Here is a 72,089-nt window from a genome sequence, read left to right on the forward strand (position 1 = left end):
TACTCTTTTAAGACATCAGTCAGATTCTCTTCTTGTATAAGGGTTAAATCAATTGCTATATTTACTGGTAGTGTTTGTCGGGTCCTAGAAACACATACTTAAGGGAGTTCGACAAGGGTTTTAATTCTAGTTGCAGAGGAGATTCAAGAGAAGGCACGGGTGGTTCATTCTTTAGCTCTTGGAAATGTTCAACAGTAGGCCAAGACCGTAATGAGCGAGGAGACTTTTTTAAAATATTAGCTTCCTTCGTCGGGTCATTCGTTGTGACTAGACCTGTTTCTTCGGGGTTTTTATTTACATTTATTGTACAACAATTTTGTTCTGAGTAGGCAAAAGGACTTCTAGACTCATACAAGTCTTCAAACTTTTCTCCACTTTGAAGAGTCAAAATTTCTCCAGCATTTTCTAAGTGTTGGACATTAGAAGTCATAAGGTGTTGGGGAAGACCTAGGGATTCAGTTCTGGGGTCGACAACTGACTGACTAAGCATTGAATCATTCTCCAATTGTAGGTTAGTTTCCATGAGCTGAATTACTTGGCTCTCTAATCTTAGGATTGACTGTTGCTAAGCTAAGATCAGTTGTTGGAGTTGCAGAAACATATCATCAAGCTAAGATCAGTTAGTTTCCATGAGCTTAATTATATTACTATTAATAATTAAAATACATTATTTTTTCATTAGTATTCAGTATTTTTTGCAATAAAATATATTTAATTTAATTTTTTTCATTATTTGTAGTATTTTAATTAAGCTTTAGGTTTATCAGAATTTTTGGATTTTTAATTAATTTTTGGTGTTTTTTCATTATTACTCAATAATTTTTGCATATGAGTATTTTTCAATAATTTTCAGTGTTTTCATTATTTATTTCTGCATATTATTCACTACAAAATTAATTTGCATTTGCTTTAAGTAAAAATAAATTAAATTACTAAATAAACACCATAGTTATTAAAAATTACAGTTAATTTTCAATATTTTTTCAATAATTTCTAGCTTATGCATTTTTTAATAATAAAATACTATTAATTGTATTTTTATATTTTAATTGTTTTCAGTAAATACCCTTATTAATATAAAATATTGTTAGTTTTCGATAATTTTTTGTATTTAATTATGTTTAGGTTTTTCACAAATTTTCAGATTTTTAATTAAATGTTGGTATTTTAAAATTTCAATTAATATTTTTTCTTAATGTTATATTAAGGTCTCAAGTCATAAGTTATCTAATAATACTATTAAAACTACCAATTAATATTTTTAGATTTAAATTTCTTATCTTTATTAGCGTTTATTAAGTGTAATTGAAACACATATTTAATATTTACTAAGTTTTGTTAATATTTATTTTTAGTGAAAGTTTAGTGATTTTTAAATTAATAATTTTTTGATTGTTTAACCTCAACCTATTTATATTATTTGATTTATATCGTGGTTTTAAAACTGGACTAGACCGAAATAACCGAGAACCGGTCAGGTGACCGGTTTCGTTTTACCCCAGAACCGTTGTTTTGGCAAAAACCATTGATTTGGTCAACAAACCGCTGACTCGTGCGATCAAACTGTTTGAATCGTCTAATGGTTTTGGCTGTTTTTATTTTTTTTAATTTGTTTTATTTTTTGTTAGAATGGGTCATCCGTTTAGTTCGAACAATTGGACCGTTCAACCCGTGAACTGGACCTCTGACTGGTTTGTTGTCCAGGTCGATTTTAAAAACATTGATTTATATTATTACTACTCTCTCTCTCTCTCTGTCTTAAATGTTTTTTTTTAAATGTAATGATAACAGGAATTAAAATAAGAGACCTTGGATAACCCAAAGGTCTCTCCGTAATAGTGTACAACTTTATTAATCTCTATTATTGTTTTATATTTTTAAAACAAAAGAAATTAAGAAAAAATACAAAAATGAGAAAATAGATAAATATGAAACTTTAAAAAATTTTAATTTAATAAAATTAATGGAATTGTTTGGAATTTAGTTATTAATTACTTTTTCATAATAGTTTTAATTTTAGTTTTATTTTATATTAACATTATTTTGGAATAATAATAAATTGAGATTTTATTATTTTCTATTAAATACTAATTTTGTTTAATAAATCTTATTGAACTTTATTTAATAATATATTAATAAATTTGTTTTTATATATTATTGCTTGATTATTTTTTATTAAATGTTATTAATTTTATTAGTTCTTGTAAGTATATTAATTATGAAGTTATATTTTTTGAAGTACTAATTTTTATTAAATAAATTGCATTGATTCTAATGTAAATTAATTTTATATGTAATAATGAATTTTAAAACCGTAATTTTTTTTTTATCGAAGAACCTTAAAATTTTGTTTAATTGACTCAAACATGAGAATGTATTTGAAAAACCGTTTGGATCGAAGTAAGGACCGGTCTGTCCAGTAGAAAGTTGGAAACCCATTTACATGGATTGACAACGGGTGAACAATACACGTTTGTCCTTACGCGAATGTATAGAAGGTCTATACGCAACCAATTACTTCAAATCGCCCAAGCCCAATTAATCCGAAAATGGCCAATGGCCATTCTGAACGAAATCTCGTCAGGTTTTATTGCTGTTCCAGTCATTGGTTGGCTTGTAAAGGAATGAAGAAAATTGAGAGTGAGAAAAGGGACGTTAAAAAGGAAAGTAGAAACTCCTACTTTGTCTAAGCAAAAATCCTAACAGTAACAGGCGGATTTATGTATCTAGAAACTCATCTATATGGTTCTAATGGAACTACCAACACCGACAACAATCTATTCATCTCCAATTGGGTAGGCAGTAGGCTATCCTCAAGTCCTCATTACGATCTATTCATCCATCGTGGACAGGTTGTGTCAGGTTACATTTGCAAGGAAAATTTCATCTTCGTTTCTCCAACTCAGGTAAGTCGTTGTGGGGATCTGTTTATCTTCACATGCCTTCGTTGTTCTGTCGATAGTTGTTCATGTGACCAAAGACAGCTCCCAATCCTCTTAAAAGGCCTCGATGGTGTTGTGCTTCTAAAATCTACCATTGCAGCAGATATATACTGTATGTTACATTCAACTTCCACTTAGAAAAATGGAGATAATTGATAGCACAAAACTGGGTCTGGCTGCAACTGAAGAGACTTGGTTTCTCAAACAAAAGCAATGAACTGTTGAGATTAGATGAAGAATGCAATGGAATTCACCTAAAAATGATATTAGAAGAAATAGTTGAACTGTTTGAGATAAAATGATATTTCCCGAATAGGTAGAGGGAGAATGGGGCGGAGCCCTGTTTTGCCATCTAAAATGCGGTTTTCGAACAGAGAGTTTACCTGAAACGAAGGTTTGTGTTATGGTACATGAACTGAGTTGTTACTACCACTTGAATAACCTGTTCAATGTAAAACATTAAAAGATCTTCGTCATTCAAGGATAGGTTGAAAGGGACAATGGGGCGGAGCCCCTGTTTTGGTATCCAAAAGAAAGATCTCAAACCTGAATGCAGTCTTTGTGTATGTTTCTTGTATGATGTGTAGTTCCTCATTTACATAACAGAGGAAAAGTTTTGTCACACGTCCAATTTTAATATATATTACCAAAAAAATTTTTAATATACTTCTATGTACAGGTGTCCTTCGACTCGTATCTATATTGTTGCAGTCAGATGAACATAAAACATCAGACGATCAGATACAAACAAAAGGATGAACATTGCATATCTGTGCCCAATCACATATTCACATGGTGAGGACCGAGGAGCAGACGGATGGTATAATGAATTTACCAAAGTGTAAGGGGTTTAGTGTAAAAAGAAAAAATAGGGATGATATACGGGGCTAATGGTCAAACTTCCAAAATATAGGGGACCCTTTACCCAGAATGGAAAGATAGGTAGAGTGGGGCCTCTGACCAACCGAAAAGCATAGAAGGCTGCGTAAACACTCCATCGAACTCTAGGGAAAATCCTTTTATTTACGGTTTCTAGCTGGTGCCGACAAGGACAGCATCTGAGAGACTGAGACAAACTTAAATCTAAGGGGTTTTCATTACAAACTTAAATCTAAGGGGTTTTCATTACTAAATCTAAAGAGTTCTAAATTACTCAATTGGGTTGGGACAATCGATTCGATCTAAAGTCTAGTAAATTAAGCTTTTCCTAATCCTAATACAGAAAACAGATCTATGCGTCTATCCATCTGTCCATATTCAGCTCCACTGAATTTCTTCCTCTTTATCTCCTGGGCTGCCTTCGTCACACTCTGGTTTAAGTTGTTCCGATCTGCGAGGCCGTTTTCGTCATCTGGGTCTGTTGTGATCGTTGTATTTAATCATGAGGAAGAGGGAGAGAGAGAACCCATGCGGGGTTTGTGGGCATTATCACAAGTACGAAGAAGGGGAAGTTTGTGGGGTTTGTGGCCATCGGATTCCCGCTTCATCTGAAAAATTGGGCATTCAAACAAGTGCTTTTCCATCGGAGGTCTTGCCTGACTTTCTTTACTTGGGCAGCTACGATAACGCGTCTCGAGCCGAGCTTCTCAAGACTCAGGGGATCTCTCGCATTCTTAATGTTAGTCTCTCTCCTTCTCTCTCTCCCCTCTCCCCCTATTGATTTCGAGTATTCGTAGCTAGTACATGTGATCGAGTCTACGTTTCTTCATGTCCTTTAGATGATTACAAGTGTAACGGTTACTGAATGTTGCTTATCACTATTTTTCTTTTCATTTCATAGCACAATATTTGTTTCAGACAGAAAATAATTGCTTGAATCACACGAAGCAGTCCAGCAATGTATACACGCACATATGTTCGTATATCATGTATTTAAATGGGGTTTGCAATTTCATTGAACTTGAGGTTTTGGCTGCTAGTATTTTTGTTTTTATTTTTAGAGGTTTCAAGGTTTTAACTTTGTTCAATTAGGTGCCTCTACTTGTTTGTCGTGATTAGCATGAAGTTTAAAATTTGACATGATATTTAGATTCTAAATGAGAATTTTGTCAGTAAAGTCACGTAACGCAATGATATTAAATATACCACTACAGTTAAAGAAAACGGGCTCTAATTTGGTGAAATATGTACACTGGTTCATTACATCTGTTAGAGTGTTTTCCCTTGTAAGTTGACAAGGGTTTTCTGGGGTATGCAGGGTGATTCCGTAGAAGGTTTACGAGTGATAACATTAATTGGAGGAAGATTTTTGGGTCCAGCCATCTAGGTATAAGAAGTGGGCTCAGGGGTTGCGTGTATAGGTTGCTACCAACAACATCTACTTTTTGAATTGATAAAAAAAAAAAGAAAAAAAAATCTGCTTTTTGAAACAAGGGAAACTCAATGTTGGATTTGAAAGGTATTGTGGAGTATTTTGGAGGTATTCATGTCTGAAAGCTGGCAGATATTAAAATGGTAGAGAAAGAAGTGGGAAGTTATGGTTGAATGTTTGAGCATGAGATTGACCACCTCCCTTGGGAATATGGTGTAACTCTGTTTGGAGCAAACTCAGATTAACATGAGTCTTGGGTACTGGTCCCTTGGGAATATGGTGTAACTCTGTTTGGAGCAAGCTCAGATTAACATGAGTCTTGGGTACTGGTTGTTGAGACATTTGAGAAGAAACACTCAACATAGAAATGCAATTATTTTCCCTAGGGGCAAGACCACCTTAATCAAATCTACCATTACAAGCCTTCTTTGTATGGCTTACTTGCCATTATCTCCTTCACCATTTCCTCCCAATCATTGTCAAAGTTGATTTGTTTTGCATCCTTAAATTCTTTTGACACTATTTCCAAATCTATGATCAAGCCTTATCCCAACTATATTGGGTTGGGTTGGATAATATCCCAACTATATGATTGATGAACTAATATCCCAAAAAATCCTAGAAAGAGAAGAATTTGAGAGTTTAATATGGACTTGCACGGGAGGGAATCATTTTGGGGAAGATTAGGAATGGGAGAAATTCATGAATATTTAGCAATAAGGAGCGAGAGGCCATTTATTCTCATCGATCTAGCAACAGTGAGACTTGCTTGTTAGACCTCCACTAGAGAAGAATTTAAGGGAGTTTCTATTGATTCTATTCTTAGAGGTTGTCAGATGGTTTCTGGGTCTGTACCATAGGGAAAGAAAATTCAAGGATAGGTGGCCCTGGAAGAAGGTAAATAAAGCTAAATTCTTGATGGCTGCACTCTAGGTAATCCTAGTCCATGGTTGTCAAGGCATAAAAGTGGTGGCTAGGCATTTGAAACCTTAAAGGGGAGATTTTGGTATTCTTAGGACCTACAATTAGTGGTGGCAATTTTCAACCCAATCTGCCTAATCCACCCATGTATTTGTGGGTTGGGTTGGATGTTTTAAACGTCGGTTACTAATGGATCATCGTCCCAGTGGATTAGAAACATAATGGGTTGGGAGGTTTGGGTCATGGGGTTGGCTAACCGTTTAAAATATTGAGGTACTCAGGAGGTTGATGCGGTAGCCATTTAGAATGGAAATGCATATGGACAGAACTACTTCAGATCATCATATGGTATTTTATCCTTAAAGGCATCCGTTTCCAGTGTGCTCCATTTGCCATACCATATCCTAAGCCAATTGGATGTGGATCCCTCGTAGAAGTTCACCATGGTGTAACTTGTAAATAACAAATTTTAATGGGTTGGGTGGGTTGGATATGGATTGTGTTCCACCCTTTTAGTTTTTATTTAAATGGGCCATTGATGGGTTGGTAGTTGGATGGATTGGTTGAAACTCAATCCAAACCAAATCCGCTCAATTGCTAATTCAGATTAGCTGAATGTGATGGCTGTTGGCTGGCTGTGGAACCAATGATAATATTCCACACCAGTAATAAATTCATGGGCCCCACTCTGAGAGGTGCTGGTCCCATGTATTTTATTACTGACTTGGGAAATTATCATTGGTTCCACAGCTCACTGAACAGCGATTGTGTTCAGCTAATCCTTCCTTCTCAATTGCCACCCCTACACATGGTAGATGGGAACATTACCCATACTGAACAGTTGTAATGCACTCTCCAAGGCTTAAGATTATGCTGCTGTCTGAGTCCCACAAGATTGGAGGTGGAAGATGACTCACAGGTGGTGGTGCAGTGATGCTTGGAAGGGGATAAGTACAATTGGGGCTCTAGCACTCAATTAGAGAGGCAATATTTCTGGCCAACAGACTGAGCACTTTTTTCAAACTGGTTAGAAGATCAGCTAACACTAACAGATCAACCAACTAGAGAAGGGGCAAATCAGGTGGGTTTATATTGGGGGCCTGCACTTCCTGGACAGGCAGTGGGGGTTGGGGAAATGTGTTTCTATGTGGTAGTGAGCCAGGTGGCTATGTTGTATAAATGATGGGGTATCAACTCTTTTCAGCTGTACATTTTTCTTTTTCTTAATTTTGATAGAAATTCCAGAGATCTGTTAATGATAAAAAATGTTTAAGCATCAGCATGATATCTGATATTGGAGAAATGAGGTTTAGGGTGTTTGATTTCTCGTGGGCAGCAGAGTAGTGATGGATGATGTATGTTAGGATGAGCAACATTGTGGGTTTAGCTACTGAAAAAACTTAGGATTGATGGTCAGGGGCTTCAAGAAGTAAGGTCAAGGGCATAAAGTCCCTGGTTCCCCCTGGTTTCCCATTCCCAAGGCATTTGGTAAGGGAAAAAAGGTTTTCGCAACCAACATGGACTACTTGTTCCAATGAACCCCAGATCTGCCAACAGCATTGTGGATTCTTTAGCAAGGGCAGATGTAAATAGAGGAACTTTCTCTATAATCTGTATAGTACTATGATGAATTGGTTTGCAGGGTACCAGGCCTGAGATTGTATCTATAATCTGTATAGTACTATGATGCAAGTGTATATCATCCATTGGCTGTTTTTTACTAGTCTTTCAGTCTAATTTTTTGGTATGGAGGAACTTTCTCTCTTTGCCTCAATAAAATTTCATGACTATTGTTTTTGATTAAAAAGGTTTGAGCTTATGGAGGATGGCTTTTGGGCCTTTAAGAAGTTTAACTAAGATGAGGTTAATGTGGAGGATATTTTCTTTTTCCATTTTGATATGGCTGATTGTTTTCTCTGGTATTGTGTTTATGTTGCAAGTTTTTCTTCCCAATTGTTTTTTGATGTTTTTGGGCTTTTGGAAGTGGGAGATTTTTTATTAAACAAAAGAAGTATTAGTTTCAATTCTTTCCTTTTGAGAAATGAGAAATCTGCAATTGTTTGTTTGATAATTCAAACTTGTGCTGTATTAAAGGCTTCTGAAAACTAAGTTGGTCTGTATTTTGTTTATGAGATTAAGATCATTAATTGTGATTACTTATGTATGCAATGATTGTTTATTTTAAGGAAGTGACTATGAGAGGAAAAAGAAAATCCTGAAAAGTAAGAGAAAAAACATGGGTGGTTAGTAACTTTGCTTTTCTTGAAACTACTGGAATATGATGATATTCTCTTTCCACTTGGTGAGTTGTATAAGCTCTTGTAGTTTGGTGAAAGTCTGATAATTGTAGTGGGCATTTACCTGTTATTCCAACTTAAGCATTTCTTGTTGTAGGTAGTAATCATGGTGCAATATCATTATATGATGAAGAATATTTGGATGTTACTTCTATATTTTCCTGTTAATTCTTGGTGAGTGGGTTTTCTAGTTGGATTATTCAGTGAAGATGTCTAAATAACACAGGAATCTTCCACATGGAAAAATGGTTGGTGGCCCAAAAGCAACCCACAAGTTTCTCTTGGCACTCTTCATGGAGCTACAATATTCCTTGCCAATTGTTGAGAATAAACCCTTTTCTGTAGGCAATCCTCAAATTTAAGAGTTTAAACTTTGACAGATAATATATCTTGGGGAAAACATCAATACAGGGTGAGTTGTAGGGTTCACGTGCACTGGGGGATTGAACATGTGGCCAACCAGGTCATATAGTGGATGTCTTGGATTGGTCATATAGAGTGGTTTGTTTAGGGAGAACCATAATCGACCCAAATAAGAAACTTTTCTTCTAGTTTATAATGTAGAACTATTTAGTCAAGTTCACATCTTAATTCAATCAAGTTTACATCTTGATTTTTGAGAATATGGATTCATCCCTTAGTGCAAGGGGGGTTCCTTTTTGTACAATTCACTGATAAAAAAAAGGGAAGTTCCTTTTTGTCCCATTTTACTTTAATGTCTAGCTATTTGTTTCTTACTTTCTTATGTTACTTGCACACTTAAAATGGGTGCAATGTCCATACTGGACCTCATAGTTTCTTATGTTACTTGCACTAACTGTCTTCTGTAATGAGGAAGTGGAATCTTTCGATCACTTATTTTTGCATTATTGTTTGGCTGTGGTCCAAAGTTTTAGACATTTTTGGGCTACACTTTTGTTTTCCAAAATCTGTTCTGGAGCTTTTAACCAGTTGACAGCTAAAGAGCCTGTGGAAAAATGGAAAAACAGTTTGAAAAGTGATTCCTCTGGCAAGTTTTTGGACTGTGTGGATGGAAAGAAACGGCAGAATTTTTGAAGCTTTGGAAAAATCAGAAGATATAATTGTAGAGGTGGAGATAGTGTATTCACAGTTATTGATAAAAAAAAGATAGTGTATTCACAGTTTCTTGCTGTGTAGTGTGGTGGTGTTTTTTTTTATCTTTAATACAATGTGTTACCTTTTCTCAAAAAAAAAAAAAAAAGGCAGCATATCTTTCCCATTCTATGTCCATGCTATTTATGTGTAATATACTTTCTTACATTGTATGTTGTCATGTTTTCCAGTATTTAATGTATTCTACCATTTTACGAAAGATATGCTTATGTCTTTTTGGTAAAACTAGAGAGCCTAACATGGTCTGTTTTGTTTATTATTTATTTATTTTATCTTCATTGGTGAGTAGTGAAGAAATTATATTCAACCTTCCTTACACACTCTTATCTATCATGCAGACTGTACCTGCTTGCCAAAATCTCTACAAGAATTCTTTCACATATTACTGCCTCCAAGATGAGAAAAGTCTACCCTTTGATGATGCAATCCAATTTTTAGGTATGTTTCTCCATATACCTTCCATTTGTAAAATATACCTGCTGTAACCTGTGAGCCATTGTATGAAGCTTTCCTTTCTGGACAAATACCTTAGAAACAACAGGTTTTAAGATAAGTAGGACTAAAACAGAATATATGCTATACTGATAATAATAGGAGTGAAAATTAGGGTATACTTAGGATTGGAGACCAAGAGGTAACTTAATGTGACATATTCTGTTACCTTGATTCAATAATTCATAACAAGGGAGAGGTTGAGGAGGATGTCGCCCATAGAGTTAGGGTAGGGTAGGCAAAATAGAGGGATGCATTTGGAGTCTTATGCGAGAGGCAAATACCACTTAGGTAAACAGGAAAATTCTATAAAACAGTTGATTCAATAATTCATAACAAGGGAGAGGTAACTTAATGTGACCTATTCTGTTACCTTGATTCAATAATTCATAACAAGGGAGAGGTTGAGGAGGATGTCACCCATAGAGTTAGGGTAGGGTAGGCAAAATAGAGGGATGCGTTTGGAGTCTTATGCGAGAGGCAAATACCACTTAGGTAAACAGGAAGATTCTATAAAACAGTTGTAAGGCCAGCAATGTTGCATGGATAATGGAGTAGGGTGTTGGGGAGCCAAAAAACAGCATGTCTAAAAAATGAATGTGGGAGAAGTGCGTATTGTGAGATGGATGAGTAGAAAAACTAGAAAAAATAGGGGTAGAAATGAAATCATTTGAAGGAAACTAAGAGTAGCTCAACTAGATGACAGAATGAGAGAATGTAGACTAATATGGTTTTATCACATGCATAGAAGACCATCTACAACACCTGTGGTGAGATGGATGAGTGGAAAAACTATAAAAAATAGGGGTAGAAATGAAGTCATTTGAAGGAACCTAATATTAGCTCCACTAGGTGATAAAATGAGAGAATATAGACTAAAAGTGCGTATTGTGAGATGGATGAGTAGAAAAACTAGAAAAAATAGGGGTAGAAATGAAATCATTTGAAGGAAACTAAGAGTAGCTCAACTAGATGACAGAATGAGAGAATGTAGACTAATATGGTTTTATCACATGCATAGAAGACCATCTACAACACCTGTGGTGAGATGGATGAGTGGAAAAACTATAAAAAATAGGGGTAGAAATGAAGTCATTTGAAGGAACCTAATATTAGCTCCACTAGGTGATAAAATGAGAGAATATAGACTAATATGGTTTTATCACATGCATAGAAGGCCATCTACAACACCTGTAAAAAGAAGCGATCTGGCACAAGTTGAAGGGGCTAGAAGTGTTCATAATTTATTAGTGGATATGACACTAAACAGAACAGAATGGTGAAACAGGATTCATTTAGCTGACCCCGTATAGTTGGGTCAGGGTTTAGATGATAGTGATGATGATCTATGAATTACTTGTTTTGTTAGTATTGCTAAAACTTTAGCTCATAATTTATTTCTTTGTCATTTGGTCTATTTGATACTTGAACATGCTTATTCAAATTAGGGCAAATTTCTTAAACAAACCCTACTGTTTAGCTAATTTACTGACTATACCCCTACTGTTAAACTATTGTCTTGTACCACCCCTACTGTTTCTGATAATTGACATCTTCCATAAATGTTAACAGAAAAAATCGAAATGTCAAATTTGCCCTCCATTATTATTTAAAATTTCAAAATAAAACCCAAATTTCAGGAAGATTAACAGATGGTTTCTCTCTCAACTGATTACTGGTGGACATGCCGCTTGTGAAAGTGGGTAAATCTCTCATATGCGAAAAATGGTGCCAAGGACGGGACTTACCTCTAGTCCCTCTCTCTCTCTCTCTCTCTCTCTCTCAATTTTCTCTTATTTTTTGCTTTCTTTCTTCTCACAGAGTCACAGTTTTCATCCCCCTGTAACCGACTTCGGCCGGCCCCGTTCAGCTTCTTCAAACTCACTACACCAAATAGAGTGCTACCGCGAATGTTGCTTTGCTATCCCATCTCTCTCTCTCTTCCCTTCTTCCCTCTTCTGACACAAGTAGGAATAACTAGAAGCAACAGAGGAGTGAATTAGATCAAGACGGAGGGAGTAGATAGTAACCGGGTCTCACCTCTGCGAGACTGTGATTCTGACTTCTCTCTGAGATAGTGGAAGGGACGAAAACATAATGAAAAAGAACGAAATCGAGAGGGAAGGAGAAGGGAAAACGGTGGGGAGAAAAGGACCGGCATTTGCAGCTGGGAAGAATTTTAAGATAGGGTCGTGCAATTGAGAGCAGCTTCTGTAGCAATGGTCTCCGATGGCCGGTAGCAGGGAAGCATCTACGGCTGAGAACAAAAGACCACCCGCTATACCTTTGTAGAAATTCCTTGTAGTGGACTGGATTTCGCCAAAACTGAACCTGACCAACATCTTGGCCACTGGAGAGATGTTCCTCTCCAAAAATTCAATTCTTCATTTTAAATCTCTTATGCCAGCTGTTGTTAAGTCAGCATCCAAATTCACCATAAGAACAGTGGCGGTAGAAGTAGAAAAATTGAAGCACAATGCGAACCAAAGCTGAACCTGAAAAAAGATTGGACTGATTGTGGGTCTGCACTAGTGAACTTAGGACCACCCCCACCAAACTCTGTGAGCAACCACGTCTCATTGTGTTGTGCTCATCACCATCTTCATTATTTTTCTGTCCTTGCTGCTGCTGGTCATTTCTTAACCATGTCGCCCCATTAGCAGCCCAAACCCAGCTCCCAAAACATGTTTCTTCTGTAATCAGTTTACCACCAACAAGAAGGAAGACAAAGCTGAGCTCTTAGAGACAGGAAACCTTGAAACGATATGACTCTTCTATTGGATTGTGCCCTAGCTGGCTAGGTTTGGCGCTGCTGAAAGGAAGAAACGGCGAAGGAGGAGGAGACGAAGAAGAAGGGAGAGGGAAGGGATGAAGGGTAAAGTTGGGGTTTTAAAAAAAATTAGTGCCATGTGTGTATGGGTTTTGGCGGAACATTAACGGATGCTAATGGCAAGGGTAGAGCTAATCAATTGTTAGCAACAGTAGGGGTGGTGCAAGGCAATAGTTAAACAGTAAGGGTATAGTTAGTTAATTAGATAAACAGTAGGGGTAGTTTAAGAAATTTGCCCTTCAAATTATCTATCCTTGGGTGCAAGCAATCTATTTGTCCCCTACCCTCTCCCCATCCAAAGGAAAAATAAAACAGGGTCATGCATTGTTTATACTCCTGCCATGAAATTTTCTAATATTTCTAACACTTTCCCATTAAGGGGCTCTAAAATATTTATTAAAGTGATTCCCAACACTATCTAAGCTACAAATTAGCCAAAATTTAGCAGAAATGCCTAATATATCTTCACACCTAAAAAGGTCGTTGGGTTTGTCTGCTTTGTCCATGTTATGAGCCCTTCTAGGTTGAAATTTGACCACAAGTCTATCAAGTGTGTCTTCTTGGGATATTCTTCAGTTCAAAAGGGGTACCATTGTTATGATCCTTGTTCTGGCAAGAGATGTGTCCAAAGATGTCACATTCTTTAAGTCTACTCCTTTCTTCTCCTCCTTTTATCCTTTTCTTCAAGGGGAGAATGTCAATGAAGATCAAACTCCTTTTTGTATGCCTATTCTTGTGTTGGCTACAACTGATACTGCTGGGCCCTCCTCTTCTTCTCCTCCTACTTGTGGTGGTAGTAGTGCTCATCCTGTGCCTCCTCCTTTGCCGCCTCCTATTCCTTGGTCTTGGCACCAATGGTTCATCAGATGGAAAAAGAGGATAACTCTAGATATTGAATGTTCATTACAATTGACTTCTCGGACTCAAGTAATTTGGAACTTGAACCTCTTTTTATTTCTGATTCTTGTGTTGTATTTGTTACCGAGCTTCCTAATGTGACTTTGACCTTGACCTTTCTATTGCAGATTGTAAAGAAAAAAGGACATGTGCTAAATATCCTAACTCAAATTATGTTTTATCACCCTCTTATTGTGCCTATATTTCTTCCATTTCTTCTGTTTCTATCCCTCACTATGTTATTGAGGCATTGCAGTTTCCTCATTGGAAGATGCTATGAATCAGGAAATAGAGGCCCTTTAAAAAACCAAACATGGGAAATTGTTTCTCTCCCAAAAGGTGAAGTTCCTGTTAGATGTAAGTGGGCATATACTATGAAGCATAAAGCTGATGGTTCAATTGAAAGGTATAAAGCTCACCTTGTAGTGAAAGGGTACACTTAGTTTTATGGTGTTGTTTACTAGAAAACAGTTGAAAATTGCACCTACAATAATTCAGATAATGCAAGAAAATAAGAAAAGAGAGAAAGAGAAAGAAGAAGAAAGAAGTTTCAGCAATATATTGGGGTAGAAGAAAAGAAGGGAAGAGAGAAAAGAAGAATTTGAACCTCTCTCTAGTTTCCTTTCATCACTTTTATTAATAATTCTAAGTCTGAGTACAATTACTCGGATGCCCTTAATGGGGCGGCCAATGCTAAAGAAATAATTAAAGAAAATAAAAGAAGGCCCATAAGGCCCATAACTAAGAAACCTAACTTTTAAATACTACTTAAAAGAAATAAAGAAGACTAAGGCCCATTCTCACTACATTCCTCTCAAACCGAGCATAGATGTCAATCATGCCCACCTTGTTTACATAATGTTGAAGCTTTGCCTTTGGGACTCCCTTAGAAAATTTGCTAGTTGCTTTTTTGATGCAATGAAAGGTAGGCACACCTTTCCTGAAGCCACTCTCGCCCGTATAAAGTGTTTGTTTACCTCAATGTGCTTAGTTTATCATGCTGAACTAGGTTGTGAGCAATGTTAATAGCAGGTTAGTTATCACAATACAACATTAGTGGTTCGTCACATGAAACACCCATCTCATTAAGGAGAGATCTAAGCCATAGCACCCTGATGTGGATCTCCATAGCATAATATCCTGATGTAGATCTCTTGTCATCCACATTTCCTATCCAATCAACATTTGTATATGCTTCTACTTTCATGTGTCTATGTTTAGCAAATAAATAATATACCCTTCCCGAGGGTTCCCTTAAGGTAGCATAACACCATTTTTGTAGCAACCATAGTGTTTTAAAAGCGCGAGGCATAAAAAAGGCACAAGGGCCATTTAGCGCTTGAGGCGCAAGGCGAGTTGTAAAAAAAAGCTAAAAAATAAAAAAAAAATCAAAAAAAGAAAAATTAAAAAATGTAAAAAATATAAAACATATATTAATAAAAATATAAACTTAAGTTTTAAAATAAATGTTTTAAAAAACCTATTATCTAAAATTAAAATACATAAACATAATATGTAAAGCGTATTCAAATGAGAATTTAAAAATGAAATCAAACATATAAAACATTTTCAAGCATATAAAACCCACAATCTCTTTTTTTCTCAATTGCATCAAGTAGCTAATATGACATATTACATTCCTAATTCTACAAGCCGCCTTTGTGCCACGCCCCTCGAGGCAAGCCTAAACAAGTCCATGTTAGGGTCTTAAATTCTTAGTTTTCACACAAAAAATAATGATTTTATAGTTTTAATTGCTTTTAAGAAGATGTTTTATTAGGATGAATGGATGGACAACATTACCAAATAGGGGGTTGTCGAAGCTTCGGGTAGAGCCCCCGGCCTAGCCACAAGACTCAAAAAAAGGAAAAAGCGACATTTTCAAAAGGCGCATGCCTAGGCTAAGGTGCAAGGCGCACCAGGTGTGCGCCTTTTGAATGGGCTGCGCCTAGGACCTATGCGAGGTGCCTACCCCAAAATGAACATCGCTTGTGCGCTTAGGCACGCCTTTTAAATCACTGAGCAACCATATGTGTGTCTCTGGGAGCATGCATGAACTGGTTGATGACACAACATATGAAATGTCTGGACGAGTCATACATAGATAAAGAAGTTACCTCATTAATATCTGAAACAATCCCCTGTTGGCTAAAAGTTCTCCATTATTAGTTGAAAGTTTATGATTCACATCAATAGGGGTAGAGGCAGGTTTAGCACCAAGTTTTCCAATCTCAGTAAGAAGTTCTAGCACATATTTCCATTGATAAATAAAGATACCTTCCTTGGACCTAGCAACCTTAATGCCTAGAAAATATTGCAACTCCCCTAAATCTTTAATTTCAAATTAAGAACCGAGAAACTTCTTAAGATCACTAATTTCTTCTATACCACTGCCAGTAACCACATTATCATCTACATAAACTATAAGAAATGTCACCATAGTGCCTTTTCTCTTAACAAAGAGGGTATGATCTAATTGAGTCTGAGTGTAGCCGAACCGAATAAGAGCAGCCCTAAACCTGTCAAACCAAGCATACGAAGATTGTTTCAGGCCATAAAGTGATTTCTTCAATCTACACACCTTATCTTGTATTGCCTTGCCATATATACCAGGAGGAAGGGACATATATACCTCTTTGATGAGATCACCAATCAAGAATGCATTCTTAACATCAAATTGATACAGAGGCCAATCATAGCTCACTGTTAAGGATAAAAGAACTCTCATTGAAGTCATCTTAGCAACTGGAGAAAAGGTCTTAGTGTAATCTATCCCATATACTTGGGTATATCCCTTGGCTACAAGCCGAGCCTTATACCTCTCAATTGACCCATATGCAAGATACTTGATAGTGAAAACCCATTTGCACCCAATGGGTTTCTTTCCAGTTGGCAAGTCAACAATATCCCAGGTATTGTTTTTATGAAGGGCTTCTATTTTAGTACGCATAGCAACCCTCTAATCTGGTGTGGCTAAGGCTTTTGAAACAGACTTTGGGATGGATTGAGAGGAAATGGAGGCTAGAAAGTCATAGTAGGATGGGGGCAACAAGCATTAGGAAAGGTGTTTGGAAATACAATGAGCTATGCATTTTTTCTTACCTTTTTTTCAAAGCAATGGGTAGGTCAAGGTTTGGAAATGAGGGTGTTGGTGGAGGAGGTGATGGACATGTCCTCTCTTTAGTAATTGGGAGCGCTTGAGACTCAATTGGAGGTGTGGGATCAACCTGTGTTTGCCTTAGCCTTTGCCGTTGGTACCACCTCTGGAGAATAGGATAAGTGGAAACAACTGGAAGACTAGTAGGAGGGGGAGGAGCAGGAGTGGAAGACCTCAAAGGAGAGGATCCCTCTACAAGAATGGGGGTAACTGTGGAGGGCTTAACATAAGACTCAATTGGAGTTTGCAAAGGAATGGATGAAGAAAACAACTCGAGAGATATCTCCCCTTCAGAAGGATGGCTATAAAAAGGAATTGACTCTGCAAAGGTGACATCCATGGAAACAAATCAGGTGCCACTAATGGGATCAAAACAACAATACCCTTTCTGTGTGGAGGCATAACCAAGGAAGATACACGACTGAGCCTTGGGGCCAAACTTGTGTCTTTTGGAAGTGGGAATGTGGACTTAGCCAGTGCAACCAAAGACCCTCAGAGGAAGAGAGAAAATCTCAACATCAGGAAAGAGTATACCAAAAGGAGATTTTAACCCCAAAACTTGAGAAGGCATGTCGTTAATAAGGTAGGTAGCTATTAAAACTGCATCACCCCAAAACTTCACAGGTACATGGGTAGCAAAAAGAATGCTTCTTGCAACTTCCATAGTGTCTATTTTTCCTCTTTGCTACTCCATTTTGTTGTGAAGTGCGGGCACAAGAACTCTGATGAATAACCCCAAACTTCTCAAGATAGGAGGTAAGGTCCTCAAAATATTCCTTAGTATTAGTCTGAGTGATTATGTATTCATGGAATTGTTGCACAAGTTTAGGCACTTCAACTCGAGAGCGTATAAGGTAAATCCAAGTATATCGTGAAAAATCATCAATAAACAAGATGAAATATTTATACCCACCCATACATGGTAAATGGTAAGGCCCCCACACATAAGAATGAACAATATTAAAAGGAATAGTTGATCTTTTATTATTTGAAGGATAAGTGCTCTTACAATGCTTTGAGAACTCACAAGACTCACAATGAAGACTTGATAGATTAATTCCTTTAAATAACTTTGGAAACAACTTAGTCAATGAAGAAAAGGACAAATGACCCGAATGACTATGACATAACATAATATGACTAGTTAACTCTGAAACAAAAGCAATTTTCTTAGGTTGTACTTGGCTCTGCTCAAGCATGTTTAACAGATAGATCCCATTCGCCTCATGGCCACTCCCAATCATCTTCTGAGATTCCATGTCCTGAAAAACACAATATGAAGGAAAAAAAGGTCACATTACAATTCAGGGATTTTGTCAAATTACTAACTGAAAGCAAATTAGTATTAAGTTTAGGTACATGAAGAACAGATGATAAGGTCAAGGCATTAGAGGTCTTAATGTCTCCCTTTCCCGTGACAGGGGTTGGGGAGCCATTAGCAAGGGATATCTTATCCCAACCAGAATGAAGTTGGTAAGAGGTGAATAACTGTGAAACACTGGTCATATGGTCAGAATCACCATAATCAATTATCCAAGGGGTTTTATGAGTACCTGAGACAGAAGCATGATGTGCAGTGGCACGAATGGCTGAGTGAGCATATGCAAAGGAAGGAACAGTCTCTAAAGGAGCTGTAGCAGTGGACTCCAAGTGACTGATGATTCGATCATATTTCTCATATTCATCCCTGGTAGCTGCAAGATGTTCTCCCACTAACTTCTCTCCACCCTGTCCTTGTTCACCTTGTGAAGAGGTGGCTACATTTGCATTTCCACCTTTTCCAGTTTGAACTCTTTTTCCACCATTTTTTTTTCTTGAATCTGGCAAGAGAGCTCTGGATGCAACTTCCAACATGTGTCTTTAGTGTGTTAGGCTTCTTACAGTAGTCATAGATAACATCTTTCTTCCCAGTGCTAACCTTCGGCTTCATCCCAACATTAGCATAGTGATCAACCTGCGGCTCAATAGACTCCTGTCTTCTGCTCTCCTCACTACTTGCCATAGCATATGCTTGAGACAAAGTCACCTCATCAATTGCTAAAACATTCTCCCTCACAATACCATACTTCGAGTTGAGTCCGGTGAGGAACTCAAAGACCCGATTTCTCTTCACCAAACTCCTATATGTTTCTGCATCCTTTGCGCAACCCCAAACAACAGTCTCCATCAGATCAATCTCTTGACAAAGAGATTTCAGCATAGAGAAGTAGATTGCTAAGGGCTTCTTCCCCTATCTAAGATTATTCACATTATGCTTCAATTTGTAGGCCCGAACAACGTTAAGCTTTTGGGAATAGGTCTCTGTGATACTACCCCACACTTCTTTTGCAGTTTCCATCCATAGGTAATGTGTGGTTGCATAGAATTCACTAACCAACCCACTACTGTGTAGTTTTCCTACATTTACCTTTCATAGGTAGGATCATCCTCCTTCGGTTTCTTCTTGCTCCCGATAATATAATCCCATTTTCCTTTACTACACACATGTATCTTAATAGATTGAGACCAAGCTAAATAATTGGTCCCATCTAACTTTACAGTAGTCATAGTCCCAAAAAGATTCTCTACAGACCCCCATGTCCAAACTCGGAATCTGTGGAATATTTGGTCTATCTTCCAGTTTGCTCCATTGAATAAACAGATGCAAATGAAAATCAAATTAGGGCTTTACTAGGCTAGATTTACTATTCTAAGCAAAGAACAACCTTTCAACCCCCTAAAATTACGGTTTCATAGGGTCCTGTGAGATAGGCAGAAAGAGAGAAGCTTCAATTGCCCCTTCCAAAGGTTCTAGAATTCAATCCAACCAAAACCTCCCCCAATAGAAATCAAAAGGCTTATCTTTGATCCCCAAGAACTTGGTTCAAACTGTCGCTATGACTTGTAACAAGGTTTCTCTAGTTATCTATTTTTTTTTGTGAAAAATCTCCAAGAACCTGCCTTGGGCTTCAACTAAGGATGAAAAACCTCCAAAAACCTTCCTAACTGGGCTGCATAAGTAGCTTATTGATTAACCAATCAGTTCTCCATACATACTATGTATGGGCAAAGAAAGGAGAAAAAAGTCAGAAGTGAGAACCTACTCTGATACGAAAATTACACCTATAGTAATTTAGATAATGCAGGAAAAGAAGAAAAGAGAGAAAGAGAAAGAAGAAGAAAGAAGTTTCAGCAATAGGTTATCGTAGAAGAAAAGAAGGGAAGAGAGAGAAGAAGAATTCGGACCTCTCTCTCTAGCCCCTTTTCTTTTTATCAATAACAATTTCATTAGTTCACCAAAGAAGTTAAATTTCCTCCTCTGATTACTGTACCTCCATAAACCATTGCTGTTTGCATTCAGCCACCCTATCACTACCTCCGAATCCCCTTCAATTAAGAGTTTTCTGATGTTCATCTCCTTGGCTTTCTGGACTCTTTCCATAACTGCAAAGATCTCAGCTCTAAGGGAGTCACCCACTCCAATTGGGCCTAAGAACAAGGCAAAAATGACCCCATTCTCATCCCTAAAGACACCCCCAATCCCTGATTGTCTAGGGGTCCCTCTACTACTCCCATCAAAATTTAATTTCGTGAACCCAACAGGTGGAGGTGTCCAAGATACACTCATTACTAACTTGGTCTGTGTGCACTTTGCTATTTCACCCCACTTCCTCAACATGTCATCCACTGTGTAACCTGCGAATAGTTCCAAAGATTTCAGCCACTGTCCAACATACCGAGAATATCCTGAAGTTTCTTTCTTCCCATATTGTCCAACATACTGTAGCCCTCAAACCTCTCCACATAGTCCTTCCCCTTTTCCTACGCTACCTGAAGACAGAAGGGGAAAAAAGGCCTTGCAGATCTGATGGAGGGTTCCATCTACACCCAAAGAGGGAAAAAGCCCATTCCCAAATTGACCTCGCAAAATGGCAAGACACCAATAGGTGTAAACCAGTCTCCCCATCCGCTTTACATAGAACACACCAATGGGGTGACAAGCAAGTATTGGGTCGCTTGTTTTGGAGTAGATCACCAATGTTGAATCTTTCCAGATAGGCTTCCCAACAAAAAGTACCAACCCTAGGAGGGATTGCTCTGCACCAAACCTAATCAACAAGGAAAGGGGGGTTACAGGACTAGTGGACTGGCTTAGGACTTCGAAAAAGAAAGCACAAGAAAAGAAGCCAGTGGGGGTAGGGGTCCAAATTCTAGAGTTTGCCCTTGTGGGGTCTAAGACAACATTATCAAGAAGTTCAAGAAGGCTCGAAATATTAGCAAAGTCTGAATCCCTCAAGTCCCTTCTAAGACCCAAATTCCACCCAAGCTAGAATTGGAAGAGGACATGGTAATGATGGATGAATCTGGCTCATTTTTAAGATCAGATAGAGCATACAAAGAAGGAAATTGATCCTTTAGAGGGGCATTCCCCACCCAAGTTTGTTCTCAGAATTTTATAAAGTTATCGGAATTCAGATCATAACTGATATTGGGGGAGAATACTAGAAGCAGGTCGTGAATGGCTTTCCAAGGAGAAAAGCTTGTGGTTCTAGCTTTCATTCTAGCATCCCAACCATTGTGCTCCAGCCCATGTATACTTGCCACTATTCTAGCCCATAGCTTCTCCTTCTCCAAGGGGAACCTCCACAACCACTTCCCTAGAAGAGCCATATTCCTTCTTCTAACATTCCCGAGCCCCAAACCACCACAAATTTTACTCCTGGACACTACCTCCCAGCTGACTCTATGATCCCTATTCTCCTCTCCCGGCTCCCACAAGAAGTCTCTCATCAACTTTTCCAACCTGATAGATACCTTCACTGGGATTTTTAACACAGACAGGAAGTAGATGGCTAAATTAGCAAGCGTGGCCTTAATCAGTGTAACTCTTCCACCAAGAGAGGTAATTCTTTTTCCAAGAGACCAATCTTTTTTCAAACCTTTCCACCACTGGGTTCCAAAAGCTCTTTCTAGCCCCCTTTCATCACTTTTATTAATAATTCTAAGTTTGAGTACAACTACTCAGATGCCCTTAATGGGGTGGCCAGCACCAAAGAAATAATTAAAGAAAATAAAAGAAGGCTCATAAGGCCCATAACCAAGAAACATAACTTTTAAATACTACTTAAAAGAAATAAAGAACACTAAGGCCTATTCAGACCATTCTCACTACAAATACATTTGCTCTTGTAGCTAAGATGAACTCAATTCAAGTTATTATGTCTCTTGTTGCCCACCATTCTTGGCCCTTATATCAAATGGATGTGAAGAATGCCTTCCTTAATGGTTACCTTTAGGAAGAGGTTTACATGGATTTTTCCCAGGCGATGGTGGGTTGGTTGAAGGATCCAGACACTATGATTTTGGGTTTTAGAGATCTTCTCTAAAAGGTTAAATGGTTAACAAGGAATATGACAACCAGAGTTCGGTGGGTATGCAGATCAGCAAACTCATTGGTTGATTCATTTGCAAAACAAGGGGTTTCCCTGGATATTTTATTTTGGGCTTCAGTGTAATTTCTTTTGCCTTATAATTTTGTAATTAGCTTTAAAGGAAAGGTCGCATCTCGTGCCTTTCCACTGGTTGCATGTAACTCTTATTTGTTGGCTTAATAAATTTCACTCGTTTATCAAAAAAAAAAAACATCCCTAGAAGTGAAGGAAATGTTTGCCACTTGAAGAAATCCCTTTATGGCCTTAATTAGTCACTTAAAGCTTGGTTTGACAGATTTAGAAAAGCAGTCTTGAAAATTGGCTTCGCGTAATCTCAAGTTGACCATACCTTGTTTATTAGGAGAGTCAATTACAATGTGACTATGTTGATAGTATATGTCGATGATATTGTTATCACAAGGGTGATGTCTCATAAATTGTTGAATTAAAGTCTTTTCTTGCTATTAAAATTAAGGATCTTGGAAAGGGACATTTATATTTCTCAAATGAAATATGTTCTTGATTTGCTTCGAGAAGTAGGAAGATTGGATTGTAAACTAGTTGAAACTCCAATTGATCCCAACCATAAGTTGGGAGTTGATGATGGAGATGTTTTTCCTAACAAAGGTGTGTATCAAAGATTTGTTGGTTGTATTCTCTACTTAGTGGTCAGTTAATATATACATAAGCCTAGATCTTCTCATATGCAAGCAGAGTAGAATACTTGCCTATTTGAAGGGATGTCTAGGAAAAGGAATGTTGTATTCTGATCATGGGCGTCTCAAGGTTGACCTACTTTGATGCTAACTGAGCAGGTTCTATTGATGATAGGCGCTCTGCTTTTGGTTATTGTACCTTGGTGGGTGGTAATGTTGTATCTTGGAGAAGTAAGAAGCAATTTGTTGTGGCTTGATCTAATGCAGAGGTAGAGAACGGAGCTATGGATCATGGGGTTTTGAATTGTTATGGTTGAAGAACTTGTTAACAGAAATGGAAGTATAGATTGATACTCCAATGATGTTATATTGTGACAATCAAGCTATTTTTTGGGTACATTTGTAGTTTTTTTAAGGACATTCCTAGTTTTTTTTTGTTTTTTTTTTTCAAGTCATGGCATTCCCCCTCCTCCCTACCTCCTAACCCAAAAAATAGCTTGCAGCAGGCCTTGCCACATAATCTGGACTTGGGTACTAATGGACAGGAGTACTAGCCCCAAAGATCTTGCATGTATTGGGTGTTGGGGTGTAGGTCTCATAAATCTGGTCTGTTATAATTCCTGTTTGGGTTTGGAGATAGGTGGTGCTGGTGGGTTATGGGGTGTATTAAGACCTACCACTACTCTATTTTGGTGAATTGAACGGTAGTGGACTTCTTCCCAACTTTGAGGGGAATAAGACAAAGAGACCCCCTTTCTCCTTTCTTGTTCACCTTGGTTGCTGAAGTCTTAGGGAGATTGATCTCTAGGGCAGATTCTAGAAATCTAATTGAAGGGTGGAGAGTAGGTAGGGAGAACATATCACTCACACATTTGCAGTTTGCAGATGATACAATTCTCTTTTGTGAGGGAGGGGGGATATGAATTGGATTAGGAATTTGAAACTTACAATACAACTTTTGAGCAAATGTTGAGTCTGAAAGTAAACTTTGATAAAAGTTATGTTGTAGATGTGAATATGGGGGGAAGTGAGATCCTTGTGTGTGCAAACATTTTGGATTGTGAAGTGTCGAATTGGCCTCTAATTTACCTTGGTCTTCCCCTAGGAAATAATACTCGAAAAGGAAGTTTTTGGACTCTAGTTGTGGAGAGGTTTAAAAAGAGACTTGCATCTTGGAAGAAAAATTATCTATCTCTCGGAGGAAGAATCACCTTAGTTAGGTTTACTCTAACTAATTTGCCCATTTATTACCTTTCGGTTTTTAAGGTGCCTGTAGGGGTGGCTAGCAAGTTGGAAAAGCTAATGAGAGATTTCCTATGGGAGCCAGGGGAGGAGAAAAAGGACCATAGGGTTAGGTGGGAGATGATGTGTAGGAGTAAGCAGGATGGAGGGCTAGGCATTGGGAACATAAGGAAGAGGAACTTGGCTTTACTAGGGAAATGGCTATGGAGATTTTCATTGGAGAAGGAAAAACTATGGGCTAAGATAATTTGCAGTATTTACAGGCTTGCAGAGAACGGTTGGGACTCTGGGATTCTGGCTATGTCTACAAGAGCATCACTTTGGAAATTAATCCAAACTATTTTGCCTCTATTTTCTCCTTGGATCAGGTATGACTTGCACTCGGGTAACCTCATTAAGTTTTGGGAACATGTTTGGGTTGAGGAGTCTCCTTTGAAAGACCAATTTCCGGCCCTTTTTGCAATCTCTACCTTCAAAAGTGAATTGCCACATTCTTTGTTCCCTCAAATTCAAATTTTGGGTTTGGTTGGAACTTGGGTTTGAGAAGAGATCTTAGGGATATAGAATTGGATAATACCTCAACTCTCTTGTCCATTCTTGATGGGGTTTTCTTGGAGCCTACAAAAACAGATAGTAGGATTTAGACTTTGTCTCCTTCTGGATCCTTTACTTGTGCCTCCTTCTTTAAAGCCCTAATACAACCGGAAATTCCTATTGGCTTGTCATTCCCTGTCAAGGAAGTGTGGCGTCAACATATACCTCCGAGGGTTGGGAGTTTCTGTTGGGAAGCTTTCCTAGGAAGAGTTAACATAGGTGATTTACTTCAAAGAAAAATACCCAATAGCTGTTTATCTCCACACTGGTGTGTTCTTTGCAAAGTTGTTGGTGAGTTTGGTTACCACTTACTAATATCCTGTGTTTTGGCAAAAAATATTTGGGAATTGTTTGCTTCTTTGTTTGGATGCAGGTGGATCTCCCCAACGAATGTGCAAAGCTTGTTTTCCTCTTCTTCTCTTGACTGCCCAACAAAAAGATCAAGAATCATGTGGAGATGTGTGAGAGCTATTGTTTGTTGGACAATATGGGAAGAAAGAAGTTCAAGGATTTTTTTTTTTTTCAGAAAAGGAGAGAGGTTTGGAAATTATGCTAGAAATTATTCATATAAGGGTAATACACTGGCTGAAAACAATGGATGAGTTCACAGATTTTTCAACAGATGATATGTTAAGAAAATGGAAAGAAATTGCTAGGTCAGTCTCAATTAAGAAGACCTCGAATCTCACATGGAACCCTCAACCTCCTGGTTTTGTCAAACTAAATTTTGATGGCAGTAGCATGGGGAATCCAGGGCCCTCGGGTATTGGGGGGTGTTAAGAGATGAGAAAGTAATGTAATAGCCATGTTCTGTGACCCAATTGGAGTGGGAGACTCTTTGAGGGCTGAGGTGTTAGAAGCTTTGGAAGGGGTACAAAGGGCTAAAGACCTAAATGTCAAGAAATTGATTATAGAGGGAGATTCTGTGGTCGTAGTGGACTGGCTAAAAGAAGACACTTCTAAGATGTGGAGCTACAGTAACTTAAAGAGAGTTCAAATGGCTGATCAAGAATATGGAAGTTCAGTGTACTTGGGTAAAGAGAAATGCAAATTCCTTTGCTGATGGATTAGCTAGGCAAGGGGTTGATAGGGTTTCTGGGTTCTGGGCTCAGTTGTAATTGTTGTTTTTGTCAGTTTAGGTGCATTTCCAACTTTTGGGGAGTTGAGATACCTTAGCTCCTCTTCTTTGTAAGTTTACTCCTATTTAATGAAATCTGTTGTTATTGAATAAAAAAAAAAATTCCTGTTTGGGTCAGACAAGAGTAAATACTCCAAATTAGGAGGAAGTTGTGTGGGGAGTCCGTCCTAAAGGAAAGTTCACTACAAAGATGGCACACTGGCTAATTGCTAGGGAGCATGTGGATTGCATCTCAGGTTCTAGTGGATAGAAAAGATCTGGAGTCTTCAATGTACCTGAAGTCAAATTCTTTTTGAGTTTATTTCTTAAAAACAGGTTACTGGCTAACTAACTCTCTTTTGAAAAGAAGAGGCATGGACGTTAGTTTAAATTGTGACGAGTGTAGGGAAGTGGAAGACACCAAGCTTTTTTTTTTTATTTTTTTCAGGTGCACTGTTGCTAAGCAAATTTGGTTAATCCTGGATCTTAATGTTCCTACGCTGGATTCTAGCAATACAAGTATTGTAGACTAGGGGGAGAATTTGTGCCTTCTTAATGGGGCATCATCAAATAGAATTTTACCTATGGATGTGGCCTTAATCCTTTGGTGTTTGTGGAAGACATGGAAACATCAGAAGGGTAATTGAGTGCTGTCATGAGGTTTGTTAAGGGCTCAAGTTGAATGTGCATTACTCCTATGCTTTTAGTGGCAGACATGACAATGGACTGGCTAGCTAACTAGGGACGTTTGAACCTATACAGATATTGGAGGAAAAGATGATTCAGATATTACCCTCTTCAAGGCATAAGCATATTTTTCAAGGCGCCAAGGCGAGGCTAGGCGACCAAGGGGCACCTTGCCTAGGAGATTAAATCAGAAAATAGTAAGCTTACGTGTTTCTACCCTTCATGAGCTAGTAAGAACTGAAGAGGGCATAGCCCCTGTGTTTGACCAAGAAAAGAAAGAGAACTTGAGGAGAAAACAGGAAGGCAATACCCTGTTTTAGACCAAAAAAAGAAAAAAAAACAAGGGGCTCCACTGCTGTTTTATACCAAGAAAAACTAGGGAAACACTAAGAAAATGAAAAGAAGGGGGCAGAGCCCCTGTTTCAGATCACCAGTGAAGCGGAAAAATTGATAAAGAAACTCTGAGAAATGAAGAAGAGAAGGGGGCAGAACCCCTGTTCCAGATTACCATCGAGGATGACAGAAGTGCAGGTAAAAGGGTGAAAAACTTGTAGGAAAATGAACCGCCCCTGTTTGATTCCAAATAGAATCATGCAAAAAACGTGTGAAAAGACAAAAAAAAGGAAGAACCAACAAAAAGGAAGAAAAAAAGGCTGAAAATGAAGAGGGTAGGAGGAAGAAAAGGCGGACTGAAAGCTGAGAAGAAGAAGATGATTCATTTGACTACCTGGCATATTCGAAGTTGTTTAGACTTCTTGTTGGTTATGCAGCATTGCAGCAACAGTTGGAGTTGGACTGTGTTTGAAACCCTAAAAAGACAGCACTCTTCTTCTAATAAAAAGAGTGATAATGTGTGATGGGTTCTATTTTAATAACAAAAACTAACCAATAAAAACTATTTGCAGCAAAAGAAAAGTAAAAAAACAATATAAAATATTAAAGGATTAATGTATTAAATGATGTATTAATGTGTCTTGCATCTAGTCTAGGCGTGCGCCTTGGAGTTAAGCGCCTGCCTAGTCGCCTAGGTGTGTGCCTAACTGACTGGGCGTGCACCTTATACAAACTTTGCATGGTGTCTAGGCAAGGCGAAGTTTGAAAACCACCTAGGCGTCTAGGTGTTGCCTTGACAACTATGGGCATAAGATGTAGGTAGGAGGGAATATACCCACTCCTAACAACAGGTTCACATTTTAAGAGGATTGGGGCCTTCCTTATGACCTTATAAGCAAAGACAAAGAGGGATGAAAGAAGGTTTAATTGTGTGGTGGCCAGAAATCTTTGGCAGTTCTTCCTTGATTCCTCAGTTGGAGGCAAGGTCATCTGGACTCCTCCTCATTCTGGTATAGAGTTATCAACTCTTGACAAGGGCTAAAGATGATTTCGGGCAAGAGAGGAAGCTGTTTCTAGAAAGCAGTTGTTCATGCTGTTATGTGGAATATCTGGGAAGAAAGAAATAGGAGGCTATTTGAGGAGAGCTACTCCTCCTTGGAGGCTCTTCGAGATTGCATTCTGGCCAACATTAGTAGCTGGATGGTGAATAGAAAAATCTTCGAGGGTATCAGTCGGAATGACATACATAGTAACTGACCTGTTCTACTATCAACCTCTCCTTTTCACCCTCAACCTCCTTATAATCACCTCAAGACAAGACTGTGAATTTATTTTAAACTTCAATGGCAGTTTTAGGAGAGCCATTGTTAGGCCCAGTGGAGGAGAAGAGCCACACGGTGCAGACCAGGCCCATGAGGTCCAGGCGCCAGTCCATAAAAGTCAAAGGATCACGTGAGTGACACTATCCATCACCCTTGTGTATAACCGACGACCACGTTTGTTAAATTGATTATGTACTGAGAGCATGCACTGAGAGTGTCAGAGTCGGTTAGAGGGCAGCTGGCCATTTGCTATATAGGCCATTTTCTTAAATACATGAAGCGAAGAATCATTGAGATATTCTTTACTTTCTTCCTCTCTCTTTTCTCTCTCTTTCTCTCGTCTCCTACCTCTCATCCATTTCAGGAGGGTGAGCTCCCTCGAAACAGCTCACTAACCTTCACACAGTAGCGGGGTTTATCAACTGGTATCATAGCCTTGCTGTGATGCCGTCCACCAGAGCGTCGTCAGCCAAAGAACAGATCGACCGAGTAGAAGGAGAAGTTCGGTAGACTACCAACGAACTGAGAGAAATCAAAGAAACTCTCTCAACATTGGTAGGCTAGTTCGAACGGATGTTAGCAGCTCCTAGATCCACAGAGACTGAAGGGTCCAGCAGTAGTGACGTTTGAGTTTCCTCTGTATTCAGGTGATGATCCCACCCCTTGGATTTACCGAGCCGAACGGTACATGAGACCCCGGCGGATCAGAGGGTCTCCATTGCCGCCATACATACGGATGGTGAAGCCATCATGTGGTACTGTAAGACCCACCCCCAAACCACTTGGTTGGACCTTACTGAAGCTTTACGTGTGAGGATCGACCCCTCTGGATGTGAAAACTTCCATGAGTCTCTCTCTCTCGGGTGAGACGAACAGGAACGGTGAGGGAATACCAGAATGAGTTCGAATGGTTGGCCACCCAGATTCATGGCTGGCTGGAGGCTGCTCTGGTTGGGTGCTTCATAGGGGGACTGAGAGAAGACATACGATTAGAGGTGAATACCATGCAGCCTACGACCTTGATGGCAGCAGTTGGGCTGGCCAAGCTTCAGGAGGAGAGATTGGACCAACTTAAGAAGTTGGCTAGACAATGGGCCTCAGGTGGGCCTGACTCAGAAGGGACCTTACCTCAAGGCGGAATCGAGACTTGGGCCTCTACTTCCAACCTCGGTTACTCCTAAACCAGTATCCCTACCAGCCCCGTCGAACAGAAGACCAGGAGCAATGACCCTCTCGTATTGGAAGCTATCCTAGACAGAAATGCAGGCCCGCAGGGAGAAGGGCCTCTAGTACAATTGCGACGAAAAATTCGTCCCAGGCCACAAATGCAAAGCCCAACAGGTATTTCTTCTACAAGTAGAAGGAGAGGATGACTATGAGACCCAAACCAGTGACCCAAAGGTTCAACAAATGGAGGTTATTCTAGAAGTAGAGTACTGCATTATATCACTTCAGGCTCTAGTTGGATACCAGGCCCCGAGGACCATGCGAGTGCAAGGTTTCATTTCAAGGAAGAGAGTGGCTGTCTTAATTGACAGTGGCAGCTCTCTAAATTATATTACTCTGCAGCTGGCCTGGCAACTTGGGTTAGTGATGGAACCCGTCTCCCCGTTTGTAGTGAATGTCGCCAACGGCCATCAAATCTCTTGTGATGGTAGGTGCAAGTCAGTAGAGTTGAAGATCCAGGGGTACCAATTTCACGTGGATTTACACCCGTTAGTATTCACTGGGGCAGACATTGTCTTGGGTATACAATGGCTTCAGTTGCTAGGCCCGGTGGTATGTAATTGGGCCGACTTGACAATGCAGTTCAGTTATGAAGGGAACTCCTACCTGCTAAAGGGGATTAAGGCCCAGCCAATAACTGCTGACAGCCTACAGGTGGTTCTCAAGACCTGTCAACAAGAATCCATTCCATATCTGATGAGCATGGGCTTTAGGCCTACTGGGCCCATTCCACTCACAGGAGACACTACCCACACCCCAAGCCAAGCCCAACAGCTCCAGCTCTTGCTGCAGTCCTATTCTGTTATCTTCCAAGAACCAACCTCATTACCACCCACCGGGGACCATAACCATTGGATTCCTATCCAGCTCGGAGCCCCACCTGCCAATGTTAGACCCTACCACTACCCCCATTATCAGAGGGTAGAGGTGGAACTATGGTGATGGAACTGTTACACAAAGGATTCATCAAGCCCAGCAGTCCCTTTTCCTCCCCAGTGATTTTGGTAAGAAAGGACGGGAGCTAGAGGTTCTATGTGGACTATAGGGCTTTGAACCACATCAGGGTCAAGGACAGGTATCCCATACCCTTGATCAAGGAGCTATTTGATGAGTTGGGCCGAGCTAAATACTTCTCTAAGATGGATCTGCAATCAGGTTACCACCAGATCCGGGTCCACCCCGAAGACATTCACAAAATGGCTTTCAGGATCTCCGACTGACAGTTTGAGTTCCTAGTGATGCCTTTTGGGCTGACTAATGCTCCCTCTTCATTCTAGCGCCTCATGAACAGGATTTTCAAGCCTTATCTGTGCATATTTGTCCTAGTATTTTTCAATGACATACTCATCTACAGCTCTAGTTGGGCCTCCCATTTGGAACATTTATAGTATGTATTGGACCTTCTACGGCAGCATCAGTTGTTCGCAAGCCTTCAAAATGCTTGTTTGGGCTCACTCAAGTCAGTTACTTGGGTCATTATTTCTGGAGGACAGGTTTACACAGACCCAGAGAAGATTAGTTGTATGACTTCTTGGGCCCGCCCCAACTCTCCACGGGCTCTCAAGGGGTGCCTTGGGCTGTTGGGTTATTACCGTCGGTTCATTAAGGGGTATGGAATTCTTGCCGCTCCCCTCACACAGCTATTGAAGAAACACTCATTTGTATGGGATCAACAAGCTGAAGAAGCATTTCAGGCCCTCAAGGACATAGTAACCACACCACCAACATTGGCCCTTCCAAACTTCGATTTGGAGTTTGTAGTAGAGGCTGACGCCTCAGGTAAGGGGATTGGAGATGTGTTAATGCAACAAGGCAGAGGCCCTTGGCCTATTTCAGCAAGGCCCTTTCAGCCTAGGCCCAAGCCAGGTGCACTTATGAGAAGGAGCTCATGGCCATTGCCTTGGCAGTCCAAAGATGGCGGGCCTATCTATTGGGCTGAAGGTTTACTGTCAGGATGGACCACCGCAACATTAAACATTTGTTGGAGCAACAAGTTTTGGGCCCAGATCAGCATAAATGGACCTACAAACTAATGTGATTTGATTTGACTTTGCAATCGAATACAAATCTGGGGCTTCTAATGCAGTAGCGGATGCACTCTCTAGAGCTGGTGAGTTTAGCTTGATGGGCCTTTCACAACTGACATATCCATTATCTTCCCAATTGAAACAGGAAGCCCATGATGATCCTCACTTGGTTCAAATGCGGGCCCAGATCATTGAGGATGCAACACGGGTCCCAGGCTAACTGTCCGGAACGACATACTCTTCTACGAGGGCCGAATGGTGGTTTCTCGGGAATCCAAGCATCTCCAGGAGCTGCTTGAACTCTTCCATAGTTTGGCCCAAGGGGACACTCTGGAGCTCTTCGCACCTACAAACGCTTGGCAGACCATTATTATTGGAAGGGTATGAAAAAGATGGTGCAAGAATTTGTGGCCCGTTGTACTATTTGCCAGCAGCAGAAATATAGCATACAGACTCCGGCTAGGTTGTTGCAACCCCTACCTATTCCGGATCGGGTATGGGACGAAGTCAGTATGGACTTTATAACTAGACTGCTCGGGACACCACATTCTATATTAACGGATTGGGACCCCCTCTTCATGAGTGCCTTCTGGAAGGCTTATTTCACAGCTCAAGGGGTTCAGATGTCGCATTCTATCAGCTACCAGCCACAGATGGATGGACAACCCAAAATCGTCAACCGTTGCTTGGAGACGTACCTAAGGTGCTTTGTGGGTGATAGGCCCAAACAGTGGGCCCAGTGGCTGCTCTGAGCTGAATACTGGTATAACACCACGTTCCAGGTTTCAGCCGGGACGACACCCTTTAAGGTGTTTTACGGTTATGAACCCCCTTCCATTCTGCCGTATGAGCCAGGTACCTCGTTTGTTGGAGAGGTGGAAACACAGTAACAAGCCCGGGACAATACTATTAAACTCCTCAAATTCCACCTACACCAGGCCCAACAACGAACGAAGTTAGCCTATGACAAGAAACATCGAGAGTTGGAGTTCTCAGTTGGAGATTGGGTTTATCTGTGGCTCCAACCCTATAGACAGACCTCCCTGGCTTGAAGGGCATCCCAGAAACTGTCTCCTAGGTACTTCGACCCATTTCAGGTGGCAGAGCGAATTGGGCTTGTGGCTTACCATCTCCACTTACCTGTCGGGTGCCAACTGCACCCTGTCTTCCACGTCAGCCTCCTGAAGCCATGCCTGGCTTCCACCGATGTTACCAGTTCCACCCTTCTGCAATTCACAGAGGAAGGGGAGGTGATGTTTGAGCCTCTAATAATCAGAGATCTACGTTGGGTTCGCAGGGATGGTAAGGTCTTTAAACAAGCACTTGTCGTGTTGTGTGGTTTACCTCAGGAAGATGCCGCATGGGAAGATTATGAACAATTGCAGCACCAGTTCCCTACGCTCGACCTTGAGGACAAGGTCGTTCTTAAAGGAGACGAGAATGTTAGGCCCAGTGGAGGAGAAGAGCCACACGGTGCGGACCAGCCCCATCAGGCCCAGGCGCCAGTCCATAACAGTCCAAGGATCATGCGAGTGACACCACCCATCACCCTTGTGTATAACCGATAAACACTTGTTAAATTGATTATGCACTCAGAGCATGCACTGAGAGTGTCAGAGTTGGTTAGAGGGCAGCTGGCCATTTGCTATATAGGCCATTTTCTGAAATACGTGAAGCAAGGAATCATTGAGATATTCCTTACTTTCTTCCTCTCTCTCTCTCTCGTCTCCTACCTCTCATCCATTTCAGGAGGGCGAGCTCCCTCGAAACAGCTCACTAACCTTCACACAGCAGTGGGGTTTATCAGCCACTGAGGACAGATCAAAGGCTGGAATTGGAGGACTGATTCAAAGAGCAAATGGAGATTTGATTTGGGCATATAGTAGCCCAGCCAAGGCAGAAGATGCTTCTGATGCCGAGGCAAGGGCCCTCCTGGAAGGCCTCAGAATTGCCAAATCACAGCAGCTCAGCTGCATTGCAGTGGAAGGTTATTAACTGGGCTTCGGGACAGATTTTAGACCCATGGAAACTATCCCATCTGTTGTTAGAAATCAGGGAGCTTGCCTCTTATTTATACTGGAGCTTTAGATGGATTTGTAGAGAATTAAATCATGTGTTGATAATCTAGCTAAATCTGGGCTGGGAAGGGCTTTTTTGTATAGCTCGAATACGCTGCCTTCCTAGAGGGCAGTCTCTTTGATTTTGTTGTGCTTAAAAGGCTTGTACATCTCCCCCTTTTTGAATACTTAATGATTTCAGTTATCTTCTCTCAAAAGAAGAAAAAGACGGAGAGGGGTGAAGCTCTGCTACACAGGAACTTGAAGAAAGATGTAGAAGATAGCCCTTTTGGATTCATGCATCCAAATTTGACTATTATTAACCTCAGGGGAAATGAAATATCCTTTAAGGTTGTGAAGAAGAAAAACAACTTGGATACCTACCCTCTTAGTCTTTTATGTTCCCAAGGGAACCCAAGTTCCTAGATTGAGCATGGAAAGTGACATGGGCATGCTTACCTATTTCAAAAGAATATTGCAGAGTATATCTAGAGTGTCCATATGGTATCTGGTGTCATATTAGGTATACAGGTACCATGTATCGTAGAAATGCCTACTTATCCCTTTAGTAACCCTTTGTTCATGGGTTAATTCCAGCCTCCAGACCCTTGCCACCTATACAGAATAATATATTTTTTAGGCTTTTATTTAAATTAAAAATAGCAACTGTAGTAATAGTGAATACTGCTCCAGGAAAACAACACAAAGTGTGCATTGTAGGGCTAACATGGACAGAACTGTGGCTTATCCATTAAATTCCTGTTTGGTGGACAGTTTGGATGAGCCAAATATTTATCCCATCTGAAGAATTAGGCAGGATTGGGGGAGATTACTCAAGTTGAGCCTTTGGAATCGAACCATCAACCTATGATCTGATCATGAGAAACCAAGTGAACATAACAAAGAGAGACAAGCTGGTTAGATGAGGAATGATTTACAATAACAGGATTATGGTTTGAAACTTGAAAGTAGCTCAAATTAGTGATAGGACCTTATAGTGGCATGTTTGATCCTGGTACAACCCAGTTTTGACCTAGCAGTCCAGATCTGTCCCTAAAACACTGGTTGTCTATGGTGAGAAACAGATTAAGGGCTATGAGACTTGGGCTCATGTACTCTCACATTTGGAACCTTATTCCCATCATTAAACCAAAGACTTTCTCCTTTATAGTTTATTAGAAGCATTCATACACATGGTAGTGAATTGTTTTACGCTAAAATGGTAGTGGAATTTAATGCATCAAAGCACATATGTGCTAGTGAAATTCAATGTGTGTTTATTTTACATGTCTACCCACCATTTATCTTGCCAGTCTACTTAAAAACATGTTGATACTATGTTGTGATTAAAAATTTCTTGAAGTGCATGAGCAATGAATTGCAATCCTCATAGGTGGTTAGTGAAGTGGATCATATCTTCGGTTCCCCATCGGACTTGATATTTTCTTAATCCCGTTAAATGGTTTCTTTATTTCTTTCTTTGTTTTGTAATTAATGATTAAATTACTTTACAATCCCATGCTTTTTTTCTTTTTAGTGGGTAAACTAGATAATGTTCATGTTTTGATGTCTGTCCATTTTTAGTTTCAAAGTGAAACATATGAGAATATTTTCTGATTGAAAAGGAAAAACATCTGGGCATATTTTTACTCCTTCCCCATTCTGTAGCATTGTAGTTGTTGGCTTGTAGCCTTATCCCTGTTGGCCAGTATCATATTTGATTTTCTTGAAGAGCATGTGTTCACATATATTCTAATTAAATTCTTTGGTTTGTACAGAGCAATGTGAAAAAGACAAGGCCCGTGTTCTTGTGCACTGCATGTCAGGGAAAAATAGGTCAATTCCTATCATTCTTGGGTGACGTGATCTTGATTGCTTATTCTTGTTTAGCAGAATTATCATTATGCAGGCTATTACAGGTCACCTGCTATTGTAATAGCATACTTGATGAAATGTAAAGGATGGAGACTTGCTCAAAGCTATCAGTGGGTGAAAGATCGAAGGCCATCTGTTGATTTAACATCAGGTTTTTATACACTTCAGCATACTGACTTATTTCTCTATGATATATTCATAAGGCTGGAAATGGAATTATGGAACCAAAAACAGGATTGCAGAAGTGCACTATTTTCATTATTATTACTGTTATTATCATTATCATTATTACTATTGTTATTGTTACTACTATTGTCTGTGAAGGATGGTAACATGTTTTAGGGGCTAGAAGACATTAAACAAATTATGGCATCTAACCACCTTAACAAGCAATCAATTAGAGTAGTGCAGAAACTGTATAGACCAAAAAAAAAAAAAACAGGACTAGTACGCCAATTAGAGTTAAACCAGCATACTGGTTACTATAGAAAGACAGCACTACCTACAAAGGCATCCCTGGTTCTAACATTAAAAACTGAAAATACTGAGCTGATAGCTGCAGCTTTGGTGTCCAAGCCGAGTGATAGTTTTGATTTTTTTTTTTTTTTTTTTTTTAGAAAAGATAGTCATTGCTAAGGAATAATTTAAAAGGTAGGGGTGCAACTTGGGCGGGCTTGAGTTGGGATGTTCTAAAATTTGAATGGACCCAGTCCACAAACCTGGGCCTGATGCAGTGTAAAATTTTCAAATCAGGTACCCAACTTTCACCCCTATTAAAAGGTGGAAATTACATACCAACTGTGTATGTGCATGTCTATGAATGCAGAAATACTTGAGTGCCTTATTTTTTGGGGTACAGAAATACTTTATTGTTGCCTGTCTAATCACTAAGGAATGGAAATCTTTATATGTAATTTGTCTTTCATTCTTTCACTGTCTCTGGTAAAAACAATGTAAATAAATATTAGAGCTTGCTAACCTCAGAGCTTATTCTGAACAAGGCAGTAACTATTTGGGTAATTTGACTTCAACATCCTGATTCGGTTGGATTTGGCTCTGCATTCCACACTGAAAGCTTTTCAAATCGATCTCACTAAATAGAGATGACCTTTATGTAGAGAATGCAACTTTCAGAAATTGTCAAGGCTCTCAGCGTCAATGCCTTACACTTTGTGACTTATGATGATGTGGGTATTACCTTTTTAGTTGAGTTTCACCGAGTAAATGTAAGTGGAAGTCATAGTTGCCAAGATGTAACGGTTAGAGTGTGTAGTCACCTAGGCACCTAAGATATGGAATAAGATAAAAAAAAAGCTTTATTCTAGGTTTACCTCTAGTTTTATATACCATCCAGCAAGCATATAAATTGAAAATAGTAATTCTTTTTGCTAGATAATAATGAGTTTCACATGAAGACATGGTAAAACTTCATACCCAGAATAAAGTAATAGCATTTTGGACATACTACTATGACATTTTGTACTCAATATCAGAGTATAATAAGTATTTAATAATGCAATTTCTTGTCAAGAAGTTACTAGCAACTAGAGACTGTACTTTTTAGTAATAAAACATGGATAGCTACACCAAAAAAAAAAAGAAAGAAAATAAAAGAAAAAGACAAAAATGTTCTCTCTCTCTCTCTCTCTCTCCCTCCCTCCCTCAGAACCTTTGGATCCTTCATATCATAAAATGCTAGAATAAAACAAAAGCAACAAATGCACACACACACACACACGTAATGATAATATCAATTAACACTACCAATAAGATGTATCTGTAGTGATATATTATAATAAGGTGTCCACCCCTTGTTTTATCTTTTTTTTCCCTCCCAAGTGGTCACTTTGTTGCCTACATGGGTAGCTTTTTTAACTCTTACATTTAGACTAAGGTGCTTACTGCCTCTACAAGGGCACTGAGGTGATGCCGAGGCTGGTGCCAAGGCCATGCCTCGAGTTCTTGACAACTATGTTAGGACTTAGGAGATCCTGAAGTCTGATGAGTCATTGAGGTTTGGGACAAAGCCTGAGATGTCATGTCATACATGTAATAGCAAAGTTGTGGGATCCACCACTTGTACTCAAGGTTTAAAATATCGTAACGTATTGGCTGATAGGTACCGTTAAATTATCTGTTCCGTTTTTTTTTTGTATGTATCAGCCGATACAAGCCCGTATCGGTCTGTTTCAGATATGTATCGGATGAAATGAGCCCGAAACAGGCCGATACAAACCAAATCGTTTTGGTTCCCCTTTTTCCATTAATTTGGTTAATGTATATTTAATACCGAATCTCTCTCATTAATGTAGTTTCATACTCCTATATTTATGTCTAATTTCTCCATTAATTAGTCCTATATTTAAAGCAAATTTAAATTCAAATTTGAATTTTAGTGCCTAATTCCAATTCTGCCATTAATTTGATTAATTAATGATTCTCTCTCTCATTAATTTTGTTTTGTTAGTATAAAAACTACAAATATTAACAATAGCAAGACTTGAACCTTGGTCACTAGATTTTGACGCCCGTAACTTTGCCACTAAGCCACTCCGATTTGTTTGTTATAATTATATACATTTTTAGTTTTAAGTAAATTTCATCTTTTCTTAGTGGTGCTTATTAATAAATGCTGAAATTAATTATTAAAATTTTTATACTAGTAAATATTAAGATAAATTATACTGGTTATTTGAAAGTTGATGTATATACATTCACATTTTAGTTTTTTTTTTTTGCTTTTTTTCACATTTTAGTTATCCCATCATTTTATATAAACATTAAATTATGGTTTTTTACATTTAAATGACTTATTTACGATCATATAAAACTTGTAAGTATTGTTACTAATATATTTTTTATGATTTATTTGAATTTCTTATTATATTTATGCATATCTTGATTTTTTGTCTGTATCTATGCGTATCTAAAACGTATCCTGATACAGTTTCTTAAAATTGTACTATGGTTATTCTCTTAGTATGTTATTTTCTGTTTGACATTATTTCCATAACAACATAATACATCCATGGTTTAGGTCCTTTGTTCATGTTGGTGGGACATGTTCAATTAGCAGCAGCCCCATCTTGCATGATTTTCAGTCACCGTCACCTTGAAGCTTAATTATTATTATTATTATTATTGTTATTGTTATTGTTATTGTTATTATTATTATTTTCATTTATATTATGTATTGTTCCTGAGTTCTGACATCTCTGTCTGTGAATTGTAGCTGTACACCAGCAGTTGCAGGAATATGAGCAGAAAATATTTGGAGAAATTGAGAATGCCCCAACCCTGCCAGTTTTCCCTCTGTGCAATTCATCACAATTGGCTTTCAACTTCCCAAAGACTATTGACCCTGTTCCTGTGCCTGCTTTCAACATGACTACTACAACATTCATTTTTGACCGTCCAGCCTTGAATATTCCTCCTCATGAGTTCACATTTGGAGCTGGTCTGAATGAAAAGAAAATGCTTGATATAGGCAGCAGCCTTCCGAATGGGAATGATACCACAATGGATGGCTCCTAATTTTGTACCTTTTTGGCAGTATCATCCTTTATAAAGAAGAAGAGCCCCAATCAACGAGCTTGCATAATAAAATTTGGGTACGAGAAATGGAGGGAAAAAAGGTTACCCCTGTTTGTGTGTCAGATTTGAATATTAAAAGTTTAAATCCTCCCCCACATTATGCCATGTTTTGGGTGTCAAAGTGTTGTGGAAGTGCAACATCTCAGTCACTGATCGTCTTTTTTCTCTGTACGAGATGATTATACTGGAAGGGGCTTTTGTTTAGCTATTAATTATAGTATGTGCCAAGTACAAAAACAAATATAATGAAGCTGGTATTTTTGTATTGTAAATATACAGATTGAGACAGGCTCATACTTGATATATAATCTTAGTAGGATGCTTAATACAATGGAACTCTGTTTGTATACGACAAATGAAAGGTTTATTCAATCACGCGTCATTTCAACAGTGTGGGTGATTCAAAATATCGATATGCACAATATGCTAGTATGGGTGTATCGGGCAAATCGTTACTATTTCTTTTATTTTTTTTCTGAAACCGGTTCAGGGGGCCAGTTTATGGCTCTTCTACCCCCTGAAGCGGTCAGACTTCCCCATACACCCACTACAGGGGCGTATTGGTGGGGTTTTGGAAAAATATATTGGCCGATATCTATGGATATTTTGAACATTGGATCTAGCAGCCCGGGAACTGCACAATTGCAAATAAAAAATCTCTATTGGCATCACATCTTAGGCATCATTTATAGTCTCTCTCTCTTTCCGGCAACCTTTCTATTCTCTCTCTCTCTCTTTCCCCTCAGTCGCTCAACTCCTTGTAATTTCTCTCTTTTCAAACTCAGGCGGTGCACTGCATAGGCCATGGGGTAAAAAATCAGGAATGCACTAGTCCATTCATGGGTGATCGGTCAAAGGACTTAAGCCCTGTTCAGATTTCAGGCAAGTCTTTTCTTTTTTTGGTTTTTAAATTCTGTACAGGGGATATTTTTGTTTCATTAATTTTAATTCTTTCCTCTTACGTGGGAAAATAACTTATCCGAGAAAAGGATAAAAATTTTTTAGATAAATGATCAAAAAATTTATCCAAAAAAAAGTGCCGTTACCGTGGATCTTTCGCTTGTCTGAGAAAAGTATAAAAAAGCTGACCAACTTCTTATCAAACTTAAAATAAAGGGACCATTAATGTTATGTAAAACTCATGTACGTCTGAGGGTAGAAATATGCATACAAACAATTGCATGCATAGGCTATTAGGCTTACAGGGGGCTTCTTTTGTGTCTGTGCGTGTTAGAGAATTTATGGTGATGTTTGTGTTATGCTTGCCACGTGGAAAGAAATATCCATTTGCACATCTGGCTTTCTTTTTAATCATAACACGCTTTCCAAGCTAAACTGTTAAGTTCCTTCCCTATTTATACGAATTGAATGTCTTCCATATCATTCACTAAATTAATTAGACTGTCCCTGTGTATCTGGTCAACCCAGTTCTTCTGTGTATTCACCGGTGTGATCTTTGGAGCTTTTGTCAATCTTTTCTGTCCCAAGCTTTTAGCAATCTTTAGAGCTTCGGTCACTGCCTTCAGTTCTGCTTGCTGTCTGTTTGCAACAACACATTTGTCTGTGGCAGCATGTAACATGTTATCATTTAGGACATACAATACATATTCAAAAGCCGCTTTACTATATAATTCATTCATCTGTGAAAATTAGACATGGCCTCTGCTCAGGTGATGCTAGTTATAAGTCTCCCAGCTTTTAATAGTTGAAAAGCAGAAAATAAATGACAAGAGAAAAAGGTCTTGGGTCTGTAGACTTGAATAGGGCTTTAAACTTGTCCCACGATTTAGCCTTTTGCCATTTTTTTTAGGGTCTGTTCGTTTTTTTTTTTTTTCTTTTGGTTTTTGAAAGAAGATAAAATTGATCAATGGGATTTTGTTTCCCATTAGTCAAGATATCCATGTTTTTTTTTCCTCAGATTTATGTGGTGATATTCATCTCTCAATTGGATAAATAACTTTTTCATATGAGCGAAAAATTGTCAATATTTATATAAGACAGAATTACTCATTTTAGTAATGACTTTTATGATTATAACAGTCATTGTCTTATTTACTTTGAAAATAAAAGGACATGATTAAATGCGCTTACCCGATTAAGTATTTTCTAAGAAACATTTATCTGAATAAACACACAAATAACTCACTGAAAGGAAAACGGGGCTTAACAAATGATAGAATGTGGAAAAGGTTATACTAATTTTGGAGAATCATAGGGTATAGAAAATTTCTATTAAGCTAATGATAGACTGTAGAAAACACGGTAGAGTTTATGTTATGAGAAGGAATTATAACCGGCCAACCCCACTCGATCGTATCGGCATGCTTGAGTACCACTTTATGATCCTGCGTCTCACTTAATGACATTTCCCATGAAATGAGTGGCTGAGGTTTTCCTATGTCCTATGATTCTCATGGTTTAATATGACGACCCATCCTTTTAACTATAATTGTTAACTGATTGATTGAAGGATCAAATTGTCTGTGACTCGTGCTACTTAAAATCCAAATTTAAATGTTTTGCGGTTTCCACTATCAACAGTGTTCAAAATCCTCTGCAACTCTACTCTTATCATCCGACTATCATGAAACACCATGTCAGTTGGTGAATCATGGCCGGTTCAGTGTCCTCTGGTTATCTTGAGGAGTTCGGATCTGTTTCTCACAGCGCGTTTCTCACACCAACCTCATAGCATGTTTCAGCCGTACATCAGGAACATTTTTCATATTTGTATGTTATTATTCATGAGAGATGTTCTCAATACATGGTGGAATGTAACTGTAAAGCCGGTGTATGGAGCAGATCTCAATTCTTATCCCTTGAAAGGATTCAAACCGAAACCGTCAAAATGGCCACATGGGCGACTCTTGTCATGATTAGTTAAGGCGTTCAACTCTACTATCCGTCTGCATTATGAATGTATGGTTAATGGTTACACACCACGTCTTCAACTTGCCCTAGTTTATACACTTATCCATGGTGGTTGGTGGTTGACTAGATGCTTGTATTTGAGATTTCTCAATGAAATCCTCCGATGGGTTGGTTATATAAATCTTGTTTGGCCATTCAGTTCTCTTCAATGCCATTTTCATTGTTAAATTATGGGCACTTAAATGATTTCTTACTACTTTTGTTGTTAGTTTCTTTCCCCATCGAGTCTGCCCCTCATTATTCAAGTTTCTTCAACTTGTAAGAGATCATTTCCTTTGACAAGTGTCATAGGTGGTTTTTAATGCATATGGTCAAACCCAAGGTTCGAAGTATCGAAAACGCCATGCTTATTAGAAAGGCAAATTTAAGAGACATATTGGGATACACCTTGGATATGCATGGTTATGAACGAAAAATTAAGATACGCATGGAAATACATGAAAATGCTATAAATACTCTAGTAAATCATAAATAAACATCAATATCACTAAATATAAGACTTAAATGAGCTATTTATACATAAAAATCATATGTTTTAATGGGTTTTATGAAAAAAATATTATAATCAACGGGAACAAAAATATACTATCTAATAAAGTACTTAATTTAGTTCCAATCTTTCAAATTCCAATTTCAAATTTTAAATCTATTATAATTTATAGATTCAACATTTGAATCCCAATATGATTTTTACTTACATGAATCACATAAAAATTCAATTATTATATAAATTATCCAATTTTAAGTGTTAATGTGTTAGTAAACTAATTTTCAATTGTTATTAAGAAAATTTTTAAATATTTTTTTCAATTATTATCTAATATAAGTATCCAATTAAACAAATAATAATTGCTTTCATATTTTTTAGGCCACAATTATGTTCACATTCAACTTATAGATTATCATGTGAAATATATCAATGCCTTTTATTCTGCATTGTTTGAATATTTTTAAATATTACTAAAAATTCTTTTTAATTGTTTTAAACATTTTGCCACGTGTTATTATCTAATCCAATTAAACAATTAACAATTATTGAATCAAATAATTATGTAAAATTTTAAATTGTTGAATAAAACATTTTTCTGTATTTTTAAATAATAATTTATTTTTATTCAAATAATTATTTTTCATGTTTTATTCTAAAAATTAAACAAATATTTTTTTTGAATGGCTTCATGGACATATATTATTTCTATTCTAAAATTAATAATTATTTTGCATGTTTCATTCTAAAAATTAAATAATTATTTATTTTAATTCAAATAATTATTTTGCATACTTTATTCTAAAAATTAAATTAAAATTAAAAAAAGTAAATATGTAACAGAAAATTGAATGGATTTGTGGACATAATAGATGAAATACTTATTTCGCATGTTTCATTCCAAAAACTAAATAATGATTTTTTTTCAAATAATTATTTTGCATGTTTCATTCTAGAAGTTAAACTAAAATTTAAAAAGTAAATATATGACAACAAAATTGAATGGGTTTATGGACATAATCACCCATATATTTACTGTAAATATTTATTATTAGAATTTAAATAATAGCAAAAAATTAGAGAATTAAATAAATATTTATAATCTAAAAATAAAAAAAACAAATTAAAAATTTCACATGATATTTCAATATATTGATGTCAGTCTTAGCTCTACAACATGCTCAATCTATAGGGTTAGATCACATAAAATTGAAGAAATTATTTATATATTATATATTATTTCGAAAATTTAAAAATTTTAAAAATCAATTATTTGCAAGAAATTTTAATTGATCTATGGACATGATAGATCATCCATAGATCTATACCATAGTCAATTTTTAGAGGTAGATAACAAGAAAAACCTAAAATTTTCATTTCTTTCAGATTTTTTACTATTTTGTAATTTCTTCAAATGTTCACAAAGATCTACATATATGAGCAAAATAAGTGGGATTTTTTGTACAAGAATAGCATATCAACATACACAAAGATTTTTTTAAGCATCCAAACTAAAAAACACAAAAACATTGGCTGAGATTGTAAAAAAAAAAAAATCATATTTTCGCTCATTTTTTAACAATCTCGAAAAACTTGTTGGGTCTTGCAAATTTGTAGATGTTTTGGTGGATTTTGTCTAGATTTCAATCTCTACGAATGGTATGAAGGTTTTTAGATGGTTTGGGGGAAAAAAGAGGGCTTCCGAAATGGGTTTAAAAGCCCTATTTCGAATGAAGTTTTTTTTTTCATTTTCCGACAATAGTAAAATCGCATTGTATCGGTCGATACGCCGATACAACACCAAAACAGGCCGATACTCACCGAAACATTACTAATATGGGCATGATACACTTCCAACACAACCAAAAGGAAAGTTACTAAGGATTTGGTACCGTTCCCAATACCGGAACCTCAAAGACACTATATGTATTAGTCAACATTGGCTGATACGTAAGGAAATTTTAAACCTTGGTCAAACCATTTCAGTCTCTTTTTTCTAATTTTAATACAAATTGGAGCTATTCTTAGATTTTTGTATGACTCCATTTATTACCTTGTCCTTTTAGAGGGTGTTCTTTAATGTCAATTGTTTTTCAGGTTCAAAAAAAAAAAAAAAATTCAAAACCATTTGATTTGAAACCAACCCTTTCTTAACACAAAAAATATGAAAAACATGTTATTTTCTTGGCAGTAAATGTGTATTTTGTTTCTAAGATTGAAAAAAAAAAGAACATAAAAAGGTTTTTGAATTTATGGTTTGGAAAACATGTTTTATTCTAAACCTTTTTTTGTTGGAAAACTTTTTTTTTTTTTTGTTTTAAGTCATACAACATTTCTCATTTTATTTCAAATCAATTGTTGTTTTTCTTTTAAAAGCCATCATTTTGATAATTTCAAAAACAAGCATTATTTTTTGAAATAAAACCAAGTAATTTTTTATTCTCAAAATAAAAACATAAAACCTTTTTTTTACTGATGTATTAATTTTAAGATCGTATTTGTTTTTAGTGTAAATGTGAATTAACGTAAAACTTCACCATCTATTCGCATTTGTCTGATTTGTTTTCAGTGTAAATATGGATCAGTATAAAACTCCACTCCCGATCTATATTTTCTTGTATTTGTTTTCAGGTTTACATCGAAAATGAAAATAAACCTTTCCATCGATTGATTTTTTCCATAAAAAATTACATCAATGGATTGTCAAATTAAGATGATTCCAATGGTTGGCTAAAATTTTAGACCCATAGGCTCCATCAATTGAGTTTTACCTTTTTGTTCTTTCATTCATCGAAATGAACATTCAGATTTCTAATTCACTCACAAAAGTTTGTGAAGTAGAGGAATCAGTAAAACTTTTTTTCTTTTATAGAAAAAGATGACGCAATAGGATATCAAACGGAAACTCGTTGGATTTTTACCAAAACTCAAAAAACGATTTTGTTCAGAAGAACAACGTGGTTCGAGTTCAATTAATCTGGACACAATAATGGGTTCATTGAATCTGGACGCTCTAACGATCTCTTCATGTTCTAACAACCTATAACTACTAAAGTGAATTACGTGGCACGTTAGTGCCCACGTGGATGTACCAGACCACAACTCACAAGCTTCCCATCCACGTCAGCTTTGAGCATGTCGAGTTCAGGAGGTCCTCACTCACCTAACGAACAAATAACAAAAAAACCTCGACTAGCCTTGTCATCATCCTCACGCCACGTCATGTATGTCCTTACTTAAACGCGTGGATAGTGGATACTTGGCTCTACTCTCTAGAGCCACACCACCTATAGTAATTAGACCCACAGTCAACGGCCACCTGTTAACGGAATGGAAACGGCAGGATAAACGGCGTCGTCTTCTAATGGATATGCCAAAAACGGATCAGGTTCATTTTCCGTTTATCAAACGGAATTACTCCCTGTAACATTATCCACCGTTTGATGGGAGGGACCCATGGCCATACAAAAGGATTGGATGATTGTCTGTTTCTTGAGCTTTTGTCGTTTACTCTCTCTCTCTCTCTCTCTCTTCATCGTGTCATCATCGTGATGAGTCGACATGGCCACCCGCTTACATATACAAGACCAGACCAGACTAGAAGATTCAGTCTGCCTAAAACAAAAGAAGCAGAAGTATTATCTCCAGAAAAACAGAGAATTTCTTGCACGCTTCTCTGTCAATCATGGCGAAGATTCCGGTAAGGTTTAAAAGAGTTGCGGCGGCGTTCGACGACTTGGCTCGGGCTCGTCTTTGCGACAGCAGCGGTAGCGAGCACTCGGCGGAGAACTCTGCTGATTTATCCGATCTAATAGACTCGTTTATGGAGACGGATGACCGAGTCGATAGAGAAGAAGATGAGGAGCAAGCGCATGAGAATGAGAAGAGCGGTTTTCAGTCGGACACCGAGACCAAAGACATATTGCAAGGCCTGCTAGGGTGCGATTCGTCGGACGGAGACGAGCAGGTTAAGAGAACGATCCGTAAGGAAGTGGAACTCGCATGCCGAGTTCTTGGAACGAGGCCGTCTGAAGGGTTTAAACGTCAGTTGATGTGTCGATTGCGGGAGAGAGGTCTCGACGCAGGTGATTGACACACCGAACAACCTTACTCTGCTTTTAATTTTCTTTTTCAGTGTTCAACTCTAGAGCTAGATGATCCAAATTCGAAAACTTGTTAGCTTTTTAAATTTTCTGAGCCAATGACTGATAAACACTGTATGGCTCACACCATTCAGATGGTTTTCAATCAATCAAGAACGTCGGAATCTGTATACAGTTTAAATCGGTGTCAGCACTGGGCTCAGCATTCCATTCGTGAGCTCAGTGAACCGTATTCAGCGTCCCTACACGACTTCTGCCTTTCTTTCACGGCGTACGCTACCACTTTACCAGTTACCACCACTGTACTGTTTGCACAGTTCTACTACGCTGCAGTAGTGCAGTTCTTCCTTTTCTGGTGTCTGCAGAGCAGAGCACAATGAGTGTACGTCTGTAGGCATCTGCATTGGTTTTCCGATTTCAATTGTCGTTTCATTCATGTACCCATGCATGCAGCGTATGTTAGCACCCTCTATTTTGTATTGCCAATCGGCACTGATTTCACAAAGCATAACAACGTCAGGTCTCTGCAAATCCCGGTGGGAGAAAATCGGCCGGTTCCCGGCGGGGGACTACGAATACATCGACGTCATATTCGCCGGAACCCGTTACATTGTCGAAGCGTCCCTCTCCGGAGAATTCACCATAGCTCGGCCGACGAATCGTTACCTGTCTTTGCTCGAGGTCTTTCCACCCGTCTTCGTTGGAGAGCAGGACGAACTGAAGCAGGTGGTGAAGCTAATGTGTGCCGCTGCAAAAGAGTCGATGAAGAGTAATGAGATGCACGTCCCACCGTGGAGGAGAAGTAGGTATATGCAGGCGAAGTGGTTCGGTTCTTACAAGCGTACGACGAATGCAGTTCCGGCTAAGAAGGCATCAAAGACGGGAGACGTTATGGCCAGAAAACGGTGGACAGGGTTTGAGCCGTCGCCGTCGCCGTTGCCGGAGATTCGCTATTATTGTGGAGGTCATATTGCCAAGAAAGCTGATGGGTTCAAAGCTGGGAACTTGGCAATGGTGTTGAGTGGCATGGGTTTGTAATTGAATTGTTGAATTGGGTGTAAAAATCAAAGCAAAGGGCGGTTTCTTTTTAGTTTCTTTCTTTCTTTCATCAGAATTCAGAAGTGGTGAGTGGTGAGATTTGGTGTGGTTGGTCGTGGCCCTGGCTGAATGAATGTATCAGTGGCTAACGTGTCCTTGAGAGTTGAGGATTCCTGGTGCTTATCCAAAGTCGGATAGAAAGGAAGAAGCTAAGTGACAGAGTGATGGATGGCCCACGATCTCTTTTTATCAATACTTTTCTTTATCGTAGCCCTCCAATTCCGGTTGTGTCAAATCTGATGGATCTGTCATTTTAGTTTTTTTCTTTCTTATAATACAGTAAGTAGCTTGAATCTTGAGTTGTTGTGTAATGAACGCTCTGGGACAATTAGAGGTTGATCGACAATTACTTGTGCAAGTGAAACTGTGAAAGTGAAGTGAAGTTTCTGGATTATAACCGTCCAAGCCAAGGGGCGGATGCAAGAATACGTCTGACGTCTGAGAAGAATTAATGCTGTAGATTAAGGATCAGTTTTGTCTTTATTGCTACCTTCCCATGGATTGCTCTCCCCGTTCCTTCTTTCTCTTTCTTCCAAAGGCAAAGGGTAGTTGAAGCTTGATGGGAACATTCATGGTCACGGTTTGTTATCAAGAGAGAGAGAGAGAGAACCGAATCAGTTTCAATCGAAGTCCATTTCTTCCAAAAGTTTGGCATTTAATTCTCTTGGACTCGGTGGCAAGCATACACGGGAAGTAATTGTCATAAGCTTTCGTAGAAAATGGACTTTGATTGAAACTGGTCAGGTTCTCTGGAATTTCAGAAATGGAAAGAGATATAGCACTTTATTGATGTAAAAGTATATCGATATCGTATTTGCATTGATTAATGATGTTAAAACTCTATCAATGTAAAATTACACTTCATCCAAACACCGATAAATACAAACCGAGAATGAAATTTTACATTGATCTATATTTACACCGAAAATCGTAATAAGCTACCGCGTGAGAAACAATACATTGGAAACGTGGGGAGTGGGGACTCTATTTGTCCTCCCGTTGAGTTGAGATGTAATTCAAACTCGACAGATCATCAAGCTGAGGGGAAATCAATTCTCTCTCTTATTCGCCAGTCACACCAATGTAGTTCCAAAATGTATATGGGTGTGGGCTTGGGGCAACGGGAGGCGGGAGGAGGGATAAAAAAAAGCAGATTTGGTGACTTGGCTTTCATTTACGAGTCCAAAGAAAGGGACAGAAATTAATCCAGGAACAGCGTTGAAGAGGGCGTTAGGGAATGCAAACATGTTTGGTTTGTTTTGTCTAAGATGCATTTTTGTATTATAATATATTCTGTTTTGTTTTTATGCTATTATAACATCAGCCGACCGGCTGCAGATACACAGAAACAATGGCATCAATGTCGGATGGGTGGGAGAGAATAAAAGATATATTTCTGTGGGAGAGAATATGTTAAATGGGTCGACCAACATTTATTATTCTCACTGCTTCTAACGACCTGTCATGCCACAACCCACAAGCATTCCTTCTTATCACACAAAAGTAGAAGTTAAAATAAAAAAAACGATGAAATAACGACATCAACCAATATGCATCATAAATGTGAATCTGACCCTCCTACAAATGGAAAAAGAAGATTGTCATGGGTTAGAAATTTTGATCAATTTCTCTCTCCTTTCTCATTACACAGTAAACAACTAGAGATTAAGGGTAGTTTGTGTTGCCCTTGCACATGAACCAAAAGATGGGTCTGTGAATAGGCCTACATTCAAAAGGGGAAGTGGGTGGGGACTCTGGAGCCTCATTGCTGTTCCGAAAGCCCTATCATAAGCATCTTACCACTCAGATCTCCCTCTCATCTGGTTACATACTGAATGTCTGCATGTTCCTTCAACCATTCAAGAACCTTCGCACCCTCTAAGATTTCTTGCACCTACACAATTTGAAATATGGCTCTTGCGTTACAACTGGTATCTATGTCATATAGAATAATAGAATCAATAACCCATTTGTACTAATCATCTCACTACTTTTATCCTGGACGCCAATAAGACATGCATCACATGATGGGGTCCAAGGAACACATTTCATAACGATGACAAATGCCCCTTTACAATATTCAGTAGAATGAATCATACCAACCTGTTCTCTTACTCGCTCCTCATCATATTCTTGCTTATGGCGTTTAAATTCGGCAATGGAATTCTCAACCTCTTTGACAAGCTCATCTGTTGAATACTGCAACAAGATCAAGCATGTGAGATAAAAAAAAAAAAGTGTTATACATGGAATGTGATTGTAAACAGTGAAGATTACATTTTAACAGAAGAGATCCACCTGCAAGTTTTCGCGCTGGAATATATCTCCAACAGCCAGATTCTGTTTTATCACATTTATTATATTCTCCCTCTGGCTTTCCAGATACTCATTTACTGCTTTTGGGCTTGAAAGAGAAGCTAGCTGCTTTTGATCAAGCTTCATATTTGCCTGTTCACAGGACGCCCAAAAATCAGAAAGAATATATAAGATCATGAATTGGAAAAAAAAATAATAATATCAAATTGCCTGCAGGTCCTAAAACCATGAATCCTGCAATCTGCAGTATAAAACTCCTTTGGAGCAAGGAATCCAATTTTAAAACCTTCAAATGAAAGCTTCAATTTTTAATTTGTAACTTCAGTTCAGACCTGTATCTGTAAAAGTTTTGCTCCATAAAGTTGTCTGCCTTGTTCCTCAAACAAAGATTGTGGAATATCAACCTCAATCATCTGAAAATTCACAAGAAATATAAGTACTAGATAGAACCAAAACGTTTGAGGAAAAAGGTAGAATGTGACAACTGTTAGTAATAAGTGGGACAATCTAAGAATGTGTTCCATAGCATTTATCTGCCATTGTATTAGACACAATCAGAAACACAAACACCCTCTAATGCTACGACATTTTTCATTTAAAGTTTTATATTTTATTAAATAAATTTGCTGCGCTCAGAATGGAATTCAGGAAAGTACTCCATTTCTTCATTTCCTAATGTGCCATGCTATAGAAGGCATTCAAGCAGAGCCTCTTGATTGAGAAAACATCAAATTGATCTTTCTACTATCAGCCCCTTGCATAATAATCTAGAGTAATGCATTGGCATTTCTGCATAGATGGGCATAACCAAATACACTTCTCGCCCATTTATGCAAAAATGCTGTTGTGGCAACTTATTGCAATATAATAGCAAATAAACACCAAGATATCAAAACCTTCTAAACCACATCTCTTTTAGACCAAAAAGAAATACTACTCATGGCAAAATGCAAGAGAAAAAAAAAAGTATTTCTCTCTGTGGTTGGGGTTCCCACCACTTTCTAATAGACCAAGAAAAATGACTCAATGATTACAATCATTCAATCAGCTTAAACAAGTGTGCATACCCCCAGGTGGGCCCTTTATGGGTGCGGCACAATCCTTGTCTTTCCAAACCTAGCCTAGCTCAAAGTGATCCAGCCTGATGTCCAATCTGAGTTGGATTAAATTCAAGTATGCTGGTTTGAAAATTGCAAACTAGTTCTTTTCAAATAGAAAAAGTGTTGTCCAAAACCAAGGCCCAGAAGCACTTAAGCGCTTGAAAATAGTTTGAACTTTCAAACACGTCTGAAAGGGAATGGAAAGCAAATCCAGGATTAAACAAAAACCCAGATTGTAGGGTTTGACAAAATCCCATATTTACCAAGTCCTTGAAAATTTATATGTTGAGCTCTTTCTGTAAACATTCTTTAAGGATTTTAATCTGCAATACTAAAAGTTCAGCATTAGTTTTAGAAGATTTTTGTCTCAAATAGGATTTAACTATCTGGATGCAATTAACAATATGGATGGTGTGAATTCTAATGAGAGAAATGCAGTGGATGGAACAAGCTCTTAGATTGAACTGTCAGATCCAAAGGTGGTATGAATAAGGAAACTCAACTAAGATTTGTTCCAACTATATGTGGTTGGCTATACTGCCACAGAAGGCAAAAGGATAAAAAAAATTGTGCTGACCACAAAACCTTTGTTTAACCTGTTTGTGTTAGGCCCCTACATGGATTAGCATTGTGTTTTGGTCCATCCTCCTTGGACCACCTTAGTGATCCACCTAATATAAGCACACATACTGTGCTCTTGTGCCATTGGAGTGGCTCAAGTCATTTACCTTGTCAAGACCTTCATAGAATGTAAAGGTAAATTATTTTTTTGATAGGCAAGTGTTGGTACTGTACTAATAATTACACGTCAAAAACTGGAGCATGGGTCCCATATATAAAGTGCACAAGGTCCGTGATAATATAACTCATGTACAATGTATACAGCCTATACAACATCCAAGGATTGCAAAATAATACTGTCATTCATTAGAAAAATGATCATAACATAAGCCTTCCAAAATCCGTCACAATTGATGGCTAGAAAAAGATCAGCCCTTCAATCTTCCTGATTCCTCCAACTGCTCTTGTGCCCAAAATTTATAAGATTCTGCTCCTTACGAATAAACCAAGAAATACCAACTCACTTGGTTGTGTTATTGATAAGCAATCCAGAAAATCTAAAATGAAAGAAAGATTTTCAATTTTATTCAGGAGGAAAATCCCGAAACACAAGTTGTGGTTGTTGTCAACTCCAGTCAAATTGGGCATGAAGAACATAAAACCAAATTTAGTTGATGAGATTTCAGTGACATAACTTCACTAGTGTGAACTTATTTTACACTGCCAGTCTCAAAACTAGATAAAGGAGGAAGGTTGCATCAGGTTGGTAGCCGATTAAAACAATGGGACTTCACCAGGGTGCAGCAGTTGCCCCTTATTTATTTGCACTGATCATAGATGAATTGACTAAACATATCTAGGAGAACGTTCCATTGCGCTTGTTGTTTGCCAAGGACATTGTTCTAAACTTTTAATTGATGAAACTAATGAAGTATTAAATGCAAAATTAATTTTATGGATGAATACCTTAGAAGCAAGAGGTTTTAAAATAAGCAGGAGTCAAGCTGAATATATGCAACACAAATTTATTAATAAAAGTGCAAATCAGGATACACTTAGGATTGGAGATCAAGAAATAACTCAATGTAACCTTTTCCGTTACCTTGATTCCATAATTCATAACAAGGGAGAGATTGAGGAGGATGTTTCCCATAGAATTAGAGCAGGATGGACAAGATGGAAGGGTGCATTTGTAGCCTTATGTGCTAGGTAAATACCACTTAGATTAAAAGGAAAGTTCTATAAAACAATTGTAAGGTAGCAAATATGGAGTAGGGTGTTTGGTAGTCAAGAAACATGTTCAAAAAATGACTGGAAGAAATGCGTGCTAAGATGGATGGTGCAAAAACTAGAAAGGATAGGGTCAGAAATGAAATCGTTTGAAGGAACCTAGTAGTAGGTCCAATCCAATAGATGATAAAATGAGAGAAAGTAGAGTCAGATGGTTCAATCACATGCACGAAAGATCATCTACAACACCCATATGAAAGAGTGACCAGTAACAAGTTGAAGGGGCAAGAATGGCTAGGGGCAGACCAAAAATGACATGGGTTGAAGTAGTAAAAAAATGATACAAGTGGTCATAATTTAACAATTGATATGGCATAAACAGAATGGAATGGCAAAACAAGATTTATGTAGCCAACCCCATATAGTTGGGATAAGGCTTAGATGATGATGACGAGAAGACGGTAATGCTGAGTTGCTAACATCTGAACCTCTTTCACTTAATCATAATACAAGTAAGACTTGTACCAGTAAAAGAAATTTGTCTTTATGTCTCCATAAAATTATATGCATATAAATGGGGCTGAGATTATATGCTCGAGTAAAATTCATTATTAAATGGGGCTGAGATTTTCCAAACCTAGAAGTGAAACCCAACCAAAGTGGAAAACCCATTCAACATGGGCATGAAATGAGTTGGATCAAGTGAAGGTCACCCCACTTAAGAATAAATGAAAGGAGGTACCATTGCCTTTATGTCTATTTGATAGGTCTGTAGATTCCCTCATGACAATGTCATGCTCAATACCCAGTTAAAATACGGTTGAAAATTGAAGAGCAGGATTCCATGAAAAGTGCAATATTTGGTCAACATTTCCAACTTGTTCTTTCAATAAATAAACTGAAATGCAATATTGTTTCATAAAACTGTGAAACTGAAATAACCTTACGAAGCTGATCAAGAATTGCATTATCTGTTGCTTGTTCTCTAGCTGTCTGCTCCACTTCTTTACATCTCTGAAATAATGATTCTCTGACCTGAATGGAACAAAAGTTTTTAATCCTGAGCATGTTCTAGACATTAAAACTGAAATTATCTCCCCCCCCCCTTGTTATCTGTGTGTGCATATAGACAAAGGGGTTACCTGTTCCAATGTACTGCACCCAGGAAGAAGCCTATCGGCTAGAGAGTCATCCAATTTTGGCAAATCTCTATAAAAAAGTTCTTTGCTTTCAACCTGGGAAGGGAATAATTAGACAAGATAAATATATTTTCCTTCAAATATATGTCAACTTTATACAATAACATTTATGATAAAAGATCAAATTTGTAGAAAATAATCTGTACCCAAATTTCTCCCCCCTCCCACCTTTCTCTTGTTAACTACTTAGGAACTCACAGTAAACTGAGCATGAATGCCACGGAGGCTTTCTTGGGTCCATGACTCTGGAAATACAAGTTGAAAAGACTTTGTTTCACCTCGTTGAATCCCAATTATTGAATCAAGAAACCCAGGCAGAAGTTTATCACCTTCTTCCGTATCAAAATGAAATCCTACAAATGGAAACCGATTAGGTAAAAATTACTTCTAGAACTTAGGATTGTTATATCCTTTAACTGCAAGGCTATGAGAAAACCATCTAAACAAATCATTAATGAATGGAAGCATCCCATAGACTCATCATGTACAAAGGAGTTGATTGACAATGATAATTATGATTGCTTAACTTGTTCTGAGATTATTTCCAAGCCCCACATATGATGCATACATAGAATGTTAACAAAAGGAAAAGTTAATTTGCTTCAAAAGTTGAGTTAATTTTGAAAACAAAGACCTTTACTACAGAGAGCATGTTTAAGTCATGGAGGATATAAAGTAGTCATCTTCCACAGTTATTGACAGGAATTGGACCCACAATCTTCATCCGATAGGTAAATGTTGATCCATTTGTAGAACCTAATAATCCAATGTGATGATTTATAAATTCTGGAAGAATATAACATATCGGATGGTTTAGAACTTATGAATCAAACAGTTGTTCCATTCTCTCTATTCACATTTAAGACAGCATCAGGAAGGATATCTTTTCTTTCTTTATTTTTTTCCCTTTTTTTTTTTTGGGGGGGGGGGGGGGGGGGGGAGAGGGGGTGGCTAGAAAAGAACTAGATAGGATATATAGCAAATCAGATAGTCCTTCTAGTAAACTAATTATGCAAGCCAACGCCTTAGAGGCTTGCACCATTCCACCCTATCGACTTCACTATTGCCCCAAGATGATCAATGAAATCCAGAGACATATTTCCCTCGCTATCTGTTTTAAACAAGGTAAAGTACGTATAATATTAATTTGTTAAAAGTATATCTATACAATTTAGCACATCTTCATTAAGAGGATGCCCAAAATATGTGTTAGACATTGTTCCATTCTTTCCTGAAAGGTCAAAGTGATCTCTTCAAATTGAGTCCACAATATTTCATATGATAATATCTTCTTCAATGCAGTCTACGGCCATCTTTCAGTTGCCTTCAAGTCAGATATGGCGAACTCCAATTCCATTACAATAATAACACTTTCACGAACAGACCCTCCTTTGACAGTGTTGGCGCTAGTTTGGCCAATGTTAATAGCTTCTTTAGATCCTCTGAATAGTGTGTGGTGTTTCATTTCCATGGGACTATTTTCATATTAAAGGATACACAGTGGGAATGGTCCGTTATATGTTTATATTAATAGCCTTTGTTATTTATCATAAAATCCTTTCTTACTTCAGCCAATCAATCTAGCTGTACTTGATTCAGCAATTTTCATGAAAACTACTTACCAACTATATTCGATTCAGTGTTCAGCTAAATTTTCATAAAGAAAATTAAAATATGTCAGGATGTTATGCATGAAGTTTCAAAAAGATTTCTCAAGTTGGTCTCATATACCAAGTTCCTCTTTACAAATGACAAAATGGAAGATATTAAGAAGTGATCTCATAACGTTTTAAGTGGAAAAATAAATCTTGTGGATTTTATGGGTTAGGGTTCATATGGACAAACCTTTACTCTCTGCAGCTGGAATTTGTCGAGCATTAGATTCATCCTGCTCAACTGTTGTTGCGGATATATCAAGGACAACAACATCACCAATCTGTGAATTTTCAAGATAGACTTTAGCAGTAGGATCATTTTCTTTTCTCCTTAAGCAGAACTCAGTTACATTGAAGTTTGGGAACAAACTATTGGAGCAAACTTCTTATTGGGATTCTTAAAACAAAACCATTATAGGCACCATTTTAAAGTTAAGCGAAATATAGTTTTGAAATGAAACTTGGATTCTATAGGGTTTAATTTCCTAAACATGAGAGAAGGAAATTACTTGAAAAACCCAGAAGCTCAAAATGTACAAAAATATACATATAGTGATAAAAAACTAAAACTTGTGTAACTAATTAAGAATATTCCTCTATATGTATAACATTTTAATAACTGAAGCACATCTGCCCATCAACTTGGACTTCCTTGTTTACATAACTACCTAGAAAATCCTTCACTGTCCATCTCATTATTCATCATCATTCAGGGTGAAGAAATGCTAGTTGACTCAGAACAAAAATTGCAAGCATAAAAAAATACATTTGAAATGTAACTGAAACCAAATATACCTGTAATCCCCTATCAGTTACAATTCTTAGTGAACCTAGATTCTTGTGGCGACGCCTTAGCTCTTCTTCAGAAGCTTTTTGAGCATCTATGTCACTGTCTATCCCAACAACAATCTTCAAGTCCTTGTATCCATTCTCAGGAATCCATTTAACCTCAGGTGCAACGTCGACCACAACATCATATCTGGAGCCAAATACATCAACAACTATTTTAGATTCACAAACAAATAGAGATGATGATAATTGCACATGTGATGACATTTAAGATTCCAAGAACTAAGAGATAAAAACTTGACAAACCTGAGAAAACCTTGAAGAGAATAGGCTTCCTCCAATTCAGGAAATTTGGTAACAATGCGAACGGAATCTTTTAAGGCCTTCCCAGTCACCTAAAGGAAAGTGGATCAGGATAGCAGCTAATATGCTTAAACAATCAGTTCCCTGATGATTGGCAATAATTTTAGAAGTTCATAATTTCTTGTTCTCTGTCATAATATTGAAAATATAAGTAAACTTGGAGCATATAATTAAATAATAACATAATAAAGTTTTCCAATATTCTATATGTCTGTTTTTTGATATGGAGAACCATATGTACAGCATATTAGATCAGCATAAAAGAATGATAAACACAATCTTTAAAGCTAAACGTAAAATGGACATAATTTTTTTAGAATGAAATAGTTCAGTTATTATTTCTGCCTTTTCCACATTAAAAACTTTGTTTCCATCCCTTCTAATTTGTGAAGGTATAAATGGCAAGGAAAACAGGGTTTTCATCGCAAAAGAAACCTGCATTCATTTATTTAATAAAAAATATGGTCTCTGAGAGTGGAATGATGAAACATGATTTGTGCAGTCAACCTATAGGTGGAACCGGGAAAAAAATTGAGTGGTGGGGCAAGTATATAATCTAAAAGGGTATATAGTTTTCACTCTATATATGTAAATACAATTTTCATTCTTTTTTTCTCCTGGTTGTGCCCCTTTTCTGTTCCCATAGTATTGAAGTTAAGACAGAAGAAGTACATCGTAGGATTATGAAGACATATATTCTTTTAATTTTGGTCAGTCATGGAAGATGCTACAGCTCTAGAACTAATTCAGTTACCTGGTAGAATTTTATTAACTACTTACAACTCCATAAAAATTTACAAAAGATTGCTTTCCTCCACACACACACACACACGCAAAGTACTAAAAATTTTTTGAAAATTAAACAACTTCCGACAACTGAAATCATCATCATCTATGCCTCATCCCAATTATATGGGGTTGGCACAAAAGGGCAGACCAGTGCATGAGGCTCCCACCAATGCATGGTCTGGGGAGGGACAGATGTACGCAGCCTTACCCCTGCACATACAGAGAGGCTGTTTACAAGATTGGAACCCTGGTCAGATATGTCACAATGGAGCAACCCAACCGTTGCGCCAACTGAAATAATAAGGAGAAATATGTAATTAATGTGATTAACAAAAAGGAAACTTAAAACTTAGACCCAAAAGTTTAACTTACAAGAAAAGGCCAACTTATTCCAAAGGCAAAGGATACAAAGAAACCGATTAAAGATGTAACATACCGATGACATTGCATGTGGAAGGGTCCTCTTCAGAATAGATTCAATTGTAGCTCGCTGAACATTCTTTTTGCCAACATAATTTACAAGGATAGTCTCTGGAACATTCTTTCCCGGGCGAAATCCAGGTACCTGAGCATACAAGAGCAAACTGTAAATGGCAACTTGGCTTCTTTTTTCTCATTACTAACGGAAAAATGAATAAACCACCAAGCATGCAGGCAGCGGTGCTAAGAATTATTGAGCTTTCAGTGGATTGACACCAAGCTCTAAGATCTCAAAGTTTTCAGTGGATTGATCACTACGCCTAACCCTAACCCTAGATCTCAAAATATCGCTTTTTTGAAAATGTGGAAACTTCTAGCGATAACTAGAAATGGCTTTTCATGAGCGTAGGACGTTGTTGGATTCAGCTAGACAGAATAATCGAGTAATTACTGGCCACACTGAATTATAATGCAATACTGCTTTACAGATCACCAGGCATATCGAATGACAGCTAAAATAGCCAAGGACAATCATTGAACTGAGCTAGAAGTACCTTTGACTGCTTCGTAATCTCCATGATGACGTTTTTGTAACAATCCTCGCATACAACTGATGGAACTTTCACAGTTAACCGTACCTGCAGAAAACACCAGACATTAAAGAACAGAATCTGGGCCCGTAATAGCATATAATATGAAAGGATTTCTTCTTATCCACCGTTCAGTTTATGAAAAAGAATGGAGACAATATATACCCATATCAGAATTTGACAGTTCCTGTAATAAACAAAAGAAAGGGGAATCCCCAGAACACGCGAAAAGATATAGAATATAGACTGCATTCTGAAGCTCTGGAAAGAAACATCAAAGTGAACATTTTGAAACGAGAAAACAAAACAATTGCGTCTTTATATACACTATATGAATTAAAATTAGCACGTAAAATTAACATTTTCAGTGATAGGCAAACAAGAAAAGAATTCAAATTCCGAAACGGTGAAAACAAGAAAAGAGACTCACTCTGGAGATGGGCTCCTCGGTTTCTGTGACCTCAATATCAGCCGGCAGTTTATCTTTGTCAGTGTCGAGAGCAACTGCCGATGCATGGATGGAGCGTTGAGTTTGAGCCAGGGTCCTGCGAGTTGAAGATATGCGAAGAGAAAATTGGCGGGAAGCGAGGGTAAGTCTCGGAAAACTGGTAAATTCCCTGATGGGTCGAATACGGTCAGAGAGAGGAGTCGAAGCAGAGAGGCGAGAATTATGAAATAGAGAGGGTTTCCAATTTAAACGGAGGGTTGTGGAACTCAACAGATCCATTTCCCTTTCAAAAACAGTAGCAGCTTATTAGACTGCTCAGTTCTCCGCAGATAGAAAGCAGTGAGAGCTTCGTTTTAGGTGGCCAAACAGGGAGAGAGAGAAGATACACGAATTCGGATAGGACGAACATTCTCCTTGATATTTCTCTAGGATAAGAAAATATCGTGGCAACGTAGACGGCGCCACAATGCACGCATCGCGCCATTGATGCGATGGCCCCGCAGTGCATAAATGTCGTCAACGGTTGAGATATGTTACAAGATCCGAGTCCATCAAAGTGCTGAATCAGCTGATCTTGAACTACTGAACAGCATTATGCTGCAACTTAGGACTTACGTGGGCCCAACCCTAAGCTTAATCCATAAACCTGTTCATGGGCAGGGTGGATTTTAGGCCTCTGGCTCAGGCAAGAGTCTAAAATATGGGGAGTCCAATTTGGTAATGTATTATATAATAAAATTATATATATATATTTTTTTAAGTAATAGTGAGATTTTTCATTATTATTTTTTAGGTTTTGAGGTCTTTTAATATAAATAAAATAATTATTAATTGAATAAAAAAGGAAAAAAATTTCTTAATTTCTAGTCAGGCTCGGCCCCGATCCTGGGCTTCAGGCTTATATGAGGGCCAAGCTCAGGCTCAAAACCTAGGCATGATGGTCAGGTCAGGCTCGGACTCGGGCCTGAATATATTCTATTAATATAGAGGCAAAGCCTGGTGGCCCGACCCTGGGCTTCAGGCTTTATATGAGGGCCAAGCTCAGGCTCAAAACCTAGGCATGATGGTCAGGTCGGGCTCGGACTCGGGCCTGAATATATTCTATTAATATAGAGGCAAAGCCTGGTGGCCCGACCCAGCCCGAAAACTAGCAAGGGGCGCATGTGCTTGGTATTACCAAATAATTGAGAGAATAAAAAAATAAAGAAAATTAATAATAAAAGTTGTAGTTGTAGAAATACAAATTTTATATGTATGAGAACAAACCCATTAAATCATAGGAAATGAGTACAAATTTTAACTTGATACATATCCAATGAAATTTAAAAGAGATTAGCTAATGAATAGGCAGCCAATACCAATTTGGTTAAGCATGAGCAGAAAAGACATATAGAAATTTAAACAATTTTATTTGGATATGGTGTCTTAATTATATAGAAATAAGGACATAAATGTAATAAGAAACAAAGTCAACCAACCAAATTACATAAAATGGAATAATCCATCAGCACTGCCTGATACAAAAGATCGAGATCAATAAAAAAAGAAAAGAAGAGAAAATAGCTTAAACTCAATTGCTTTCCTAATTTTTACTCTTTCATGCATATTTAAATACAAAATGAATAGAATTAAAAGTGGGATTCCCCACGTTCCGGTTTCAACACATAGTAGTACTGTTATCCAATAATTTTGAGCTCCTTTTGTCTTGGACAGGTAGTTTGGGAACATTAATGTCAAAATAAATAATTAAGTTTACTTGTCCTACGAAATAACCAGCATGGATACGGTGAGAGGCTATTAATTAAGTTCACCAGAATTTCTTCTTTCTTAAAACAGAAGTAGAAGAGGATATATACTCTTTCCTCCCTCGAACAAAAGAATCCCTAAATTCTCTTATTATGTGACACGTGGCAAAAACAACAGCTCGGCAAAAGGGGCCAAGCCTAGGCGGGAACAAGGGGATACGAGCGGACTGAACTCTCTACCGGAGGCCCGAACTGACCCACCTTGTAACAGCTCGGGATGCACTTCACCGAACTGACTCACTTTGTAACAGCTCGGGATACACTTCGCCGAACTGACCCACCTTGTAACAGTTCGGGATACACCTCGCCGAACTGACCTGCCCTATAGATACCTCTGAGCTCAAGACTTCGCCTCGCTCAGCACTTCGCATCACCTTCTGGGCACCAAACCAAACAAGTCGTACCATGCCTGACACTAAGGAAGTCCGTGCCTGAGGGCGCCACGCCTGACTGACTTGGGATCTGACGTTTGGCGGCAGCACTCTAAACGGCCACCTGCCACCGCCACTGACACCGCCATCTCCAGTTAGAAAGACGGTTAGGCAGTGACGGTTCTGTCTCAGCAGAAAGGACGACGGCTGAATTGACAAGCACAAGGGTAATCATACCCGACCTGACAAGGGCCTCGGCACGAGTGCACGAAATGATTATAAGAGCCCCCTGCCCCCCGACAAACGAGGTATGCAAACTTTGCGCTATCTGGTATTACCTTGCTTTTGAAGGATTCTAACTTGAGCTTCGGAGCCTCTACACCGGGTTCCCCCCGGAGCTTCCCCATCTCCTCCATTTCAGGTTCCCTGCTACCCCGTTTAGAAGCAAGGCCGTGGACAGCTAAGATCGGCCGGATCGCACTCCATCAATTGGCGCCGTCTGTGGGAAAACGCTTCAAAAAGCCACCCTCCAAACTTCGATAACCCCCTTTTCTTCAAAAAACCCAACACTCATGGCCTCCTCCAGCAACACCGGATGTGGCACGGAGACAAACGCCACCGGGGAACAACTTCAAGTCCCCGTGGTGTGTGTTGGACAGTTCACCATCCCCCTTTCGGTGGATGGGATCCCCAGCTTGAACGCGCCACAAGTAGTGGCACCCGTAAACCCTCCTACCGCAAGCATCCCCTTTCCTCTCCCCATTGAGACAACCTTCACTGAACCGACTGTCGTCCCCCTGGCAGCCAGCCAAAACCGGTTGGACGACCTGATGCAGTGCATGCGGGCAATGCAAGCCCAAATGCAACAGTTCCAGCAGCACCAACTTCACCAGCACCAAGTACTGCACAACATCTCCCAGTATCACTATCAACAGTAGTTCCCCCAACTGCCACTGAACCAACCACTACTTCCACCTCGCCACCCCGCCCCGAGGCCGGTCAAGGCCTCCCCGCAGGATGGACGCCCCCACCAGGCGAAGGCCTCCCGGCCCTAGATCCCTCCTAACAGCCAGGCCTCGTCCCTAGGCCGAAGGGAGAAAAATGTCATCCCCACCTCGCAACCCGCAGGCGGGTCGGGAACCTCGCCCGCGAGGTCGGCACCCTGGCGCTCCAAGCCCGAGCTCCCGCTCACCGAAAACCGATTCGGCGCCTTGGCGGCAGACTACCAGCATTCCAGGCCCATCGAGCTCGGTAACACGGAGGCCTCCAGCGCTAGTACAAGGCCCACTCAGCAGCGAAGGCGTCGACGAAGTCGCCGAACCACCACTCGTGCCTTGTCGGAATTCAGAGGCAAAGACACGAGCTTGGACGAGGTAGGGGCTGCCCCGATTCTCTTGGTTCCTTCCCCCCTCGCATCAGAACTCCTGGCGGTCCCCTTACCCAGAAACTTCAAGCTCCCACCTTTGGACAAGTACGACGGGTCCTTCGACCCCAACGACCACGTTGATGCCGTTCAGTCCCAAATGTACCTCGCCAGGGCCAGCGAATCGTGCATGTGCGTGGCCTTTACCACCACCCTCAAGGGAGTAGCCCGCACTTGGTATAGGAACCTGGCCCCCGGGTCGATAAAGTGCTGGGCCCAGTTCGTGCAGGTCTTCACCGCACACTTCGTCACCAGCCAACAGTGCCCCATAACAGAGGAAAGCATCTTCGGAGTAGTCCAGAAAGAAGGAGAATCCATCCGGGGCTACATCAAGCGATTCAATGAAGCATGTTTGTAGATACTGCGGTTGGACCCCGCAGTGCAGCTCGCGGTGGCCAAAAGAGGGGTGACGCACAAAGAATTCAAATGGCACATGGTGGCCAACCGTGGCCGAATTCCTCAAGCTCACGGATAAGTTCATGAGGACAGAGGAAGAAATCAACCAACGGACCGAAGGCGGGAACGAGAAAAGAAAGAGAGAAGGCGAGCTCTCCAAACCGGTGGACAGAAAAAACCCGACCCGGGAGCCGAAGCCGAACCAGTCATTCCGGGCTCTCCTAGCAGTTCGGACGGACTACACGCCGTTAAACACGAGACGGACGGAGATCTTAATGACGATCAAAGACGCCCCGTACGTGAAGTGGCCACCTCGCCTAAAGGGAAATCCGAACGAGAGAAATAAGAATTTGTATTGTAGTTTCCATAGAGACCATGGTCATAGTACCAAGCAGTGTAATAACCTCCGGGACGAGATAGAGGGGCTCATCCGTCGCGGATACTTGAGAAACTTTGTACAGCACAACAATAATAACAATAAGGCAGGTCGGCAAGGGGAGCACGAAAAAGATGCCCCCAAGTCTAGCAACAGACCTGCCGAACCATTGCAGCGGGAGCCTCCGAAAGAGAGGCCAGTTTGGGGAACCATCCACGTAATCGTGGGAGGTTCGGTGGTAGCGGGGTGTACCTCGGCAACAGCCCGGACTTCAGTTCACGAAGCGGCCCTCGAAGAACGGAACCCCACAAAGAGACCAAAGACCAAAGAACCAATCATCTTCACGGAGGACGATGCGCGAGGGGTCCACTACCCCCATGATGACGCGCTTGTCATTAAACTAAGGATCAGCGACTTCGAGGTCAGGCGCATACTCGTAGATTCGGGTAGCTCAGCGGACATCCTCTTCAAATCAGCATTTGACCAGCTGCAGTTACAAAGGAGCGAGCTGAAGCCCGTGAACACTCCCCTGGTGGGTTTCAGCGGAGAGGAAGTCAGGCCCCTCGAAAAAATAACCTTCCCTGTGGAAGTCGGCACATGGCCTTGCGCAGTCAGACTCAACCATGATTTCCTGGTAGTCACAACCCCCTCCCCATACAATGCCATAATAGGGCGGCCGATCACGCATATCCTACGGGCGGCGGTCTCCACCTACTATTTGGCCATGAAGTTCCCTACGGACTTCGGTGTAGGGGTAGCGCGGGGTGACCAGCTCGAGTCCTGCAAGTGTTATGTTGCCGCCCTGAAGGGAAAAACCAAGATGGCCGACGACCTCGAACTGGAGCGGCCTGCGGAGCAAGGTAAGAGCTTCGCCCACGGAGGAAACGGTCGTAATCCCAACTTCGGCTATGGACCCAGCTCGCACACTTCAGATCGGAGCTTCCATCGAGGACCCTCTACGAACCGAACTGGTGAGTTTTTTACTTCAAAATTTAGATATTTTTGCCTGTTCTGCGGCCGACATGCCCGGCATTAGCCCCGGACTGATAACTCACAAACTTAATACTGACCCTGTAGTCAGACTCGTTAGACAAAAGAAACGCAACTTAGCCCCAGAACGCTGGAGGGCGGTCGACAAGGAGGTCAAGAAGCTCCTCGCAGCAAACTTCATAAGGGAAGTCCATTACCCGAGCTGGGTGGCCAACCCGGTGTTGGTAAAAAAGGCAAACGGCAAGTGGCGCATGTGCGTCGACTACACCGACCTGAACCGAGCTTGCCCGAAAGATTGCTTCCCCCTCCCCAGAATTGACCACCTAGTGGACGCGACCTCGGGAAACGAGTTGCTAAGCTTCCTGGACACCTACTCGGGCTACAACCAAGTCAGGATGGACCCATCCGATGAGGAAAAAACCAGCTTCATAACTGAGTTCGGCCTGTATTGCTACAAGGTCATGCCCTTCGGACTAAAAAATGCTGGGGCGACTTTCCAAAGACTTGTAAATAGGCTATTTCGGCCCCTAATTGGCACGAAGGTAGAGTGCTATGTAGACGACATGGTCATCAAGACTTAGTTTTCACAAGAATTAATACAAGACTTATACTCTGTCTTCCAAATCCTGCGTCAGTTTAGCATGAAATTGAACCCCAACAAATGTGTCTTCGGCATCACCTCGGGCAAGTTCCTAGGATACATTGTCAATCGGCGCGATATTGAGGCCAACCTAGACAAAATAAAAGCCATTCTAGATATGAGACCACCTCGAAAAGTAAAAGAAGTTCAGAGGCTAAACGGCCGCATTGCCGCTCTAAGCCGCTTTATGTCCAAGTCAGCAGACCGCTGCCTACCTTTCTTCAAAGCAGTCAAAGGCAAAGGGTTCGATTGGACCCAGGACTGCCAGCTCGCATTCGATGAGATAAAGGTTACCTCGCTAGCGTGCCAACCTTAGCCCGGCCCGAGGTGGGCGAGGTCTTAGAACTGTACCTCTCGGCAATCGACGAGGTGGTCAGTTCGGTACTAATAAAAGAAACAGACCGGGTCCAGCAACCCATCTATTATGTTAGTAAAATTTTGCAGGGAGCATAGGCAAGGTACCCGCAGATAGAAAAACTAGCATACGCCCTAGTAACAGCAGCTCGGAAACTTTGCCCTTACTTCCAGGCTCACACCGTCATCGTCCTAACTGACAAACCTCTGAGACAAGTTTTACTCAAACCCGAGGTTTCCGGCCGACTAACGAAATGGGCCATCGAACTCAGTGAGTACGACCTCCAGTACAAACCGAGAACCGCTATTAAGGCCCAAGCTTTGGCAGATTTTATCGTCGAGTGCACTTTCAGCCACGAAGCCCCACAGGTCAAGCCCGAGGTCCCCAGTTCGAGCGAACCCGGAGATCCCGAGCCCATAGAGTCCAAACCCCGTGAAGTAGCAGCCAGTGTGGCATCTCTCCTGGTCAGGCGAAGCACGAACTGGGATGAGGAGCCCTGGATCCTTCACGTGGATGTTTCCTCGAACCGGCAAGGCAGCGGAGTTGGAATAGTCTTGTGCGGCCCGGGCGGCACAAAATTAGAATACACACTATGCTTTGAGTTCGCGGCATCCAACAACGAGGCAGAGTACGAAGCACTGATCGCCGGGCTAGACCTAGCGTGAAAGGTAAAGGCAAAACACGGTCATCTGTAGCGATTCTCAGCTCGTGGTCAACCAAGTTACAGGCGAGTACGAAGCACGCGAGCTCTCCATGATCGCATACTTGGCCAAAGTAAAAGAAGCCCTGCTCAACTTCCAGTCACACTTCATCAGGCAAATCCCGAGGTCAGAGAACACTGAGGCCGACGCCCTGTCCCGGTTAGCCAGTACAAGTCACAACAACATGAGAACTGTTTACATAGAGGACTTACCTCGGCCTAGTATTCTCAGGGGGACAGAGGAGGTCGCTCCCGTCTTGGAGGCAGAGCCGAGCTGGATCGACCCACTCGCGAGCTTCTTGATAGACGAAACCCTCCCTGCAGAACGCAATGCGGCCAAGAGGGTGCAGCGCCAGGCAGCCAAATATGTCATAATAGACGAACGGTTATACCGACGGTCCTACACGCTCCCCTACTTGTGTTGCCTGCGACCTGCCGAAGCCGAGTTCGTACTCCACGACACTCATGAAGGCCTGTGCGGCGGACACTTGGGGGGCAGAGCAATCGCCCAAAAAGCACTTCGACAAGGATACTACTGGCCAACGATGAAGGCAGAAGCTGTCGAGCTCGTAAGAAAATGCGACATGTGTCAGAAGCATGCCAGTATCCACCATCAACCTGCCTCCGACCTCAAATACCTCGCCAGCCCGTGGCCCTTTGCACAATGGGGCATCGACCTCCTGGGGCCATTCCCACTAGCAACAGGTGGAAGAAAATTCCTAGTTGTTGCAGTAGATTACTTTACGATGTGGATAGAAGACGAACCTCTGGCAATTGTTACGGCTCGAAACATACAAAACTTCTTTTGGAAGAACATAGTATGTCGATTCGGGTTACCTCGGGTACTAATCTCCGACAACGGCAAGCAGTTCGAGGATATCAAGTTCCAAGAGTGGTGCCAAAACATGGGGATTCGACAAAACTTCACGTCTGTCGCGCACCCGCAGGCAAACGGTCAGACGGAAGTAATGAACAGAGCCATCCTGCGCGGACTAAAAGCACGTCTGGATCGAGCTAAGGGATTGTGGGCCGAAGAGCTACCAAGTGTCTTGTGGGCTCACCAAACTACCGAAAAAACCGCCATGGGAGAAACCCCCTCCAACCTCACCTACGGCATTGAAGCAGTAATCCTGACGGAAATCGAAGTACCAACATTGCGATTAGAAACATACGATGATCGGACGAACGGAGATGAGTTACGTACCAACCTCAACCTATTGGACGAGGTAAGGGACCTCGCGCACATCTGAACGGCGGCATACCAGCAGCAGGTAGCTCGCTACTACAATAGCAGAGTAAAGCAACGAAGCTTTCGAGTCGGCGACCTAGTCCTCCGTAAGATTATGGCGCCCGAACCCGGCGTAGGCAAGCTCAGACCTAACTGGGAAGGGCCCTATAAAGTAAAAAGAGCGCTCGGGTGGGGGAGCATACGAACTCGAAACCTTGGAAGGCAAACAAGTACCTCGAGCATGGAACATCGTGAACTTAAGGCAGTACTACTTATAAACCACCAAGCGAAGTGGACGAAATCAGGTCCTATGTGCCACGATGCAAGCCAAGAGAAACCTCAGCGTAAACACACAAAGAAGTCGAGCATATTATCAGCTCGGCAAAAAACCAGTTCGCGGCAGAATAGGTCGCGAAAGTATAATAACCCGGACAAAGTGACCGACAAAGAATCAGTTCGGGGAAAAAAGAACACGGGCAAAAAGACTATTTATTCCATTGCAAGAAACATGAGTACAGTGGCCATCAGAAAGGACTTACAAAAAAAAAATTACATGCCCGGAGCCACCTCTTCGCCATCAGAAGGCACTTCAACAACACCTGAAGGCTCTGCCTCTCCTTCAGAGTCCGGCTCGCCATCGGCAGCATTGGCCATCTCTTGAGTTATACGCGAAGTGGATATGGCACTTACATCGAGGTCGGGGTATGTATTCCGGATCATCCACCTGCTCAACTTGAACCCCCTCCTATAAGAATCCACCATCAGATCATTAAAACGCGGAGAGGCAATGTAGTCCTCAACTGCATTCTTCTTGGCATCTTCAATGCCTTGGGAAAAAATCTGTGTTCTCTCCCTGATGTCCTCCTGAAGATATTCGACTTGATGCTGCAAATCCAACTTCAAGTCCGCCATATTCTTGACAACTACCCCCATGGTTTCGGCGTCACGTTGAGACCTTGCCTGCCTGGCCATCGCGACGCGAGCAGCTTCTTCAACAGCGTATGCAGCCGCCTCAGTAGCCCGGGTATTTGCCTCTGTAGCACGAAAAGCTTCTTCAGCAGCGTGAGCGGCAGCCTTAGCAGCTCGCGCCTGTCGCGAGCTCCTCTCCACTTGGGCCGCCAAGGCACGAATCGAAGAATTCACCTACCAAAAGAAACAAGTGAGCAATAACAGCAGAAGCAACAGAATAAAAAAGGAAGACGGAATCTAACTTACCACCATGGCATGTGTTACTGCGCGGCAAGTGACCTGATTCAAGGGAAGATCAGTCCACGCCGCGACCTCCTCTGGGAAAGTAGCGTCCCTACTCTTCTGAAGAGCGTAGTTCGGCGTCAACACGCTCCTGAACTCCCCTTGAGCTCCTGAGCCCAAGGGCCCAGCCCGCGTATGAGCAGACCTGGAGTGAGCAGGAGCACTTGAGTATGCAGGAGCGCCCGTATGAGTGGTCTCGGCGTAAGGCGCCCCGGCAGTTTTGTGCATCGGAGTCACTTCGGGCTCCCTGGGAAGATCCTCCGGCGTATGGTCTGGAACTTGGGGCTCCTCATCCAGGGGCAGCTCGGTATGAGTTCGCTTGGCGACCCGCTTGCTCCTCTTCATACCTTGGAACAAACGCCCCCCGCGAGTTCTCTCCGCATCCATCACACCTGCATAAACGAGTTCGACATCAGAAAAAACTAAAAGAACAGAGCAAGAAAACTGCATAGCTAGAAACCTACCCGAAATCAGGCCGGGTGCAATAAGCTTGGCCTCCGTTAAGTAGTGGTGGCACTTTAAACCTTGCCGTGCCCATTACCGGAGGCCCTTCACCGTCTCTTTATCAAGAGCCACGCCTGAATCAGGAGCGGCCTCACCCCACCCGGTTTGAAAGGGCCATCCTTGTGCACTTCGCACGCCGAAGTAGTCCCGCTTCCACGCCGAGACCTTATTAGGAAGATCATGCAGAAGCTTAAAACCCTGGTGAGGAGAAAGGTAATATGCTCGTCTCCCCCCAAGAAGAGAACCCGCCTGTCTCTTGAGCATCAAGATAGAGGAGAATATCTCTAAGTCTAAGGGGAAGTTCTGCTCGCAAAAAAGAGAAACCATCCCCACCAGGTTCCGAATAGAGTTCGGATGAAGTTGGCCAATGGTGACACCAAAGTGGTTTATAACTCCGACGAGAAGGGGATGGAAAGGAAGTCGCAACCCCGTAGCGAGTTGCTCCCGAAAAATCACGATCTCGTCAGGACCGTGTTCCCAAGGAAAGCTACCCAAAGGAATAAAATATGTATACCCCCCAAGAAGGTTGTAAGACATAAGTATGGATTGAAGCCCCTCAGGCGTCATGGTTGAAGGACCAAACTTGTCTAGCATCCGACCTCTGCGGGAGGTAGACGCCAAACTGCCCGAAGCGACTCGGCCTACTAGTTCATAGTCCTCAAGCTCCACCTCAAGATCACTGAGGCATTCGGGGGACACGGCTCGGTTGGTGGAACCTACGTCGGCCCTACTCGAAGAATCGTCTGAGCTATCAAAGCTAGACATTGGGGAAAAAAGATGGATTCAGGAAAGTACTCACCGGAAAGTTTGAAGAACAAGCCAAAGAACTGTGAAGGCTATATAACCAGCCTTGATGCGAGCTGGAAAAGACTTGGATGCGAGCTGAAAGGTTGGACGCGAGCTCAGTAGACAAACCGCAGAAGTGACAAACCGACTGGGGTCCCCCACTATTTATAGCTACAGCAACCAAGAATCGACCGTGCAGATCGAAGACGATCCGATGGCCTACGTTCATACTGACTGCACGACCCTTAAGGTCGAGACGTGATTGACGCACGTCTTTTCGAAAAAAGTGAAACATCAGCGCATGTCTTTTTGAAACCGACGTCGCTTCGACATGTGTCTTTCTGAAACTGACGCGCTGCACGTCTCCCTGACAGTCGCCCGCGCACGTATAGCAGCGGCACGCCTTTTTGAAATGACCCGCCGTCATGTCCCAGCGGCGCGAATTGGTTTGAAATTTAAAACGCGCGTTGTCGCAACCATCAGCATTCTTAAGCACGTTTCTAGCCTTCTTGGAAACCGAAAGAACCCTAGCAAAAGCAACTCGCGCAGTGAAGATTCGAAGGATGGGACAAATCCACCTGCTACCTCGCGAAACTCCCCGCACCATGGCAAGACCCTCGGCGCAAGGAGTGGGGGGCAATTGATGAAGGAAGATTTGGCCCGACCTCTCTATTACGTGACACGTGGCAGAAACAACAGCTCAACAAAAGGGGCCAAGCCTAGGCGGGTACAAGGGGACACGAGCGGACTGAACTCCCTACTGGGGGCCCGAACTCACCCTTTGTAACAGCTCGGGATATACCTCGCCGAACTGACCCACCTTGTAACAGCTCGGGATGCACTTCGCCGAACTGACTCACTTTGTAACAGCTCGGGATACACTTCGCCGAACTGACCCACTTTGTAACAGCTCGGGATACACTCGCTGAACTGGCCAATTTTGTAACAGCTCGGGATACACTTCGCCGAACTGACCCACCTTGTAACAGTTCGGGATACACCTCGCCGAACTGACCTGCCCTATAGATACCTCCGAGCTCAAGACTTCGCCTCGCTCAGCACTTCGCATCACCTTCTGGGCACCAAAACCAAACAAGTCGTACCATGCCTGACACTAAGGAAGTCCATGCCCGAGGGCGCCCCGCCTGACTGACTTGGGATCTGACGTTTGGCGGCAGCACTCTAAACGGCCACCTGCCACCGCCACTGACACCGCCATCTCTAGTTAGAAAGACGGTTAGGTAGTGACGGTTCTGTCTTAGCAGAAAGGACGACGGCCGAATTGACAAGCACAAGGGTAATCATACCCGACTTGACAAGGGCCTTGGGACGAGTGCACAAAATGATTATAAGAGCCCCCTGCCCCCCGACAAACGAGGTATGCAAACTTTGCGCTATCTGGTATTACCTTGCTTTTGAAGGATTCTAACTTGAGCTTCGGAGCCTCTACACCGGGTTCCCCCCGGAGCTTCCCCATCTCCTCCATTTCAGGTTCCCTGCTACCCCGTTTAGAAGCAAGGCCACGGACAGATAAGACCGGCCAGATCGTGCTCCATCAATTGGCAAGAAAGAGATAATTAGCAAAGCAAGAAAACAATGAACAACTTTTGTTTTGCTAGAGAAAACTTAGAATTGAAAATGGAAAACAAAACACACACAAAAAAAAAAATCAACCGCGAAAATACAATACGTCTGCACATAATGAGAGACAAAACCCATCAACCGAAAATTCACTACGTCTCCACATAATGAGAGGCAAAACCCTACTTCAATAGTGGTAGATCTTCGAATGAAACATTGGTTGCAACCATCTCCATAACATTTCATGGGCTGGTGTTACGAGATGGTCCTGTTAATTGGGAACCCAGAACACATTACTCCCGTAAATTTGGAACATCTCTCCTTGCATAATACTATGTAGAGGATGAGATGTTTTCCATGTGTGGCTGCGACAAACATGGATAGAGTTGTGTAGGCAGGAGATCCAGACTCATTCAATTTCTTAATAAAAATGGAAACTGATTTTGTTGTAAACAACCCATGCTTACATATTAAAAAGAAC

The 72,089-nt window shown here is 40.2% G+C and overlaps 3 protein-coding genes across 4 annotated transcripts; 2 read left to right on the forward strand and 1 right to left on the reverse strand.

The window, feature by feature from the left end:
- The first annotated feature begins 3,948 nt into the window (after positions 1-3,948).
- Positions 3,949-39,479, forward strand: LOC148875198 (protein-tyrosine-phosphatase IBR5-like). The gene is made up of 5 exons (XM_088964315.1): positions 3,949-4,560; positions 9,944-10,043; positions 35,433-35,490; positions 35,574-35,680; positions 38,762-39,479. Exons 1-5 carry the CDS (start codon positions 4,324-4,326, stop codon positions 39,061-39,063), a joined length of 804 nt encoding a protein of 267 aa, XP_088820441.1. The 5' UTR covers positions 3,949-4,323; the 3' UTR covers positions 39,064-39,479.
- A 6,670-nt stretch (positions 39,480-46,149) lies between these two features.
- On the forward strand, positions 46,150-48,217 carry LOC148875199 (uncharacterized). Its single transcript, XM_088965844.1, has 2 exons — positions 46,150-46,626; positions 47,165-48,217. Exons 1-2 carry the CDS (start codon positions 46,227-46,229, stop codon positions 47,680-47,682), a joined length of 918 nt encoding a protein of 305 aa, XP_088821970.1. The 5' UTR covers positions 46,150-46,226; the 3' UTR covers positions 47,683-48,217.
- A 1,035-nt stretch (positions 48,218-49,252) lies between these two features.
- On the reverse strand, positions 49,253-59,755 carry LOC148875200 (trigger factor type chaperone family protein). Of its 2 annotated transcripts, none has more exons than XR_016104897.1 (13): positions 59,185-59,616; positions 58,719-58,802; positions 58,181-58,309; positions 56,899-56,987; positions 56,599-56,782; positions 55,994-56,084; positions 54,347-54,501; positions 54,092-54,184; positions 53,892-53,984; positions 50,391-50,471; positions 50,020-50,190; positions 49,846-49,941; positions 49,253-49,636 (listed from the first exon to the last, which is right to left on the reverse strand). XR_016104897.1 is itself a non-coding variant. In XM_088964278.1 (13 exons), exons 1-13 carry the CDS (start codon positions 59,479-59,481, stop codon positions 49,559-49,561), a joined length of 1,620 nt encoding a protein of 539 aa, XP_088820404.1. In that variant the 5' UTR covers positions 59,482-59,755; the 3' UTR covers positions 49,253-49,558. The 2 variants fall into 2 exon arrangements, 1 of the variants encoding a protein (XP_088820404.1); XM_088964278.1 differs by having other exon boundaries at positions 50,041-50,190; positions 59,185-59,755.
- Positions 59,756-72,089: the final 12,334 nt, after the last annotated feature.

Source organism: Nelumbo lutea, chromosome 1, assembly GCF_056320005.1.
Source record: "Nelumbo lutea isolate HS-2025 chromosome 1, American lotus-T2T, whole genome shotgun sequence".
Taxonomy (NCBI): Eukaryota; Viridiplantae; Streptophyta; class Magnoliopsida; order Proteales; family Nelumbonaceae; genus Nelumbo; species Nelumbo lutea.

Coding starts and splice junctions, on each gene's coding strand:
- LOC148875198 (XM_088964315.1), top strand. CDS start 4,324: ATGAGGAAGAGGGAGAGAGAGAACCCATGCGGGGTTTGTGGGCATTAT. Junction 4,561..9,943: donor GGATCTCTCGCATTCTTAAT/GTTAGTCTCTCT, acceptor TCTATCATGCAG/ACTGTACCTGCTTGCCAAAA. Junction 35,681..38,761: donor ATCTGTTGATTTAACATCAG/GTTTTTATACAC, acceptor TGTGAATTGTAG/CTGTACACCAGCAGTTGCAG.
- LOC148875200 (XM_088964278.1), bottom strand. CDS start 59,481: ATGGATCTGTTGAGTTCCACAACCCTCCGTTTAAATTGGAAACCCTCT. Junction 58,310..58,718: donor AGATTACGAAGCAGTCAAAG/GTACTTCTAGCT, acceptor TTGTATGCTCAG/GTACCTGGATTTCGCCCGGG. Junction 56,085..56,598: donor TAACTGATAGGGGATTACAG/GTATATTTGGTT, acceptor GAAAATTCACAG/ATTGGTGATGTTGTTGTCCT.
- LOC148875199 (XM_088965844.1), top strand. CDS start 46,227: ATGGCGAAGATTCCGGTAAGGTTTAAAAGAGTTGCGGCGGCGTTCGAC. Junction 46,627..47,164: donor GGAGAGAGGTCTCGACGCAG/GTGATTGACACA, acceptor TAACAACGTCAG/GTCTCTGCAAATCCCGGTGG.